Source organism: Olea europaea, chromosome 11 (assembly GCF_002742605.1).
Source record: "Olea europaea var. sylvestris chromosome 11, O_europaea_v1, whole genome shotgun sequence".
Lineage (NCBI taxonomy): Eukaryota > Viridiplantae > Streptophyta > Magnoliopsida > Lamiales > Oleaceae > Olea > Olea europaea.
Genome location: NC_036247.1, coordinates 26,763,341 through 26,835,429, shown reverse-complemented (window position 1 = coordinate 26,835,429; position 72,089 = coordinate 26,763,341). Strand labels below are relative to the sequence as shown.

General features: G+C 35.3%; 5 protein-coding genes across 11 annotated transcripts; 2 read left to right on the top strand and 3 right to left on the bottom strand.

Moving 5' to 3' along the window:
* Positions 1–622: 622 nt before the first annotated feature.
* LOC111404954 (protein DETOXIFICATION 49-like) lies at positions 623–2,251 on the top strand. The gene has a single exon (XM_023033675.1). The coding sequence runs from the start codon at positions 629–631 to the stop codon at positions 2,141–2,143; it is 1,515 nt and encodes a 504-aa protein (XP_022889443.1). The 5' UTR covers positions 623–628; the 3' UTR covers positions 2,144–2,251.
* A 13,181-nt stretch (positions 2,252–15,432) lies between these two features.
* LOC111403892 (BAG family molecular chaperone regulator 2-like) lies at positions 15,433–17,477 on the bottom strand. 2 transcript variants are annotated; one of them, XM_023032544.1, is made up of 5 exons: positions 16,974–17,477; positions 16,649–16,901; positions 16,319–16,575; positions 16,082–16,228; positions 15,433–16,001 (listed from the first exon to the last, which is right to left on the bottom strand). In XM_023032544.1, the coding sequence occupies exons 1-5, from the start codon at positions 16,980–16,982 to the stop codon at positions 15,654–15,656; spliced, it is 1,014 nt and encodes a 337-aa protein (XP_022888312.1). In that variant the 5' UTR covers positions 16,983–17,477; the 3' UTR covers positions 15,433–15,653. The 2 variants fall into 2 exon arrangements, with proteins under 2 accessions (XP_022888312.1, XP_022888313.1); XM_023032545.1 differs by having other exon boundaries at positions 16,980–17,477.
* A 3,635-nt stretch (positions 17,478–21,112) lies between these two features.
* Positions 21,113–32,662, bottom strand: LOC111403891 (protein COFACTOR ASSEMBLY OF COMPLEX C SUBUNIT B CCB2, chloroplastic). 3 transcript variants are annotated; one of them, XM_023032541.1, is made up of 6 exons: positions 32,414–32,662; positions 32,121–32,239; positions 23,977–24,048; positions 23,216–23,359; positions 22,884–23,037; positions 21,113–21,521 (listed from the first exon to the last, which is right to left on the bottom strand). In XM_023032541.1, exons 1-6 carry the CDS (start codon positions 32,601–32,603, stop codon positions 21,304–21,306), a joined length of 897 nt encoding a protein of 298 aa, XP_022888309.1. In that variant the 5' UTR covers positions 32,604–32,662; the 3' UTR covers positions 21,113–21,303. The 3 variants fall into 3 exon arrangements, with proteins under 3 accessions (XP_022888309.1, XP_022888311.1, XP_022888310.1); XM_023032543.1 differs by lacking the exon at positions 23,216–23,359; XM_023032542.1 differs by lacking the exon at positions 23,977–24,048.
* A 273-nt stretch (positions 32,663–32,935) lies between these two features.
* On the top strand, positions 32,936–41,444 carry LOC111403890 (probable transcriptional regulator SLK2). 3 transcript variants are annotated; one of them, XM_023032538.1, is made up of 10 exons: positions 32,936–33,004; positions 33,816–34,849; positions 35,042–35,173; positions 35,364–35,412; positions 37,494–37,708; positions 37,797–37,865; positions 38,434–38,534; positions 39,485–39,578; positions 39,672–39,741; positions 40,403–41,208. In XM_023032538.1, the coding sequence occupies exons 2-10, from the start codon at positions 33,908–33,910 to the stop codon at positions 41,206–41,208; spliced, it is 2,478 nt and encodes an 825-aa protein (XP_022888306.1). In that variant the 5' UTR covers positions 32,936–33,004; positions 33,816–33,907. The 3 variants fall into 3 exon arrangements, with proteins under 3 accessions (XP_022888306.1, XP_022888307.1, XP_022888308.1); XM_023032539.1 differs by lacking the exon at positions 32,936–33,004 and adding an exon at positions 33,032–33,194; XM_023032540.1 differs by lacking the exon at positions 32,936–33,004 and having other exon boundaries at positions 33,908–34,849; positions 40,403–41,444.
* A 499-nt stretch (positions 41,445–41,943) lies between these two features.
* LOC111403889 (F-box protein PP2-A13-like) lies at positions 41,944–47,413 on the bottom strand. 2 transcript variants are annotated; one of them, XM_023032537.1, is made up of 4 exons: positions 46,951–47,413; positions 46,719–46,837; positions 42,762–44,410; positions 41,944–42,656 (listed from the first exon to the last, which is right to left on the bottom strand). In XM_023032537.1, the coding sequence occupies exons 1-3, from the start codon at positions 47,272–47,274 to the stop codon at positions 43,984–43,986; spliced, it is 870 nt and encodes a 289-aa protein (XP_022888305.1). In that variant the 5' UTR covers positions 47,275–47,413; the 3' UTR covers positions 41,944–42,656; positions 42,762–43,983. The 2 variants fall into 2 exon arrangements, with proteins under 2 accessions (XP_022888305.1, XP_022888304.1); XM_023032536.1 differs by having other exon boundaries at positions 43,388–44,410.
* Between the last annotated feature and the right edge of the window lie 24,676 nt (positions 47,414–72,089).

The following is a 72,089-nucleotide window of genomic DNA, read 5'->3' as shown; positions in this document are numbered from 1 at the left end:
ATATCTTTACCTCTCCATCCACTATTTTTTCATTTGAAATCAAGTTTCTTAGATTGGGATTCAAAATTCTGTTGTAAAAAAAGACAATGGAAGGTGGAAAAGGTTTGAAAAGTTAAATCCTGATTCAATTGTTTCCCGAGTCCTTCGATCATGAGAGAACAAACTTTTGTATTCAAATTACTTCTTTAATGCACCTCATAACGTGCATGTCAAATCTATTTTCTTGTTATTAATTAGGATTTCTTGGATATATAAAAAGACTTCTTTCGTAATGAGCACTAGATATGTGCAAGTCTATTATAAGATACTGAATTCAATTTCTAAAGATGGACCATTCTTTGTATCATTCCTTCTTAGAAAAATATGAGATTAGTATCGAATTCAAACACCACATATGAAAGCATAAACTTTTAGAAAAGAAGCTTGACTTGAAAAATGAGCTATAAAATTTACATTTAAGTATATGTGCACTCTGAATGCTATCTTCAATCTATGGCCCGTCCCGAGAAAACAACTATATAACCCGTCTCCACTTCAATTCTCAAACCCCCAAACTCTCTCTCTCTCTCTCTCTCTCTCACACACACACACTAACACAAAAATGTCCTCCAAAGCCCAAGAATCCGACATGTTCACTTCTTTGATCCCCACTACCCTAACATCTCAACAACCTGTAAACCTAACCAAGAAACCCCACAAAATTACACATTTCTCTCTTGTCATTCAAGAAGCCAACTCCATAGCCAAAATAGCCCTCCCAATGATTATCACTGGCCTTTTTATTTACTCTCGTTCTATGATTTCCCTGCTATTTTTAGGAAGACTAGGAGATTTAGCGTTAGCAGGCGGGTCATTGGCCGTCGGTTTTGCTAACATCACGGGCTACTCGATCCTCTCCGGCTTAGCCATGGGAATGGAACCTATTTGTGGACAAGCTTTTGGTGCCAAAAAATACACGCTTCTTGGCTTTACCTTGCAAAAGACTGTGCTTTTGCTTATTTTCACTTCATTTCCTATATCCCTTTTGTGGCTCAGCATGAAAAAGGTTTTGCTTTTTTGTGGCCAAGATGAAGCTATTGCTACACATGCTCAAGCATATTTATTCTACTCACTTCCTGATCTTTTCATGCAGGCTTTATTGCATCCATTGCGTATTTACCTTCGAACACAGTCCATAACTTTGCCTTTAACAATCTGTGCTGCCCTATCAGTTCTTCTGCACATGCCAATAAATTATCTCCTTGTGTCATACCTTAATTTAGGCATCAAAGGTGTGGCATTAAGTAGTGTTTGGACAAGCTTTAACCTCGTAACTTCATTAATAATATATATAGTTTTATTTGGAGTGTATAAAAAAACTTGGGGAGGCCTATCCATGGCGTGCTTTAAAGGGTGGAAATCCCTGTTGAATTTGGCCATACCTAGTTGCATTTCAGTGTGCCTCGAATGGTGGTGGTATGAAATTATGATTTTGCTTTGTGGGTTATTAGAAAACCCCAAGGCAACAGTTGCTTCAATGGGTATTCTAATTCAAACTACTGCATTGATCTATATATTCCCATCTTCTCTTAGCTTCAGTGTCTCCACCAGAGTGGGAAATGAATTGGGTGGCGGCCGGCCGGCAAAAGCAAAACTCGCAGCCATTGTAGGCCTTTCTGGCAGCTTCATACTGGGATTTTCAGCACTGTTTTTTGCAGTATCAGTACGAAACATTTGGGCTACCGTGTTCACAAATGATACAGAGATTATAGCATATACATCAATTGTTCTGCCGATAATTGGTCTGTGTGAACTTGGAAACTGCCCACAAACTACTGGCTGTGGGGTATTGAGGGGCACTGCAAGGCCAAAAGTCGGTGCTAATATTAACTTAGCATGCTTTTACCTTGTCGGAATGCCGGTAGCTGTAGGTTTAGCGTTCTTCTTTGGCTTCGATTTTGAAGGGCTATGGCTGGGGCTGCTTGCTGCGGAAGCCACCTGTATGGCCACCATGATGGTGATTTTGCTTCTAACAGATTGGGATTTTGAAGCCTACAGAGCCAAAGAGCTGACGGCCGATGCTGCAATTCTTGATGAAAGCGAGGAGTTTGAGGAAAATAAGCCCCTTAAATTAGCAGAAATCAAGGAAGATTGTTTATGTTAATTAGGCGACAAGATCATACCATTAACATATTGTTATAATTTAATTTTTTTTTTAATGATTTTTAGCAATTAAAAATGTAAGGCAGAGGAGAAGAAGGGTAGTTTACGATTTCTGTTAGGGCCTCGAGAAAATTTTTACCTTTTTCTAGTGGGATTCCAATGTTTGATGGCTACTTTTTGAATCACATTTCAAACAAGAATTTGTCTTTTGTATGTATTTTGGTAGCAAATTTTGTATAACAATATGATTAAAACGTTAACTGAAAATAATTAGATATAATTATGACTCGACTAAATATAACAAAATTGTTTAGTGATGTCGGGTTCATAGTACAAAATATGGGAAATTGTATATAAAAAATCAATTTAATTTAAATAATTTAATGGGCTAGTGCATGCAAGATATGTTGGTGATATTTGTAAGAAAATGGTTGTTTGTCAATATTAAAATAATGGTTAACTTTTAATTAAACTATATGAAAAATAGAAACGAAAAGAAAGAAAAACAATAAAAGGAAGTAGGAAATAAATCCAAGGCAAGTGACTGACATTTTTTCTTTAAGACAAAATTATCCGCAATGGTCTTAATAGATTATAGCACTTCTCTCCTCAATTACAACGGATACAACTTATAGTAGAAGCACTTTAAACCACAAGCAACAGCGAACTCGAACGAAATTCTTCCCTCTATAAGAAAATGATTTTTAGAGAGTTTTTGATATCATGTTCAATGCAAATGATATGTGATGTATAATGGATGTCCAAAGGGTCATATTTATAGAAGATGAAAGGTTGTGAGTGAAGTAACACTTCCCAAACTTCAAAACCTTACGATGGAAAGCATCCATTTCTGTCTCTGGCCTCTCGCTTGAGCGTTAGTGTCATATTTTCAATAGAAACTTTTCCCCCGCTTGTCACTCGATTGTAGCTCGAGCGATAGTCTCATCGCTCAAACACTACGCAAGCGATGGAGTTAGGCAAATTTTTCAACCAATTTTTCCTCTCTTTTTTTCAACTTTAGACCATAATTTCTCATTCATCCTAAATTGATTTTGAAATTTCAAATAAACTATGACGATCTACTCGACGAGTAGAACAAATTAGTTTACTTATATTCATAATTTGGCCACTACAAGAATTTTATACTTTTACTACAAAATTTATTTGTAGGGAAAGGTTCTTATTTGTGGGGAACAAAATTGGCACAAAACGTCCTTACCTTTTAAGCTTATTGGGAAAAACGTCCATACCTTTCATTTTTTGACATTTTTGCCCATATTTCCACCTTTCATTGAGGAGAAGGTCCTTTTCGTCCCTTTTTCCAATTAAATGGCAATTTTACCCCTGATTCAAATAAAACAAAAAAAATGAATAATAACTAATTGCAATCATAGTCCTAAATTTTTCAAAACAATACAACTTAGTCCTAAATTATCCTCCACCACCACTTTCACAACCTAAACACCTTTCGGCCACCATATCCACCGGACTCCACCACCATCAGCCTTACCTCACTCTACGTTACCTCGAACCCACCTGAATTCGCTGAAAAATCAAGCCAAAATCTCCAATTTTGACGACAAAATCAAGCCGATTCCGACAAAATCAAGTCAAAATCTCCAATTCCCATGACACCCATGCCATGCCCAACATTCCAGTGAATTATACATATCGAGACATCCCTTTACATGGTCATCAATCATCCATAAACACATGGAATCAAAATCAGTAGGCTCGTCTTTGAACACAGGGATTTTATAACTTTCAGATGAATTTTTAGACGACGGTGGTGGGATCCATGATCGCGGACCAGCACTACAAGCACCTACTCTTCATGGCGCATCCAATGAACATATGAGTCGTCCTCAATTTGGCCTGGAAATGATAGTTTATGGGTTTTCTTTCGATGAACAACCTACTTGCGCGAAAGAGGTTTTCTTCCATCAGTTCATCGCTCAAATATGATTCAATACACAAATCAACATGAGGGAAATGAAATTCAAGGTCAAAAAGCATTGGGTAATAGCTCAATTGTAGAAATTACAGCACTTGTTTGCCGAATTTTGGAGTCAAATGATGTTCTTCATAAACCTATAACTACCGAATTTTGGATATTTTGGCTTGATTTTTCGACGAATTCAAGTTGGTTTGAGGTAGGGGAGAGTGAGGTAAGGCTGGTGGTGGTGGAGTTCGACAGGTATGGTGGCCGGAAGATATTTGGGTTGTGAAAGTGGCGGTGGAGGAGAATTAGGACTAAGCTATAATTTTTTAAAAATTTAGGACTGTGATTGCAATCAGTTATTTATTATTTTTTTTTGTTTTATTTGAATCGGGGGTAAAATTGTCATTTTATTGGAAAAAAGGACGAAAAGGACCTTCTCCGTAATGAAATGTGGAAATAGGGGCAAAAATGTAAAAAAATGAAAGGTAGGGACTTTTTCACAATAAGCTTAAAAGGTATGGACGTTTTGTGCCAATTACCTTTTTACTTGATGTACAGTAGGCTTCTTCACAGAAACTTGCTAGAACACACACTTAGGGAGGTGGGTCGAGTATTTTTTGGCAATTTTTTTTTTACGATGAACCCCATATCATGAGAGTATTCTGGCAATCTTTTGTGAAACTTTCTTCTATACCAATGGATTAATCCAAACTTAAAATGGAAATAAATCCAGCAAATTCATTTTGGCTCATTCCTAGCCGAAAAACGTAGTTTTCTTTGCCCACAAACAAAGCAATTATTGATTTGGGATAATAATGATTTTTTTAATTATGTTTTTGTTGAAAACTTAAAGATATGTATGAAGTTCCTACAATTTTTCTACATATATATTATTTTATTTATTAATCTAAAATAGTTAAAATAATGTTAGAGCACCAACTAAATGTATTAAATTCATAGGAATTAATTAAAGACCAAAACAATAGCAAAATTGTTTCTCTAACTTTTTACTTAGCCGGATGTTACAAATTCACAAATGAGATAGTGACCAATTATTGAGCACTAAGAATGAAGTTTTATTTATCTTAATTCAAGAGATAGCGATGAAGATTGAGTTTTTAATTATTTTTTAGTTAGTATTTTCTTTATTGAATAAATTTGAAATTCAATTTCGAATTAGCACTTTTAATTTTTTGTTATTATCTAGATGTTAGTTGTTAATTATGATTAGTCATTAATCAGAATTATTCATTTATTAGGATTAGTCATTAATTAGATTTTTCAGTTATTATAAATAAGGGTTGTAGCCTTAATGGAGAAGAAGGTGGTTTTTAAATGTAATATTAATTGTTGAGATTTTTTCTAATTTTTTTTTAAATTCTCGATATTTGATATGTAAAATCAACAAGTCCATGTTTAGTGTATTCTTGTGTGAATCAAAGGATTTTTATGCCTAAATTTCTATTATTTTTAGGAATCAATAGACACTAAAAAGCGATCACGTTGCTGTTATTTGGAATCAACGAAATTTTGATTGTACGTTTGTTCATCAATTCTTTGATTTCAACACTACATCAGATAGCCATGGACTTGTATAATTCACCTCAATTTTTATCCGACCAATTGTTTTTTTTTCCAATTTTAAAGTTTTTCGTGTAAATTTTTAGTTTCATGTTCGTTTCATAGTACCTATACTTCCCGAATGTCACACATTTGATATTTAAAATTGTACAAAATCACAATTCATAAATTTTGTCAAATATTTTTTAAAATTTGGTTTCACCTTAAGCGACAAATTAAACACACATTACTCAATAGAGTGATACATAATAACACGTCCTATAAATAATGGTACTATGAATATATTCGGAATACGTAGTTGGTGAGTCAAAAGGCAAAATTAAAAAGTATTACACTACACACATTTGTTGAAGATATGAATTAAAATAGATTACTTTATTTTTCTTTTAAAAGTCTAAAGTTTTTAACCAATATTTCAAAGATTCACTGCTATTAATTTATAAAATTTGTAAGGAACTTTTAGAATGATTTTAAAATAAGAGTTGTACCAATGCAATTTAGTCGTGAAATTGAAAAATCTCAACAAAATATTTGCACTTAGTGGCGTGCGAAAGACTTGAAAAATCTCAACAAAAAACGTGGACAACAAAAATAGATGGCTTTGATTATTATAAAAGTAATTAATGCATTAAAAAGGGACGAAAAGATAGTCAAAGATTATAGTTTGAAAATTGAAACTTTCAAGTTCTTTGTAATTTTTTGAAGTTGCAAACGTGGTATAAAGTAAGCCTTCATTTAGCCCTCATTATTTAAAATTTTAACCGTTGAAGTAGTATTTTTCAAGAATATGTGGTTAAAATGAAAAAAAAAAATTAAAATTACATATAATATTATTTTATTGAAAAATGTTTGATTGATAAGAAGAAATAAATAAAAAATGAATTATAATTTTAATAGAGACCAAATATGGGCTAAGTTGGTTAATGTAATTTGTAGGTATTGGACAAATTGTTGTCAAACGACCTCCCAAACGATGATGTTAGTTCGATTTAATTTTCAGTCGATTTTGGCAAATGATTGAATGAAAAATATAGCACCAAAATCTAGACTAATGACCCAAAGGTTAATTGGGCCATTTGAATCAACTTAGATATTTGAGGAAATTATATAAAACCAGATATTAAAACTTTCAAATTCAAAATTAGCGGATGAAGTTTACTTATGCAAAAATCTGGTATTATATATATTTAACCCATCCAATTCAATTAAATCCCTAGTCATTTCTCCCAAATTCTTCCCTTATCATATCCCGTCTCTCTCTCTCTCTCTACCTTATCCTTCGACTATCATCGCCATCAAGGAGCGACCGTCACCGGAGACACCTCCGATTCCGAGTACCGACACGAGACCATCAGAATTCAGGCCATTTTTAAACTGTAATAATCTATACTCACTTCAACTCTCCATCTTCTCTTCATCTTCATGTCCGTATCTTACTCGCGATGTAGATCTACCCACTCCGGTGAGCTGTGGTGGTGAAATGAATAGGCTATGGTGGTTGTTGAATATGGTGGTAGTGGTGTGATTTTTTGGCATGTTTTGTTGCGTTTTTGAGGTGGTGGTGGCGGGTTTGTGGATTCTTTGGTGGGGTGGTGGTTAGGTGTAGTGTAAATGGAGATAAAGGAAATGGTGGTGGTGGTGGTGGTGGTGTGCTGTGGGTGGTGCATTGTGCGATGGTGGTGGCGGTGGTTGTTGCGGTGGTGATGACCATAACAGGTGGAGTATTTGTGACCAATAATTAGGTGTCCGTGATCAACTATTTAGGCGTCTGTGACCACTATTTAGCTAATTTATAACTAAATATTAGGTGTCTGACTAAAAAATAATTTGTAACCAATAAATTGTAACTTATGTGACCCATAGATAAAATGTGACATGTAATTTGAATGATCTGTGATCTCGAAATAATATGTGACATACAAAATTTTTGATTTGTGACCACAAAATAATCTGTAATTAATTAATTTAACAATTTCTGACCAGTAAATAAATTTGTGACTATTAATCATGTAATTGTGACTTTATTACTTTATTTAATAAATATTTTTAATTAATTAAATACATACCTGATTTTTGAATTTTTATACTATTTACTTGATTTTTGAATTGGGGTAAACATAACCCCTAAGATGTGATTTTTTTCCTAAATATTTTAGTGTTGCTTATGCCCCATCTCACTTTCTTGGATGGCCAAAATATGATGTATTCACTTGACATCTCATTTGTCTATTGTTTGGGCCTTTACTTGGCCCATTAGTTACCCTATTGTAACTTACCTTACTTGGGCTCATTAGTTGATTATATTGGATCTCCTACCCTTTGCCAGCATAGAATCGTGCACTTCTTTTTCATTGTGAGGTTTCAGTCTTCTGCTTTTTTGCCCGTTGCCTTCTAATGCAGGAGGTTCCGCAAAGATGGAAAGTGAATCGCAAATATTTTCTTAATTGAGGCAGTTTGACCCGTTTTTAGTTATTTTAGTTAATTTTATTATTCTTTCCCATTTAAAGTAATACTTCGTTTCCTTTTTTCTAGGTGATTTAGAATCCAAATTGAGCCAAAATTCTGGCAATTTACTTCTTTTATTCCATATTTTATTTCGGTAAGATTTTTGAGATTTTGTTATTTTTGGTAATTTTCCATAATTTCGTAATTTTGCAACTATTTAACCTGGCTTGTGGGTTAATTTTCGTATTCTGCATTATTAATAATATTGAGTTGATTTCAGAGTATTTTGGTTTTTGAGCGTTTTCTTTCGTTTCTTTCTTGCGAATCATCTGCTACAACAAGCCAATAGGATAATCACTATCTTACCCGGCGTCAGTTAGTATCAGAGCGTCAGTATCTTCTTGAGAGATAAATTCCATCAGTTATAATGGTTGGTGGACGTGGTCATCGAGGGCAAGTTCCGATTGAGGAAGTCCCGCACCGTGATCGTAATATTCAGGATGTGACGATTGAAGATTTGCAGAGACAAGTTGTGGAGTTAACCCAACATTTGGCTGAGCAGGAGTTCGATAATCATGATATGGAGGGTCATGATTCCGATACCAGTTTTGAAAACCTGTATCACCATCGTGCTCGAGTTTGGGAGCATTGTGGACGGGAGGATCGTCATGTGGATTTCGATTTCAGAGTGGATTTGCCCGAGTTTTCTGGTACGTTGCAGGCCGAAGGATTTATTGATTGGCTGAATGAAGTAGGACGGATTTTTGAATATAAGGAGGTTCCAGATCATGTCAAAGTAAAACTAGTCGCCATCAAACTCAAAGGTAGAGTATCTGCATGGTGGGAACAGTTGAAGCGTTCACGGGAGCGACAGGGGAAATCCAAAATTACTGACTGGGAGAAGATGAAGAAGAAGATGAAATGACACTTCCTCCCTTTCGGCTACACTCAAACCTTGTTTCAGAGGCTCCATTCACTGAGGCAAGGCGCAAGATCAGTCAATGATTATATTGAGGAATTCTATCAGCTGGTGGCTCGGAATGATTTATCTGAGACGGAAGAGCAGATGGTAGCACGATATTTGGGGGGATTAAGGCAGCCCCTGCAGGATGTTCTCAGCCTTCATTCATTGTGGACAATTTTTGAGGCATATCAGCGGGCACTTTGAAGTGGAAAAACAGCAGAGTAGGAGCCCAGTGGTCAGAGGTGAAGTGGTCAGCCAGTTCGCCCTCAAGAATCTCGTCCTGCTTATCAGCCATAGCGGAACAATTCCAGTTCAAGTATTAAGTGTTTCAGATGTAGTGAACAGGGACATAAAGCTACTGACTGCAGGAAACATGATGGTGAAAAGAATAAAAATCTTCTGATTGAGGAAGACATGATGGATGAATTCGAGGAGATTGCAGAACATGTGTACGATGATTATGGAGATGAGGACGTGTTGTATGGAGATGGCCAGATAACTCTAGTCGCTCACACGAGTTTACTGACTCCCAAGGGCGATTTAGACGATGATTGGTTGAGGACCAATGTTTTCCACACAACCTGCACAGTTGCTGATAAAGTCTGCAAGTTGATAATTGATAGTGGCAGTTGTGAGAATGTAGTGTATGCGGAGGCTATTGAGAAACTGCAACTGAAGATGGATTGTCATCCCAAACCATACAAATTGTTTTGGCTGAATAAAGGCAGTTAGGTAACGGTAGAAAAACGGTGTTTAGTGTCTTTTTCGATTGGAAAAAAATATTTTGATAATGTTTGGTGTGATGTGGTATCAATGGACGCATGTCATGTTTTGTTGGGACGACATTGACAGTATGATCGTAGTGTTATTCATGATGGACCGAAAAATACATATTCCCTTAGTATCAAAGGGAAGAAGATTGTGTTTGCGCCTCGCCGAGAAAAAGCCATCCGTGCCCTAGTAGTAAAAAATGCCAACCTACTTTCTATGTCCATTAAAGTGAATGAGGATTCAGGTTTACCAGCAGAAATACAGCAGTCGCTAATGGAGTTTACTGATCAGATGCCAGAAGATCTTCCTCCGGGATTACCGCCTGAAGCTTGTGTGAACTCGAGGACGAGTTCTTTCCAACTGGGGGCGACTGATGCAGGAGGTTCCGCAAAGGTGGAAAGTGAATCGCAAATATTTCCTTAGTTGAGACAATTTGACCCGTTTTTAGTTATTTTAGTTAATTTTATTATTTTTTCCCATTTAAAGTAATATTTTGTTTCCTTTTTTCTAGGTGATTTAGAATTCAAATTGAGCCCAAATTTGGCAACTTACTTCTTTTCTTCCATATTTTATTTCGGTAAGATTTTTGAGATTTTGTTATTTTTGGTAATTTTTCATAATTTCATAATTTTGCAGCTATTTAACTCGACTTGTGAGTTAATTTTCGTATTCTGCATTATTAATAATATTGAGTTGATTTCAGAGTATTTTCTTTGATTTTTGGGCATTTTCTTTCGTTTCTTTCTTGCGAATCATCTGCTACAATAAGCCAATAGGATAATTACTATCCTACCCGACGTCACCTTCCCTCTTTACCTACCTTTGTGGTAATTGTGATTGAGTTATTGCCTACTTTAGTGGTCTCTTTTGTGTATAATCTCTTGGCAATTGTAAGTGAGAAGATCTCGGTTTTATATTGGGTCGATTGAATTGGTTGTGGTGCAATTGGAAGAATAAATTGAGCCTGGCTAAATTTTGAACTATCTCATAATAATTTCAAGTTCTAAAACCTAAGAAATTTTGTTTGTTCAAATTTTGTTAACACCATCTTTACATAGTAATCGAATTCAATTTTTTATTAACATTTTAACACGAGAATTTATTATAAATGAAAATTATTGACAAACAATAATATAACGAGAAGAACAAAAAATAAATAAATTTTGTTGTTGGAATATTCATGTACCGACATAATTTTTGTGGATAACTTAAAAAATAAAAATGTTTTAAATTTTGGACAAAATATTACGGTGGTAAAGTATAATAAAGATGATACTTTGGAGTTCTCTGCCCGCAACTTGAAACATAATTTAAAAATTCCGGTATAAAAAGAATATTAGAAATTAACAATGGAATTTATTTCCATCAATAGCTTAAGAAAAAAATTAATTTAGAAATATGACTGAAAAACAAACATTATACTCCTGATTAAAAATTTTCTATTTTTTGACTTTTGTATTTCGTCCACCTTATAATTATTTTTTTCACCAATTTGAATAAAGATTATGTTTCAAGTTCATATTTGCATCTAGTTGATGTTCAATAAAATCCCATAAATGTAAGGGATCGTTGACAAATAATAAAATTAACGAGTTAAGAGTATTACCATACAATAAATAAATTCGATTCAAATTTATTAGTTAGGTATAAAATTCGAATTATGTAAAGCACAAGAGAGTTTGTTTGATCTATGCTAAATTAATTTAAGAAAGCTATAGAGTTAAGGTTTGTATCAAATTATGGACTATTATATTGAATTTCAAATCCTCCTATTGCTATCTATTTCAAATTTCAATCTTGATTTGTAATCTAATTTCGTTCATACGTTCTTGACAGTCAATAAAGTTAATTTATTCAATTTTCCTTTCTAATATAAATTAACTCTATTTTAATCATGATCCGAGTCTATTCCTAATCCATATTTGAATAATTAGAACACATTAAATTTCAAACTATTAATATGATTGCACACATGAAAAATATTGCTTCCAACATCTATTGCACATATATGCTAATTTTGTCGCATTCTAAACTTATTATAAGTTTCTCAACACTACAAGAAGTAACTAATTATCAAATTGCTAGTTACACAATTATATAATGCATTGAGTATTCAAATTTAATCAAGAAACACAAAAAATAAACTAAACTACTAGTCCTGAAATAAAATAAATAAAAAATAAGATTCATTTTCATCCAATACAAAATAGATCTAACCTAACACGCTTTTAAAATAAATTACAAGAAAAACAATGAAAAATCATCACCCGAATTATGAAATAATGCAAGAAATCTTGCTCTTCAAATCAAATGTTGAATTCTTCAAAATTTTGATGTAATTCGCATCAATTCATTACTAGGGTTTAATCTTCTCTCTCAAAATATAATATTTGGCCTCTTATATTTTTTTGATTTTAATGATATTATTCCGTAACTAGAGGCTCGAGAAGGTTACTCATGTGTTTGGCCTTTGTTTGGTATTTATATAAGAAAAAAATTTCTCCAAAAACCGTATAAAAAATCATTTCTATGAAGAAATTGACTCAAATTAGGTAATTACGCTGCTCGTCCTTGAACCTGCCAGCGCTACCGCGCCATGGAGCAGAATGCTCTTTGTTGATTTTTTTGGCAAGCGGGCATGCCCATGCTAGCTCGCACTATTTCGTCCTTTTGCAGGTTTCGATTTTTTTTTTTTTTTCATAACTTTCTTTTTCAATATTCGATTTAGGTGTTTCAAAGCTTGTTGAAAAGATAATTCAAAGAACTACAATTCTTCTATAATAATATTTCTCCAATTCGACAAGTTGCTACTTGAAAAATATGTCTCAATTTGAGGCTAAAATTTCAGCACGTAATTTTTCTGGCTGAAAATTGATTTGTGAAAATATTTTGATTATATTTCACTCATTTTACCTTCAATTGCATCTTATTGATTCTATGTGATCTTCAATTATCTTTTTATGGTCCATGAATGTTTGCACTTTGGTCCCCGACCCTTGAATTTGTTATTGTATTTTATAGAATCCATTTATCAATTGACAATAATGATAATAGTTTGGACCCATGGATTTATGAAAGTCCATTTCTTATACATTGGACTTCCATATACCCAACAAAAGGCCCATATATGAATGCGTTAAAAGCAGCCCATAATTAAACCAAGAAATTTTGGCGCTCAAATTTACGCTCCACCATTTTTGTTAGAGTTGGCAGCCAACATATAGCTCGAATGATTACCTATTCATCAATGACTTTGGTGGAGCAATAAATAGATGTAGTAGTAATAATAATAATAATAATAATAATAATAATAATAATAATAATAATAATAATAATAATAATAATAATAATAATATGTGTGTGTGTGTGGATATTTATGTCTTTTTACTTATAATTATGCTTGTGAATGGAAAAAAATATGTATGGAGAGAAACTATCATCAACGATGATATGTATTAATTAATCAAAGGTTAAGATAAGAATGCTCAGAAAAAAGTAAGGGATGAAATTGCAAAATGAGAAAATATTATTGACATTTATTGCAATTAAAATGTGTGGAAGTAAAAAGACTATAATGTGAATTTAATTATCCAAAATATCTAATACTAGATATATTCACATTACGTTTTTTAAATAAATGCACTACATTTTAATTGCATGAAAGACCTGTAACATTAACATATTATCATATTTATGTCTTCAGTTTTTCATCGCATTTTTATTCTCAAATTAACACAAAATTATCCTTATTGACAGATTTTGTCCAAAGTTTCATTGATATGGAGTCAAAAGACTAATTTTCACCTGTATTTTTTAATAGCAAAAAATATAATAATTACCAAATTGCTACAAATTATTTGTCTCTCTCTTTAAATCTCGCTAATAGTATTTTTGGACGAAATCATACATTTGCTAGTTAATGAAATGTTGAAGATAAAAATGTGATGATTAAAAAAGTGAATCAATATAAATTTGACAATAAATTAAGATTAAAAACGTAAATTGTAGTTAAAAATGTGCTCTACTTGATTTATAAAAAGAAGTGGTATGAATATAATTATAAGCATCCAATACTTAAAATGTAATATAACAAATAAAATTGTGGTGGCTTCTATTTGCAAAAATACTATTTGTACATTACTTTTTTTTACATCAATTTTCACACTCCCTCACAAAGGTGGGGTCCATGATTATTGTAATCGTGGACCCCACCCACTTACATGTATGTGTGCTGTGAAAAAAGATGTAAAAAATAGGTGTACGTGTAGACACCACGAGGTGTATACACAACATTTTCTTTTTTAATTTATGTGCAATTATTGGTGTTTTATCTTTGCTTTCTTGTATCACGTGTTATTCTTTTAGAGATCTTTTGCATTATAGTAATCTTTTTTAAAGTTAATTGGATGGTACCTTCCATAATAAGAAGCTTTCGTTTTTAACTTTTTATATGGGAGTAATGATTAAAATAATGTTATTCCATTACTAAGAATCAAATAGAATATCATGATATTTAAAGAACTCTTTAATTCTGTCTCTAATAGAATTAAATTCATGTGACTGCCTTATAATTACTTAATTTGTAAATGGGATTTCTTGACATTATCTATGACTTTGTTGGTTCTTTAGTTGATATGTCAATGAGTTAATGTAATCAAATACATCGACATTTATTCACGTTATGAAATTGTCACCCCTGATAAGAGTTAACGAAGTCGTTTTAAGAATTTTCTTCTAATGAGTTGATTTTGAGATCAATGTTTAGCATTAATGTTTGTAATTAATTCACAAAAATGGTTGACGATAATAAGAGTTAAGGAAAAAATTATTAGAAGGGAAAAATGATTATTTTAGCTAGTTTAATTATTCAACATCGAAGGTAGTAGGACGAGCTCGGTGGATCGAGCAGTTGATGGTTGAGTAAATGGGATCTTATTGTTGGAGCTTGAATTATATAGTTTTTATGGAGTCCATTTTATAGCTTCTTAAAAGACTTGAACTTAATTACGTAAATAATGAAAGTTCAGGAACTGTATGTGCAAAAATTTCCGAAGTATTATTTCCAAACCTAAGTGGACAAGTAAGAGATGGTGGGCTGGCGTTGTCCAAGGCACAGTATTGATGTCTTAGTTGTGTACATCGTAGAGAGAATTTCTGTCTCCAATTCGTCCTAACAATTTCTTGGATTATAGGATTTGAGCTTTGATTTTTGATGTCACTCAGCCGCGTAGTTAAATCTTCATAGAATATAAATTAGGGCGTGTAGGTTAAAAATACGTTGATTCATGAATATTGTAATTCAAGATTAGATCTTAATCAACTAGCCAACATAAGAATACGGATAGAATGATGCTTTCCGCTTTAAATCCTCGTGTATTAAATTAGAAGATTACGACGTCTATTTAATATCTAACCATATCCTCTTTGTGAAAATTAGCTAAAAACATTTATTATTTTTCGTCAAATTATTTCGTGAGGGTACGCTCTTCCATAATAGCTAAGTTCCTAGGTGAATACGGATTTGAAGAGAGTGAAATAAATCTTCAATTTCAGAGTTGTCCATTTTAAAATTTATTACACGGTGTAGTACTGTGAAATGAAATGAAATTGAGGTTGACCCTCAATGGCATGCAGGGTGCCCGAAGCACTAAATGGACATGTTCTGTTGCTGTTCAACTGGACTACCAGGAACATTTTATTGTTATACAAGGACACAATAATAAAGGAAAACGTACACCAAACCAACATGGAACAAATGCAAACTGCACATCCACACTAGAACACACACTTCGATTTACTTACAACAACTCAAATTAAATCCCGGATAAAGCTAGGCTGCGCCGGATTTATTGTGCTGGCCGAGGGAGCACCTGGGATTTTTGAGGACGTAGAATCGAAAGTTTCCCATTGCATGGTAATCACAACAGGTTCTGAGACCAAGTGGCTCCATGGTTGCTTTAGTGAACCTATTAACGAATGTTTAGTTTGTTGCAGTGGAACCGGAGTTGAAATGCTCGGTTTTAAATGCCTAGTCTGATGAATCGGTGGGGATGAGACGAGCCCACTTGAGTAAACCTTCTGTTGAGTCGATGTTGTCATAGAGTTCTTGATCTTCAACATATCCAGAGTTTCAACATACTTCTGCACTCTTTTAGCCTGCAAATTAGCATCAAATTGAGAAGTTTTGATATTATACTATCATCTCAAATTCAAGAACTGTGGAATCACATTAGTACCTGCATTTTCCTTTGTAATTTCACGTCGTCATCTCCAATGACACCTTCTAATTTAAGAAGTTGATTCATCAGCAACTCGATCAGATTTAACACATCTTTTTCAACCACTTTTCCTCCTCGAGAAATTATGGATTCAAGCGACGACACCTACGTAATTCCATAAAAATAAAAATAAAACATTAATTCGCAACATTTAATCACCATTGAATCTACCCATTTACTTGTCGATTTATTTACCTGTCGAGCAAGCCTATCGACCTCCAAACTGATTTCAGATATTAATTTCTTATCTTTTTCGATTTTCGCATTTTTCTTCACCTCCAAATACCTCTTCTCTTTGCCAATGGTATCCTCAACTAGAACAAGTTTGGATTTGTCCTTAACTCCAGTAGTATCAAGAAATGCTTTGGAATCTCTCTCTTTATCCTTGTAATATAATTTCTGATCCTGATGATGCAACCCTGTTGGCCCTGTTAACCTCTTCTTCAACTCCCCTGCACACATTTCCCAAAAATTCAAAAATTAATTAACTAATCATCAATCAAATAGCAAATTATCGAGAATTACCAAAGCTGGCTTCAGAGCTAATATGGATTTGGTGATTAATTGACCCATATTTTACATAAACCCTGATCATGGGTGGTGGTACGAGGTTTTGGTCAGCGTCTGTCCGCTTCTGAACTAGCATTCCGCCTGGCCTCAGCTCCAATTCATTATCAGAGGCGGCGGCGGAGGAACCACCGCTCATATGTGGCACCTCATTTCTTCTGGTTTTCATTCGCATCATTTTCGAATCTTGTGCAATACAAAGACTCTCTGCCTGTAACAAAGTGTTGAAGCTGAGAGAGTTTGGACTCAATTCATAGTATTGACATTGAGTTGATCATCGTACATATACCATCACAGAGTTCAGACAAAAACATTAAAAGCTCAGAAACCTCAGCATTAAACGAGTCCGACAACTGTAGCCACGCGTCAATAAACAGAATCTAAATAAGTATTACGCCATAACTACTCCATTTATGCCTTGAATGAGAAATTAAATTGAAAATTGTATTTAGATCGCCGGCGGTGAGTATTCCGGAAAAGTAAATAATACGAGGTGGGATGGTGTTGAAATTGTCTGGAAGGTAGATAGAATCAATAGCAGCGTAAAATCTAGCAAGAATTATGAGTGTGCAAATCTTGAAACTCAGATTATCCCGATGGGAATTAGCCGGGAAAATCAATGTCTGCAGAGAGAAGAATAATGGGAAATATAGAAAATGGAAAATAAATTATTTTAAATTTTTTTGTTTTTACAAATATCTCTCTTTCTGCTTAGCTGTTAACTAATTAAGGAGAGGACTAAAGAAGACAAAGAAATAAAACACAACATTTAGCTCAAATGGAAATATTCTCCTGGCCCGTTGGAAAGTTTTATCTTGCTCACTTGCAGAGAATTGTAAATGATGTTCTTTTGCCACATCAGCAAGTGAACAGTCTTATTCTACTCACTGAGGATAGGAGAACAATTTCATTAGCTAAGAATATTATGTATAGAAATACTCGTCAATGATTGTCATTAACAAAAATACTATTAAATTTTATTTCAAATTTCATTGCTATATACGTCATCCCTCAAACGGATACAAATCTGAAATTAACGATCACAGCTTAACTAATTATCTACACAATCACGACTATGATACCCTAAAAATGACAATGATAACATAGGAATTAATGAACTTTTTCAATGCGTATGATTGTGATTAAGAAAAAATCATTAATTAGTATGTATATAGATACTCGTTTACAATTGTGATTAAATTTAAGAAAAAGTTCATTAAATTTTATTTCTAATTGCATCACTATATCATGTTGCGCGACATGTCATCCCTCGAATGGCTAGAAATCATTAAGTTGACGATCATAACTTATGTGATGATCTACATAAACACGACATGATACCCCGTAAACGAAAATGGTAAATTAGGAATACAATGTATATAAATACTCTTGTTTGATAATTAATTTTATTTCAAATTTCATGACTATATCATGTTGCATCACATGTCATATCTTAGATGGATAGAAATCCTTCATTGATGGTCATAACTTAACTGGTTATCTACGTAGATACCCAAAAAACGAAAAATGGAAAAACATGAGTTATGGAATTGTGTTTGCTTATTTTAACTTTTATATTGTGATGTATTAGTAAGTTGACATACTACATAGTGATTACATGGAAGATTTATTGTAATTTGGTCGATAACTAAGTAATTTTTATCAATTTAGGATGAGATAGATATTCAATGCTCACATTTAAAGATTTAAGATAACTAGAATAATTTACAATCAAAGCAGGATTAGAAATTTTAATTCATTCCTCAAAAATTAACTATTTTACATAAATTATTTTATTCTTCATTTAATGGTTCTTGTTCCCTAAATTTTCACGTAAGCATTTTAAAAATATTAATATTAATATGGTAGAGCACTAACATTAAGAGAGTATTTTAGGAATTTAATATGTTACTAATTATTGACTTAATCATTATAAAGATGTTAAAATCCGGTGGCAAATCTTAATCGACCGGTACCATGCTTGTGTCACTCATCTAACGGTGGCCATTTATCAATCATTGGCTTTTATTACTGTAACTTTGTCGTTGTTTGGTCTAGATTAAAAATTGAAAAAAATTTCAAGTCAAAGTCAAAGATTAATTTAAACCACACATTTTATGGGATTCATAATATTTTAATCACATATTTCATCGATTTTTATCAAAAAATTTATTAAAAATTTAATTTTAATCTTCACCAAAGCTTATATTTTACACTCCTTTCCTTCTCTTCCTCATCTTTCCTCGCTTGAAAAGTCAAAGCTGGCGTGCACTTAACCTTATATCAATTTCAAGTTGTCAATAACATCACAAAAGCATTCCACATTTATAAGTAGTCTATTAAAATTCGGTTACCAATCCTTTTCCAAAAATTTCTCTGATGCTAGAACTGCAGTGAGAAAGATAATTATATAGATACTTCATCTTTATATATGGTTTTTACTCAGAAAAATAATAAGCTCACATTTTTATGACAGATGACGTATGTTTGATAAAGTGTTTTAAAAAATATATTTTGTGAAAAGTGATTTTAAAAAATGTATGATTAAAAAATAGTAAAAATTATGAATTTACGTGAAAAATTATTTTATTAGAAATTATATAATAGAAAATAAATTTGGAAAAACAAATTTCAAGTAATATGTAACAAACAAGAGAAATCGTAAATTTACCCACTCTTGATTACCTGTGTTACAAACGTAGCAAAATATTGTAAAAATGTTGTGAAGTAATTTCATTTTTTTTTTTTTTAAACCCATTGTTAAGTTAAATATGCAAGGTGAGTTAAGTGACATAACTATAAAATGCCATCATGTTTCAAGGAGAAATCAATGAGACATGCGATTTTATAGAAGCAAAATATTACTTTTTTCCCGCAAAATCTATTCACCTTTCAAAAATATTTTAAATTTCTATTGCATGGTTCTCATAAGAGAGACAATATTTGGCAGACGTGTGTTAATCTTTAATTTTCTCTCTGATTGAACCCGAAAAATAATCCATACCGACAATTCCCTACCGTTAGATTAAACCACTTGATGCACACTTCAGTATTTGTCATTGACTTTAGGGTTTTGCTTTACTAACATAAGGATTGACATTTAGATGATCGAACACACACATGAAGGGTCGACATTTTTTAATTCACGCGGGCCCATGCGCAAAATGTGAGGATTTATCAACCATTATATCAACCAATTCGATTACTTTAGCTCAATTCTCGATTTTATATGCCCCGTTTGGCCCGCATTCTAATTCTCATTCTCTTTCTTTTTTTCTTTCTCTCTTATTTTGAACCACATAATCTTTCATAAAATAATATTATACGCAAATCAAAAAAATTTCATTCTTTTTCAACCACACATTATTCGAAAAAATACTATTCTCACTATTAAAATTTGACAAGAATAGGGTCCAAATGGGGCTATATCTCATGAGCTACGAGGGACGTGGGGGATGTCATTCTCTGCAAACGTAATCCGACAAAGTCGGTACAACCTACTTTTCTGCGAATAAAAAAATGGATAGGATTTGAGGGACGGCTGTTGCTTTTGACGATTTAGGATGATTTTTATTTAGCTAATGATTCTTTAATATTATTAGTGTACCGACACCTTGAATTTGGTAGTTACAGACTACAGTCTTAAATATGTTTGTTATAACGTTAATTTAAAATTGTAAGTAGGTTCTTGAAGGATATAATAAAGATTAAAAATTGTACTATAATAAGTTATTTATGGTTATTTCAAAATTGAGGACCAAAACAAAACTATACCATTCGTTGGGGATTTGATAAAAATTGTAAATTCCATAAATTATGTGATGAGAATTAATTATTAACTTTAATTAAAATTTTAATTTTCTTTAGCTAAACCGAACATAGACTTTGTGTACTTCAACCATTCCATTAATTCCATGTGTGAATGTATACTTTAATTCGAAGGTCCACCAAATTTCTTATCAATTTATTTGGATCTAATTAATTGGCTAATTGGATTTCACGCCCTCAACTGCTACATTGTAAGGACTAAAATTCACTGGCATGCAGGCACCGACACACATCTTGCTCTGATTACCATGGGATAAAATTAAACTTTAGTAAAAGTGTACGAGTAATTATGTTGAGGATTTGTCCAAGATCTTTTGTGGTAGCTAGGTGGGCCCACATGAACCAGCTTGAGGAAAACTCGAGCCATTGCGTTCCAAGGAAGTCATGCACGAACTGGGCTGGGTCAATGTGATAACAACTACCGTTCGATTTTTAAGATATTTTCGATGTACAATATTAGATTTGGTGATAACATACATAGGATGTTAAAAACCGGCCATGCCAGCTCGCTCTTGAGTACTGAAATTGAGGTGTATTTGTTACAGGTTCAAGAAACCTAGTTTTTTATTTCGTTTAAGCTACCTAAGCGACCAATTTCACGTCATCTCGACCTGAGCAGCCCGGCTCACTTTATGCATATATCCCAAAGGAATTTTAGACATGAAATAGTCTTCACGAAGCAGATCAGTATATATCGATAACATAATAATTGCTGCTTTCTGTAACGTCTTATCCCTGTGGATTAATAAGCACAGAGATTAATGATGTTCCTTATGCATCACACATTAGCGAATGTCCCTACCTCTAAACTTGTTGGCAACGGCTACTATCCAGGCTTTATCTTTATCGCTATATGCATAATCAACAGTAGAAGCCAGCAGTACAAAACCCTCAACCTTCTCTGGTTGACTCACTTGACTGGAGCTCAGTATGGGAGAGGGAAAAATCGGTTGTCCGAGTAGAGTACGAGTGCCCTTGGGAAGCATCCCCAGCAGTTCGGAATCTGAAATTATTCATACGGTTTCATTAAAGTAACACATCAAATATGCTCGAAACATCTTCAAATCATAATCTGTTGATTAATATACTAGCAACATTTTATTATAGACGAAAATAAATGAAATCTGGATGGATTTTTTAATATCTAAAGCGGATACAATGATTTGCCCTCATGACTCTATATATTCGCAGTCTCGCAGAACAAAGGTGATTTGGACAATTACAGCCTGTCAGTGCACTATTGCTATTCAATAACATATTGCATGTCAATCTAATTATAGGGGATTTGAGTTCAACAATTTCTGAGGAATCGTAGAAAAGTAAAAACAAGTAAGTTCTCACTCCTATTGCTTCAATCCATTGTTTTGCCTTGTCATCTGACTAATGAAACCTGGGCCGACATTTATTGCCATTAGCATGCTTCCCAAAAAAAAAAAAAATAAAATAAAGAGAAAGAAATGGGAGATGGCCCCTGCATAACGGATTGCTTGCTTACCAAGCCATCTTGACAAGCTCCTCCCATTCTACTTCTATTATTATTCTTGACTTGACTTATTATTATGGGAACTACTCACTATCCAAGTGAAAGACGATGGATTATCTACCCAAGATAGAGAGTCCCACATGTGAAATTGTGACAAATAGAGTTGAACCAGTAACATTGAAAAGGCATAATGATAGTAGGGTGACCTAGAGACGGATCCAGGATTGGATCCAAAATCGGGCTACAAAATCTCAAATCGGGCTACTATGCCGAAATTTTTTTTTTTACATATAAAAAACTGGTATTTTACCAAAAAAATAAATAAATAATGCCTTAAAAAAAGCTATTGGGCTTGAGAGGGGCTACAGCCCAGCCCCCCCAAATCCGCCTCTGGCAGGGTCGGGATATCCCCGCCCTCCGAAGTGGACATGAAAGTCTCCCCTCATCCAGCTCGCTGCAAGGGAATTCCCACTCACAACTTCCCCTAATATCCTTCCTTTACCACATCCTGGAGGTTTACAAGAGATCCCAGAGGCTCGCTTGGCCAAAAACTAGGGTAAGGCAAGTTAGAGACGCACAAGTCAATAAATACTGATATTGTGTGTACTTACGATGTGCATATGCACAAGATTTTAACTCATTTTCTTGGATAGTCAAACTTGTGATATAACATATCAAGAGCGTGAAATGAAAGAGAGAGAGAATTGCCTCTATATGTACAATATTATTTGAATTTATAAAATTTTATTAGCATCCTGGCTACGATATGTGTTGACAAGCATACAAATCTATTTTGTCAAAAATCAACTATGAACTTAGTAACTTGATTTATATACTAAAATAATTTTGTCAGCACAAAACAATGGGAAAAACTGATCATACCTGCTACCTGTGGAAGGTAAATGGTATCCTTCAAGTTGGAGAATCCAAATCGCTGTGTTTGTCTCCTAAACCAATCGAGTGCATTTTCTTTGGAGACGTCTCTGGGTGTGTTCCAATAGCCACGCACGCACAACGCATCTTGAACTAAGACAAACTAGAACAATGTAGATATTTAGTACTCTACCAAAATCAGAAGAAAATTTTACTGGCCTATTATACTAAATGAAAATATAACTTTTGAAGATCTTATGTAGACAGTGCTTTACTGTTTATAAATTCATGCTGCATTAAAATGCAGCAAAACATAATTAAGGGCTCAGGCTGCAAGGTACCACAGATATCGAGTTTGTGTTACGCAATAGAATGTATGTTCCCCAAGCCAAATCTTCCTTCAGAGTATCTGAAATGTTTTGGGACATGACAAAGATTTGCTCCGCTCCTTTAGGTATACTCTTCTGATCAATCGAAGTAGCACCCTGAAAGAAGTCTTCTCGTAAAGACTAAAATAATTTGAAAGATATTGCACCTAAAGATCTGTCTAGTCACTGAAAGCAATATTGACTGAGAAATGAGGACAGTTCGTGACTTCTAAACAAATACGAAAATTTATCAGAAAATTTCTTTAGCTAGTAGATTAAAACTTTTCAAGATGTTTAGCGGCACAACAGTAGAAGTACAAGCAACCATTTATAAGTATTTGTTCCAGTGGAATGTTTAGGAACGCCTCTCTGCAGCATCAAACAGATTCAGAAAAGATGATATCTCATCTAAAGGGGGCACGTGTACTTATATGAATTCAGCTCAACATGTCCCATCTAAACAGGTTTATGTCACTCGTACAATTTGCATAAAGGATGGTGATCGGATTTGATCTCAGGACGACCTCGTCTAAAAGCTTTAGCCATTGAAGAGGAGGCATGATTTATTTAAACTTAAGACTTCAGTATCCTACAGCAATTTTTAACCAAATAAAAAAAAAAAAAAAAAAAAAAAGAGTCCAATACACAATTTGCTCCTAAAATACAAACTAGAAACATTTCTAGAAGGAAAGGAAATAATACCAAAAAAGAAAAAAAAGGACAAAAAATATTACCTTGAGAAATTTTCCAAGATAGGGAATGACTACAGAAAATGCAGTCAAAGAAAGACCCAGAACTTCTGATCTCTACACAATATCAAGAAAATCCAAGAATCAAGTATTTTAATTAGGTACTACTTGGCCAAAAATTGTTGGAAAAATTAGACGTGCATATATTATGTTTAAATAACATACCTTTTATATACATAAAATTGGACAGAATTTAGGCTTACCAAAATCAAATACGTAAAGTAGAAAAGAGAAATGCATGAACATGAATTTGGTAGAGACAAGAGTTTGACTCTTTGTCTTTAAGACAATAATGCTCAGCAATGGTGCTAACGGTTTTCCAACATTCGTCTCCCAAAATAAAACGACCACGTTTTGCAATAGGAGTACTCCAAATCACGTAGACCAACGGACCAACTTATGTTTTGAACCCTCTTTATGAAAGTTGACTCCAAATAAATACATAATTTTAAAGTGAATATGCATTAATATGATAATACAATTATGCAGTGAATGAATGAAAACAAACACATGGGGTCTATATATAGATGTTGAAAATGTTTGTTTCAAAAGAAACAATTATTGGAATTAGTCTCTATATTTGAAGAGACACGTCTCTTGGAAAATGATAATGTCAAAAGTCATAATCTTTCATATAAAAAGATACATTTTTAGCCAAATAATTTCTACAATATTCCATGTAATTTTCCATTAATTTACAGATTTAAGTGACCTAAATTTTGGCTTAATTTTTCCTTCATCAAATAACAACTTCCACTTAAAAAATTAAGAATTGATCAAAACCAATTTCATATACAAAATTCCAACAATCTTTCATATAAATGAAAATTAATGCAAATGACTATGCAGACGCTAAAGAGAGTTCAAGCGGAAAGCTATTGCATCTGGATAAGTACCTTATGGGTTTGAACATTCAGTAGTAAAATACTATCGGATTTACTTGGCTAATCAGTAAAAGCGATCTCTTAAACTGTCAGTCGTTAATGTAAACCAAGATAATAGTACTCACACAATAACCTTCCTAACGTTTTCGAGTTTTCACTGTTGTGTTCATTTTGGCCCTAAATAACTCTTGGATTTCATAAGTGCTTTAAAGAATTTAAGACTTTAAACATTCTCATAAAAGCGGCCCCACTTCACACTTATATAGGGGATTTCCTATTAAGAGTGCCTATAATACCTTACTTGGTTTGTCCAAAATATAAGAATCATTAAAAGTATAACTTAACATAAAACTTTCTGTAGATAGCACTTTTCTCATCATAGAAATGGCTAGGAATTAAATCCCAAGTGCTCATTAAATCTTCATAACTTAGTTGTCCCATTGAACCAAGATCTTGGAATCTCCGGTCAACAAGATTGGGTAACTATTATAAAGATCCTTACATAGTAGGCTTTAAGCACATTCCCCTTAATATGCAGTATACTTGATCTCTCGGTAAATCTTTTCTTAGTGGATCCATGAGTTTACACCATTTGAGATCAACTACTTAATGGTATTATGTCGAGTTAATTGTTCCAATGGTCATTGAATTTATGTCTATGTTTTTGATTAGTCACTAAAATTTAAAATATCGAGTTTTGATCACTGAATTTAGGTCAATGTCTTCGATTGTTCACTGAATTTAGGTCCATGTCTTAAATTACTCACAAAAGTTTAAAATGTCGAGTTTTGGTCATTGAACTTTGAAATATGCCATACGTTACTCACTAACATAATTGTTGAACTTAGAAAATATCGAGTTTGCAGTGAGTAATGTATAGCATTTTTCAAAATTCAGTAAGTAATGTACAATATTTTTCAAAGCTCAGTGAGTAATGTACAATATTTTTCAAAGTTCAGTGGTCAAAACACAATATTTTAAATTCCAGTGAGCAATCGAAGATATGGAACTAAATTCAGTGACCAAAACTCGACATTTTAAATTTCAGTGACCAATCAAAGATATGGACTTAAGTTCAATGACCATTGGAACAATTAACTCTATTACGTCTATGACTTATGCATCTAGACTTACCATTTCATATGACTTAGTATCTTATCAAATACAGCTAGCCAACGATCGATTCATTTAATAGATACACATTGTCACCAATTAAGAAATCCTCCTATGTACATGCTTCTCATTAGCTAAAGCTTTGTCAATTGCAAACAACAATGTTAGAGGATTTCTATCAAATACTACACTAGTCTATCATATTTACTAGTGGATTTCAGAATCATGGGTATTTAATATCATCATTGAAGCATTATAATGCATTTAAACTTTATAAATATTCTTTAAATATACCAATTGTTCTTGCATATCCAAACAAATGTCATAATCGACTTCCATCCCATTTCATCCACTTTAAACTTAGTCTATATCATCCTTATATTTAGTATAAGGGCTTTCTACCTTTTCATCTTCTCAGATATCTTTCTATGGTAATGTAAAACTAAGTTTCCCCACAATTCCTTAATTAGGAATTTACAAGCAAGTAGTAGTGTTACATTCACACATTTTGAACTTTTCATATAATTTCTCAAGCATTAATGATAACCCCTACAATTTTTGGGTTATACTTGGACTTAGAGTTCATCAACTATTTTATAGTTCAATTCATCTATCAAATAGATAATGTATATATAGAATGCTTCGTAAAAGCCTAAGCACTTTCAATTTAGGATTGTCAATTCACAATAATACAAATGAAAGACACTTGTACTTCAATCAAACTCTCTTTAATTTGATCAAGGTCGCACAAACCCAAACACAGTTAACATAATTTGAGTTTCGAAACGATTTCAAAGCATATGATTGAAGTTACTATGTTATGAAAATTGGATAAATCCAACATATGCGCACATAATTATACAGACATTTTAGTGTCTTATAGTACAAAATTGAAGAATGCTATGCATCTTGGCACCTATTCATGAAATTATTTGGCTGAAAAGGTATCTTTCTATATGAAAGATTGTAATTTTTGGTATTATCATTTTTCAAGAGATGTGTCTCTTGATATATAGAGACTAATTCCAATAGTTGTGTCTCTTCTATATGTTTTGTCTTTTAAAACAAACATTTTCAACATCTATATATACCCTATGTGTTTGTTTTCATTCATTTCATAATTGTATTATCATATTAATGTATATTCACTTCAAAATTATGCATTTATTTGGAGTTAACTTTCATAAAGAGGGTTCAAAATGTAAGTAGGTTCGTTGGTCCACATAATTTGGAGTGCTCCTATTGCGAGACGTGATCGTTGTATCTTGAGAGACAAATGCTGAAAAATCGTTAGCACTAGTGCGAGGCATTACTGTCTTAAGGACAAAGGGTCAAATTCTTGCCTCGACCAAATTCATATTCATGCATTTCTCTTTTCTACTTTACGTATTTGATTTTGGTAAGTCAAAATTCTGTCTGATTTCATGTACATAAAAGGTATGTTAATAGGTATGTTAATTAAATATAATTTATGTGAAAACACGCAATCTTTCACTAAAACATGTAGTCTTAAGTCATTTCATACGTTGTTTATACATCACATTAATGCACAATGTAATAAACATTTACATAGATCAATTGTGGACAAAACTTCAATATGAACATTCACAATGATTTGCATGCAGTTGTATGAAATAAATAGATGTAATTTAAAAAGTCATGTATCTTCTTGCATGCACCTTTTCAATTATATATACTTCCAGATTTGTTTGTAAAGCAATATGATATTTGTTGTAATGAATTCAAATCATAAATGAATGGTTCAATGATACAGAATCACCATCGAGTTTGTGCATTTAATCATTATAACACACGTATTCATTACTCATGAACAAAAATTGGAGTATTATTTTAACGCCTTATTTAACAAGTCGATGGAAACATGATTTTTTCTAATTAAAATGTTGCGTAATAGAACTGATAGGGATGTCAAACGGGTCGAGCCGATCGTCGGCTCGTGAAAGGAGGCTTGTGGGCGGTTCGGGCTAGTAAAATCACGAGCCCGAGCACGAGCCGAGTGGGCCAGGCCGGGAGGCGAGTCGAGCCCACTCGACTCGCCTTGCGGCTCGCCTTGTGGCTCGTCCTAGTGACCAAATCGTTCTGGTCACTGAAAAAAATTCAGTGCCTAGAACGGTCACTGAAATTTTTTCAGTGATCATTTTGGTCATTGAAATTTTTTTATTTATTTATTCCCCCCTTTCTTCTACTATAAATACCCCCCTTCCCCCAAATTTTTTTTTCATATCTTACTACTACAAGTCTACAACCCTCTCAACTCTCTTTTATTATATTAATTATCGAGTTTTTTATTTTTACTCTCTTGTGCAGTTGAAAGTTGTGCTGCAAAATATACAATATCAATTCAATTTTTATAGTTTATTAGTTACAATTTCAATTCATCCAATTCTTAATTCTCACAATCTCACTACATTTATATTTATTTAGTTAAGATTTCATCATAAACAATCAAACAAATGGATTAACGCTCATTTGTTGAGAGATTGTTCGATATAGGATGTGAGCCACTGCCACATCATGGAGAATCGACTACGACGCCGCAAAGTCAATTTCCAAATGAATTTGCCGGTCTAAATGACATACCGATACCTGAATATGTTCACATTCACGGTCAGGGAAGCCACAAACCAATTGATTTGGATGATATTAACGTTCCTGAATCGGAACATGAAGATGAAGATGCTGAATTAAATATCCCAGATGCGAGGGGAAAGCAAAAGGCCAAAAAACAAGCAAAATGTTGGGATCACTTTAAGTTGGTTTCAACGAGAAAAGTCGTCGATGGCAATGCAGAATCTAAAGCAGTATGTGAATACTGCCAACAAAGATTTGCATGACAAAAAGGAATTGGTATTACCCATCTCAACCGTCACTCCAAAGCATGTGTGGCCAGACATGGACTTCTTCCAGCTGGTCAAACACACTTGCAATTTGGCAGTCCAGGTGCCGGTTCTACAACTTCACCCCTATCCACATGGGTGTATTCGGAGGACAATACTCGAACCGGAATGGTGAAATTTGTTGCCGCCACTGAGTTGCCTCTAGCTATTGCAGACAACCAACACTTCGTCTCGTTCGTGAAAAAATATCTACAACCGAGGTACGTCGAGGTAAGTCGAAACACTCTTCGTGCCGATACAATAAATTATTTCAATAATTCAAAACAACAATTAATTATGGATTTGCAACAATATGGGGGTGTTATATCTTTAATTTCTGATATATGAAAAGGGGTTAATAAAAGAGCATATATAGCTGCAACATATAGCTGCAACTGCACACTATATAGATCCACTTTGGTGCATGCATAAGAAAATTATTGCTTTTAGAATTATTGAGTTTCCTCACAATGTTAATAATATATATAATGCTATTATCAGTATTATTAGAGAATATCATTGCGAGACTAAAATTCGATCTTTTACTTTTGATAATGCTAGTGTTAATAAGGTAGTCGTCGATAAATTGTGTAAAACATTTCAACCTGATTTTGGTGGGTATTTATTTTATATTCGTTGTGTGTGTCATATTTTGAATTTAATTGTGCAAGATGGTTTAAAACATATAAAGGATGAATTTCAAAGGATTAGTAATGCATTAGTATATATTACAATTTCTCCTAGTAGAAAACAAGTATTTAAAGATTTTTGTGCCGAACTAGGAGTGACAACTGCTAAAACATTTGTTAGCGACGTAGGTCATAGATGAAATTCTACATACTTGTTATTAAAATCATGTGAAGGTTTCGAAAATTTAATAACTGACTTTTATAATAATAGACATGTTAGAAGTGATGACGATGGTATGATAATTGAATCCGATTGGATTTTAGCTTTGAAAGTTAAACGATTTTTGACATCTTTTTATGAGACTACAAAGATTTTATCCGGCGTTTATTATCCCACAAGCTGTATGGTGTTTGAACGTTTTTATATAATTGTAAGAACATTTCATAAATATAAAAATGATCATGTTTTTAGTGAAATTTTAATTGCTATGGAATTAAAGTTTAGAAAATATTGGGAAGAACTGCCTATGTTATTTCCTTTAGCATGCACAATGGACCCCCGATATAATATTTCGGGAACTAAATACGTAATTAATCAAATCAATAAAGTTTTAATACTTGATACACCTATCACTTATAAGAATTTAGAGCAAACATTATGTTAAAAGTATGTATTATATGTGGAAAACATGGGTACGAATGTTAGTCGAGTACTCTCTGCTGCACCTACTCCTTCTGCTGAAACTGAAGAAGATGCTGCGGAAATAATGAATTTATTTCAAGTCATTAATACATTTAGATATGATACAACTGCAATGTGTTCATCTAGTGCCATGTCATCTACATTTGTATCTCATCAAACATCGGTCGAAACTCAAAATACGATGCTTATCGAATTAATTGATTACTTCAATCATAATATGCCAACAGACAGAACAATTAAAAAAAGTTCAGAAAAAGTAATTGAATTTTGGCGAAAGTATGAAAGACGTTGGCTAATTGTTTCTGCAATTGCGAAAGATCTGCTGACACCTCCTGTTAGCACTGTTGTTTCGGAGTCTGCTTTTAGTGCAGGTAAAAGGGTTTTGACCGATATTAGGAGCCGACTGAAAGAAGATGTTTTGGAAGCCTTAATGTGCGTGAAGGATTGGCAGGACGCTCATTTTCGACTACAAGATAAATACGTTGAAATTGTCTATCGTCAGGTAAGTGATGTTTGATTTAATTATATTAATCAAAATTTCATTATTTTTTAATCGTTAAATTTAATTTTCTTTAAAAAATTGTACACATTACAACAAGTTCGTATATAATTTTTAACTCCGCCTTCTTAAAATTGATGTAACTGGTCTCAAACCCGGATAAAAGAGGAGGGTTTATATTTTATTAACTTTAAAAAGAAATAAAAAAAAAAATATTTTTTATAAATGTATTTCAAAAAATAATTCGTCTTCATTATATAAATATTTTATACTTTATAAAAAGTATTACAATATGAATCATATGATATAACTAAAAAAAATAAAAAATTGTTTTTGTTAAATTATTTTTATTTTTTAACACTTTTTATATGGTCAAGAAATCATAATTTTTTAACACTTTAACACTTTAAAAAAAAAAAATACAAGCCCACGAGCTCGTGGGCCGAGCCGCTCGCCCAATTTCAACGAGCCGAGCCCGAGCTTGGCTCGCCACGAGCGCGAGCTGAGCTCTTGGGATTAAGGGCCGAGCCGAGCCACCTCTAATAGAATATATTTACCACAATCATGATACATCAAAGAAATTCGTCTTATGAATTTTATTCTTGAAATATCTTGATTTCTATTGCAAATAAAATATAATATGCACATTAAATAATTATCGTCTTAAGATTGTTGGAAAAATTAGACGTGCATAAATTATATTTAAAGAACATACATTTTATGTACATAAAATCGGATAGAATTTTGGCTTAACAAAATCAAATACGTAAAGTAAAAAAGAGAAATGCATGAATATGAATTTGATCATGGTAAAAGTTTGACTCTTTATCCTTAATATAATAATTGCCCCGCACTGGTGTTAACGATTTTCCAGCATTTGTCTTCCAAGATACAACGATCACGTCTCCCAATAAAAGCACTCCAAATTATATAAACCAACGAAACTACTTATGTTCTGAACCCTCTTTATGAAAGTTGACTCCAAATAAATATATAATTTTGAAGTGAATATATATTAATATGATAATACAATTATGAAGTGAATGAATGAATGAAAACTAACACATGGGGTCTATGTATAAATGTTGAAGATGTTTGTCTTAAAAAAAATTTATGGAAGAGACACATTTATTGAAATTAGTCTCTATATTTGAAGAGACGATCTCTTGAAAAATGATAATGCCAAATGTCACAATCTTTTATATTGAGAGATACCTTTTTCAGTCAAATAATTTCTAGCATATTCCATAATATTGTAAGTAATTTTTTAAATAGCAACATCATTCAAGAATTGGTTAAAAACAATTTCATATACAAAATTCCAACAAAAATAAGTAACAAATCAAAACACACTACTAATTTAACAACTAAATTGAGCAGAACTTTTGAAAGGAAATTACTTACAAGCTGAGCTGAAGTAATTGAAGACAAATCTGAGCCCACAAAATGATTTAACATCAAAAGCGCCCCAAATGTATAGCCAATGTATCTGGGTAAATATGATTCATCCAAACCAGGTATCCCTTCAAAAACAATCCAGAAAATATCACATTTTTACAAATATATACAATGTAGATGCAAAACTATATCCTAAATGTCAGTTCTTTAAGTTAAGGCGGTATGTGGTAGGGCATCCTGATTATCACAAACTATGCTTTGTATTGATTAGACGCGTACACATACACAAGCACACGTACCGAGTGTGAAGCGAAGAACAGAGAGATTGAGCTGCTGTGGAGGTGGGGTGTTCTGGGGAAGACGAGCGCAAGAAAGTCTTGTGAGTGGTGATTTTGTATAGATGTTGAAGTGAGATTTTGAGGGAAGATTAGATTTGGGTGGCGCGAATTCTAACCGAAATAACGAAATTTGCGAGAGATTGACACTCATTTTGTTTTGCTGTTTGGGATTTTTTTTAATGGGTAATTTGTGAAAGAAATTGGGGGAAAGAAGGTTGATGATTGGGTTTGCTCACCTGTGACGCATGTACGGATTACAACCTCTACCAGACCTACACTGTTAAGGTCACTTCCAATAGAATATTGCCACGTACCTACAACCTCGTGTGGCCGCCGGCGATTTTACACAGATTGTGAAGTATCCAATAAATCACTTGACACGTGTCCTTAAAAACCGGCTGTATCCAGTCATCCTGTATCCTCCACCGGCTGCATTCGGTCACAACCCCCTCCAATTCCCATTAAAATCGAATCAGCCTACCAATGTTGCTTTTTTGTTTTTGTTCTTTTTTTCTTCTGCAAATTCTCCTTGTCAATTTACTTTATTTCCAGGTTTGAAATTTTTCCTCTTTTACTCTTCAGTAAATTATCTTTAGTGGGAAAACATTTTAAATATTTTCCATTTATAGCAAGTATAGAGCTTTAGTTTCCTGCATTCTTACACATTTTTTTTTCAGTTCGTTGCAAATTTTCGATCTTTGTTTCAAACTGATGTTAGGTGTAAAGTGGTACCAATCAAAAGGTTAGCCTGGGTTTTTTAGCTGTTAGGCTCTGATTAATTTGTAAATTTAGTTAATTTAAGTTATAATGGGTTTGATCGCACTTTTGATCGGGTGGGTGTGATTGAGCTGAGATTTTATTTGCTACTTGGATCGGTAATAATTTAGTTATTAGTTGATTTAATCAGGTGTTGTCTTTATTTTGACTCATATTTGGTAAAGAACAGTGCTTTACTTAGGAAGAATTTAAGCTCAGGACTCGGTGGTTCAAAATTAGGGTTTTGTGAACATCATCGGGGAATGTGGATTTTGGTGTAACTATTGCCATGAGTGTATTTTTGAAACTTTCTGATAGTTTAAAACTGCAATATGCTTGTTCAGATTTAATTTTGTTTTATATATTGTAAATGTCATACTTTTTCTTTGCCAAGTTTTTGCTCTACTCACATTTCTGTCTGCTTGTTGTTTTGTAGAATCTTTCATAATTTTTCTTTTAGATTGCATGTTATTGAGGCTAAAAAGTATTGGGTTATGTGATAAATTCATGAGGAAACGAATTGAAGAAGTTCTATTGTGTTGAATTCTATTTGGAATATTTTAGTTTGAAGAAGGGTAGTTTGATGTTAAGTTTTCCTCAAGTACAGCCAGCGTTAAGTCCCCTTTTATGTACATTAAGTTGTAAACGGTTGGCACTGGATAGCTATTTGGATCCCAGCCCCAGGCAGCAGTATCTCCTATGATGCCCTCTCACGTGGCTGGAGGAATGAATCATTCTTCTTTGAGATCCGGAATGCTTTCCCAAGGAGATGGGAGATCCCAGGTTGCAGGGAGTTCTCAGTTGAATTCAAATTTCAATAACTTGTCGAATTCAATACCCGGAAATGCATGTCCCAACATGGGTCCAGTTTCTGGGGGTGTTGGCAACACAGTCTTAAATGGTGTGGCAAGCTCTGGACCAAGTGTTGGGGCAAATTCTTTGGTCACTGATGCCAACTCAGGACTTTCAGGGGGTCCCCTTCTGCAGAGAAGTGCCAGCATCAATAAGGAATCTTATATGCGCCTACCTGCATCACCAATGTCATTCTCATCTAATAACATTAGCATCTCTAGCTCTTCTGTCGTAGACGGATCCTCTATTGGGCTGCCAGGTTCTAATCAAAACTCAAACTCTCAACAAGCCCAGCAAAGTCAGCAGCATCAGGGAGCTTCAAATGCGACATCTTTGCCTACATCAGGGATGGGGCAAGTTCAGCTTCCTGGTGTTCCAAAGGTCCTTAGTTCCATAATTCAGGATCCCACTATTATGTCTCAGCTACAAAAGAAACCTCGCTTGGACATCAAGCAGGAAGATATTCTACAACAACAGGCTCTGCAGCAACTGTTGCAGAGACAAGATTCAATGCACTTACAAAACTCAAACCCACAGTTGCAAGCTTTGATTCAGCAGCAGAGACTACGGCAACAGCAACAGCAACAGCTCCTACAGTCCATGCCACCAATGCAGAGGGTTCAGTTTTTGCAGCAACAGCAACAGCAACAGCAGCAGCAGCTGCAGCTAAGACAGCAGCTTCAACAACAGGGAATGCAGCCCGCATCTTCCGTGAAGCGCCCTTATGATGGTGGTGTATGCTCACGTCGGCTAATGCAATACCTGTATCATCAGAGACAGAGACCTCCTGTGAGTATGTTACTAGATCTAGTAACAATGTTTTGTCCAGATCATATATTTTTTTTCTTTATTTGTTATCATCTGACAGAAACTTATAAAAATCATATGTTTTGACTTATCTTTTTTCCTTTTTTAATTCCAATGTAGGGTTGGAATTTTTGTTACCACATGATAGTTATTTATGTACCCCACACCTTGTAGGATAACACTATTGCCTATTGGAAAAAATTTGTTGCTGAGTACTACTCCCCACGTGCGAAGAAGAGGTGGTGTCTATCCTTGTACAATAATGTTGGGAATCATTCGCTTGGGGTATTTCCGCAGGCAGCAATGGTAATTGACTAATCATTTTGGATAGTAGTCAATTTTACTCAATTCATGATAAATCTTTTCTCCAGGAATTGGATGGATTTGATTTTCATCAATTTTTGCAATATCTGATTTGCCGCTATAGTTTGTTCAAAGCTGGCACTTTTCAAATGCATAATTTCATAACCTGCTCTTGTTGTTTCTTTTTTGTCAGGATGCATGGCAGTGTGACATTTGTGGTTCAAAATCTGGGAGGGGATTTGGTGAGTTGTGTTTTTTGTTTTGAAATTCTTTATTTCTGATTTTGTGTTCGTTTGTCCAATCGTGACAGATGTCAATTGTGATGTGCCACTGTAATATACATCTAGACTATGTTATTTAATATTTTTTCTATATTTTACTCTTCCATTTATCTGACTAAAATTCTTAATGGGGAAGGAGAATATGGGTTTCCTATTAAGTTGCACATTACTTGTCTATTCCTTGGGGAAGATTCAATTCATGTTTGTCCAAGTTTATAATTGCTAATAAGCAGTGGATCCCAAGGAATGTGGGGTTAAAAAGTTGGTAAAAGTTGTGGGCACGAATTGTGGTTAAAATAGAGTTTAATCAGCTTATAATTGGCTCATTTCTTATAGTATGCTGTGTATTGATTACTGTAAATGATGAAATACTGAATTGGCAGCAATTTTAGAATGTATGGTATCAAATTCTAGTGAAACTCTTGAGGTAGTTTAAGGGTTCCTTTTATTTTTCCAAATATCAGAAATTGTGAAGTTATCGCTAAGCCTTGTTTGATCATTCCAAGAAAGGCTGATAACTGCCTAGAATTCATGATGTAAGATATTGTGGAGTGTAGCTTGATCATTGAAACAGTTTCTTTTAATTGATGATTTGTTGATTAATCAATGATGTGTTGATATTGTTCATTTGAGGATGTGTGATGAGCAGTTGCCAAGGTGAGGTGTATTCCCAGTAGTAGGAGAGAATCTTTTATCTAGTGTTCTAAAAAGCGTAAATCGTAACTAATCGTGGCCTAGCATCGAGCTTTACGAGGCCTAGGTGTAAAAAAAGTTTTCTTAATTTTAATATTACTTCAAATTTTGAATCATTCTAAGCATCATTTAAAAATTAAAATAATGCATACCAAGCATCTAAAATTATAAAATACTATATTTACTTAACGATTCTTATAATTAGTCAATTATACAATTTTCAAAGGAAAAACTTGAAACTACAGTAAAATAAATAGCATTTAAAAGAGGGAAAAAAATTAAAATACTTAATAAAGTGCACCTAGCCATGCATCAATCGATCAACTTGGTAGTTGACTTCTTAATTTTGCTCTTACTATCAAGACTTGGCATTAAGCCCGATGGTGCGCTTTTTAGAACACTGCTCGTATCACTCTAGATTCACATCAAGGTTATGCTTAAGGCTCTATGTATTTGACTATCTGTTTTTCTCTTGGATGAGCTTACAAGATATAGCCAAGAATCCAATAGTTGGTTTCCCAGAGTATGTTATTCTGTGATGTCATGGTTTTAGTAGATGAGACTATAAATTGTTAGATAGAACTTTGGAGTTCTTTGAATCCTAAAGATCTTTAGGTTAACTAGAACTAATTGTAAAATAATAGAATGCTCTTTTAGTCATAATAGGAAGTGGATACTTGAGTATTAAAGAGGATTGCACTTTCCCAAATATGGAGTTTTTAGGTAGTAGTTTGATTAGTAAGAAGGAAACAGGATTTGAGGACGACGTGATACATAATATTAGAGTGAATCTGATGAAATGAAGTTCTATCAGGATTCTGTAAGATAGGTGCTTGTCGGTAAGGTGGACAAGTTCTAAAGAATGATTCTTGGACCAGTGGTTTCATTTACCAAGGGTAAAGTATAATTTGATAACTGTTGAAAATGTCTGGGACGTCTCTATTTCTTTTCTTATTTACATTACCTATTCTACGATGTCTTGTTTTCATACTTCACTTTGTCTCGAACAGTTCTAACATTATTGCTTTATCTCCTGTTCTACCATACTGTTACGGTTTTCTCATGCATATAATTCTTCTTTCTCAGGAAGATCGTGTAATAGATGCTCAAAATTAGAGAAATCATCTGTTATGTAATTTTTTTTTCTTTCCCCAAAATTTAAGTTGTCCCAGTGATTTTTCTTTCCTTTTATTTATGGCTCATATTTACACCAATCATGTGGGGGTGAAGTGAAAGAATGATACTAAGGGCTCTGAAATGGCCTTGCTTTAGGCTTTAGAGTTTGCTGAAGCTAAATGTTTAATAGTCAAGTTAGCTCATGTTCGAACTTGTTCTGTGGGTTTTAACAGAGGCAACTGTTGAAGTGCTCCCCAGACTTAATGAAATCAAATTTGGCAGTGGTGTCATCGATGAGCTCTTGTTTTTGGACTTGCCTCGTGAATATAGATTTCCTTCAGGAATGATGATGCTTGAGTATGCAAAGGCAGTTCAAGAAAGCATATATGAGCAACTCCGTGTGGTTCGCGAGGGTCATCTTCGTATCATTTTCAGCCCTGATTTGAAGGTAATCTGTAAATGCTGATCACTAGGAAGCACTGTTACTGCTATGCACTTATTGCTTTGATCTTTGACCAATTGCATATCTTGTTCAGATATTATCTTGGGAATTTTGTGCACAGCGTCATGAGGAACTTCTTTGTCGTAGATTGGTTGCGCCACAGGTAAATGCATCCTTGACTGACTGTTTGCTGGTTGATAATATAATTTCTCACAAAATGGGGCTCAAACAAGGGCATAATGTGTCTTTTCCAATTGCATCTTTATTAAGTTTATTTATTGAGTCTAAAAATTTCATTCTGAGATGGATTTTGATTTTTTAGTGCTTAGATGGACTTTAAATTTTTAGTTTTTTTTCGAAAAAAAGAAATACTTAACCCATTATTCTTTCCCTCATTCAGTCAAGGAGGAATTTTGATACTAAATGCTGCATTGGTTGAATCAATACCCTGCTCGTGCTAGCCTGGCTAATTCCGTGCACCATTCAGTAAAATGGCATGGTAGTGATTGGGGATGTCACAGTTTCAATATAGAAGTTCTAAAACTATTGACTCATTTTTGTTTTGTTCATTAAAAATGGAAAGACTAGGTTTGAGATATAGAGAACTACAAGCTTAAAGCAACACTTTTTAGTGGGCCAAATATGTCACTTGTTTAGCATAAATTTTATTGATACAAGTACAGCATGTTACGTTGTGTATGTAGAACTTCTAAAACGCACTTCTCCTGCAGGTAAATCAATTGCTGCAGGTTGCCCAGAAATGCCAAAGCACAATTTCTGAAAGTGGACCTGATGGCATTTCTCAGCCTGATTTACAGGCAAACAGTGTTATGTGAGTGAAAAAAAATTCTATTCTGCTAGTCCGCAATTTCTTTTTTACTTTAGACCAATTCATTTGTTTCCTTTACTCCCCCTTTTAGTTCAATATCTGCAAATGAAAAGCAATATCCTGCTTGCTGATTAATTAAGTGTAATAAAATTCGTCATTGGAATGAGCAAAATTAGTCGTCCTGAAAGTTCATTGTCCATGGCATTTAGGAACTCGGCAGACTTCTTTTGCTAGACCTTTGAACTGGACTTTAAAGTTCATCATGATTGTCCATTCTCTTGCTATTAATTTTGTTGTCAATTTTAATCGTTTAAATTTTTAGCGGTCTATGTTTAACGTCACAGCTTTTATGTTTCAATTCTCGTTGTGTATTCTACGATGGAATATTTTCTCTGGGTCTTGCTTTGGCGCTCTTAATACATCTATAGGGTTAAGAAATCTAAGAATAACTAATTACCTCCAGACTTGGAATGTCAAAAAATCGCATTTATTAGTTTATATGGTGTTTATTTTATGCTGAATTTTATATTGACCCCTTACGTTTTTATTATTGTGACCATCTGTTCGCTTTAAAGGGGCTGCGAGCACAGCAATGCCTTTCGAGTTTACGTATCATGTTTTATAGTTTATTGAAAAGCAAAGAATCAAGAAGATTTATCGCCTTAGTATTTAAATAACAAAATCCAATTTATGAGGGTTCAGGAATTTGTTTTGTTAGCCTTGTATTGCAGTCCTCAAGTGCTTTCGCATTTACAGAGGTTCAGGGAGGACATAAGTACCTTTGTAATCCCTGAAGAAACTCCTAGCTTGCTGTTTTCTGTTATAATTTGGTCCCTAGCTTCATAATTATGCACTCAACTTGCTGAATTGAAAATCATGTTTTGACGTAAAAGCTGTTTGTGACTTCTTATACATTTCTTGTATGAAACCATTTCGATACCTACTTTTTCCAGGGTTGTAACGGCTGGACGTCAGCTTGCTAAGAGTTTGGAGCTACAATCGCTTAATGACTTGGGATTTTCCAAACGATATGTTCGGTGCCTTCAGGCACGTTTTGATCTTTTATAGACCTTTTGACATGCATTGGCCTGTTGTTCAAACTTTTCTCCAAGGTGTCTCATAGTTGTTTGCTGTGAACAGATTGCTGAGGTTGTCAATAGCATGAAAAAACTGATGGATTTCTGCAGAGAACAAAAAGTTGGGCCAATTGGTAATTACTGTTCCTACTGGTTTCACACTCAAATAACGGGGTTATTTCATTCGCGGTAACTATACTTTAGTCTAGTGTCATTCAGGTAATTGTAATTCTATTTTGTTCAATTGGGTTGCTATACTTTAATTTGATTTCAATCGAGTTATTCTATCCAATTCCTTCATTTAGATTGACGAAAATCGATGAACTGATGGTCAATAAATGAATCTCATCATTTATATTACCTACCATATTTGTACATACTTCAACAACTAACAGTTGTGTGTAGTGACCATCATCTTTTGACGGTCATATCATAGGTTTTTGTCAATGGAATTGGACAAAGTTGCTGTAATTGAAATCAAATTGAATTGTAGCTACCTAATTGAAATCAAATCAAATTAAAGTTACTTGATTGATACGAAAGATAGCCACCGCGAATGGAACTTTTCCTCAAATAACCCACGATCCACTTGCAAAATTTGCATGTATAATGGAATATTGATGGGATTTATTGAATGCATAGATCAACACAAAGACGTGCTTTTTTGTAGCTTGAGTGTTACTAAAGATGTAGTCTTCTTGAACCCAATTTATCCATGTTTTAAGAGCACAAAATAATGTCTGGATGGCCATATTATACGATTCAGCATAATCTAACAGCAATGTTCATTTACAGAGGGCTTGAAAAATTTTCCACGACACACCACTGTGCCGAAGATCGAGATGCAAGAGATGGAGCAGATGGGAGGTGTTCAGGGTATGCCATCTGATTCCAATGCACTAAATAAGGTAATGGCATTGAATCCAGGGACCAACAGTCAAATGAATAATAACAAACATATGGTTGCTCGAGGAGCTTTGAGTGGCTCAGCACAGGCTGCTCTTGCATTGACAGACTATCAAAATTTGCTGATGAGACAAAACTCAATAAATTCAACCCACAATTCAATTCAGCAGGAGGCATCTTCTTCGTTCAGTTATTCTAGCCAATATCCGACTTCATCAATTTCTGGGTTGCAAAATGCACCGGGCGGTGGCTTCTCGAGTTCCCATGTACCACAGCAGCAGCAAGGGCTGCAGCGTTCATTAAGTTGTAATGGTTTATTACTACAAAATCAACCCCAGCCCTCTCACAGGAGCCAAATGTCACAACAGCAAACGATCCAGCAATTATTGCAGCATATGAACAATAACAATGGTGGGGGCGGAGTTCAACAGCAGTCCCTTTCGATTCAGGGCCCTTCAGCAGCAACTACTCCTGCTGCAAATGGACAAGGCAATGTTGTTGGACACCCACCAAGCAGAAGCAACAGTTTCCAGTCTGCTTCAAATAATGAGTTCTCATTTACCCATAAACCATCAGATTTGCCACAGAATCTTCATTTATCAGAGGAAATGGTACAAGAAATTGCCCACGAGTCCATGGAAAATGGATTTTTTAACAATGATATTGATGACAGCATAAACTATATGTGGAAATAACATAGCTCTATTGCTAGATTCGGGGAAGGGAACCTGGCATATAACTATGTACAGATGTTTGGTTATTTAATCATTTTGTTTTTGTTTCTTCCTCTCAACTATATTGTAGCTGCTTTTGTTTGTAGTTCAATTGGTGTTTGTTTTAGTGTCATCTTTTCTTCTGGGTTCTAAGCTTCTAGCAAGTGTAATCTATTGACATGAATTTGAGGATGTTATAAATTGATGTTAACATGATATTTGCATCTTTCTTCTAACTGAATAAAATTTGATGGTTCTGCCTTCTTAATCTTGTTCCTGGTAATTTTCTTCTCATGGGAGGGCATCTTAGAATTTCAAAATGTACAAATTCTTGGCATACAAAGTATTTACCGGTTAAGTAGCAAACTAACCCGAGACGCATTATAAGATTCATAACTTGCAAGACAGAAGAAACGAGTAAGCAGAAAAGCACTCCAAGGCCCAGATGGATGCAAGAAAACATTGCTTTTGCCAAGTAAAAACGAAATTGGGTTTAGCAAATTTAATTCAATGTATTGTTAAGTTGTAACATCAACACGAAAAAAATGAAGAAATGAGTGGTTTCCATGTTCTTTCTCTTGAATTTTCATTTTTTGCTTCCATTAAAACATCAAATTTTAAAATCACTCGTAGGTTATGCTTTCCAATATACAGTCCTGTAAAACTATAGACTGCTACCGGAAGGCTGCCACTGCATCATTGGAAGTCTTTTAACAGTTCCTCAACACTCTTCACGATAGAATCATTATTGTCTCTCACTCGCTCGGCGACCTATAAGAAGTCAAGCGGGTAAGAACTTCACAAAGAAAATTCATTACAGCACCTACTATTAATAAAGGCATAAAAGATGATTGACACAGAATTTGACGAGATCCAGAAGCAGTACTCCAAGATTGTGCCAAACAAAGAGCAGAACATTAATTGTTGGGAAACTGTTTCTTTTGTACGTCACAAGCTTGCATTTACATTTATTAGCACCTTTTCAATGCCAATATATATTTATTTACACTGGTAAAGACAAGGATAATGACACTTGTACTGTCACAGCATTTCGGGTTGTCCAAAACTTTTTTCTGGAAAAATACCAAACCCACATCTAAGAGGAATTAGCATCGTTAAACTTGATATTGATGCAAAGTCAGTCATCCCAGTGAGAAAAAAAGGAAACAGTAGAGCCCAATTGTGGGCATCGGGTATGATTTTAATCCTTTACTTCCAACTATATCAATATGCCAAAGCGTGTCTTGTTTTGAACTTTTTCCTCGCCGAAGGCAACAAAAGGTGACATCATCCCTCATAGATTTCAATCAAATATACAGCAAAGCTCATGGCACATTCAGGCTCACCCTGGAATGAACGATTCCATGATCAAATATTAAACAGTGGCCAGGATAATTCATTGGCTTAAGTCCAAATTCTTGTTTCTCAACCTGCAAGAGAACCCACACGTGCCATTTCATCACAATGAAAGAATAATATACATTCGGTAATATATAACTATTTTTTAATTGAAACTGCCCGTGTAAATTCCGTACATTTTCTATTCATTTCGAGATTATCTAGACATCTAACAGAGTAAATCAGATATATAGTCGTCAGAATCTCGACATCAGGTAGTATTTTAACCTCAAAGACAAACATATTTTCCTTGTAGTTCTCTGTGGTCAAAATACTACTTGATGGTCATATTTCTTTGCTTCGTCCAGCATGGCCTTGTATCCTGTAAGAGTTGCCCTTAAAGCATGATATCACGACCACTGATCGTGCTCAACGATGATAAACAACTTATTTCGATTTTCTCTGCAATTAAACAACCCAAACCTACCAGCCATCATACAGAACGTACAAAAAGTCAAGGAATTACTTTATGGACACTAATCATAGAAGGTTTAAAATTTCAGTTGCAATTGAAGCCAACTCTCATGACATCAATGAATTGTGGAATGACATCAAAAAATTGAGGAATTACTGATGATAAATGTTAGTTTTGCAGAAAGATACATTTGGCTACTTCTTAATAGATAGTCAAAAGCTTTTTAATAATTACACCATCCAGTGAATTGAATCATCTCCTCAGGTCATTAACCCAATAATGAAAAGATACGCTGCAAGAAAGAATCATATTCAGGAAAGGGAAATAATTAAAAACGAAGAAAGTCACCTTCAGTCGTTTCTTGTCTGCATAAGATATGCCATAAACTCTTTGAAGCTTTCACGGAACTTCAACAAAAACATATCCTTCGTATTAGTATGAACTGTGAACATGAATTGGATTCTACTTATCTTCTTCCCCCACCCCACCCCGCCTCTCTTTATCATATCTAAGACTCCGTCCATCAGGCAATATAGTAAATACACCGCATAAATTCACTACCATCAATCATAAATCGACTCAAAAGAGTTTAAAAGCATCTTGAATATCCTTCCCCACAAGTTTTGAGTTCGTAATTTTTTTGTTTTACATTTTGTACAAGTTCCTTGCAGATTACATCCATGTTAGTACAAGCTGAAGAATACATTTTAAGCCTTTATTGATACACAACATATCCCAAGAGCCAACTTCCTCATATGGGACTCACTGTCAAAAGTTAACTTCCTTTCGGTGAAAAGCTCTATTGTGGGTCAACTCAAATAAAAGAGAATCTTTTTATCTACAAAAGCCATTCTCGACTTTGTCACATTCATTCAACCAGTAAGAATTCATCGACCATTTAACTCGAATGTATAGTGGAACTTCTTTGTCAGTCAAAGACAGCACTAAAATTGTTTTAACTTGTTCACGGTCTCAATTGGGAATATGAACACTGAGTCCAAGCAAAGCCCAGCCTTTGTGTGCGTGCAATCAATTTGAGCCATTGAAAAGTTGAGTTTTGTTGGGATGTAAGAATTCTCAACAACAAAATCTCCTACATGATAGTGCATCCATTTCCCTGCAGCCTCATTCAAATAACACTTTGATGCCACATGCTCGCCATTTGATGATGCTAATTGGAACTGGACAGGCTTATTCCAGCCATGGACTTGTTCTAAATTATTGATGATTCGCCGACTGCCACGTCTTTTTGAAGCTCTCCCGAGCTGCAATCGGAAAAACAGGCTGTAATTTCCGGCCGGAAACTCGAATTCAAGGTTGCCTTCCACTTCTAGCCACCACATTTGCTGAAGATAAGCAATTGTATGAAATCTGTACATTTTCAAGGATCATTGAATGACCACAAGGGAACAAAATTATCAACAAAAATGACTTATTGAACAGAAGAGGATGTAACACATAGAGTGATAAGTGTGTTTTACACACTTATTCAGGGTCTAAAATGGAGATATTTAGTTGTTCTTTTGATGAAACATATTCTAAATTGTTGTATTTTGTAAAAATAGGCAAAACTCAATCGTTGAACAACAAATTGGAAGAAATAAAGGAAAAGTCCTAAAAAAAGAGTGAAATACAGAAGATGGGATCCAAGTTGCAACAATTCAATAGTTGAATTCGACTGTGAATTGAAGATCGAAGATGTTAGGAATTCAACTGGATGCACTTGGAAGCTAAGAGGGTGAAAATATGGGTGAAAATATAGGCGAAAAGAGGAATAAGACAATGCGTAGAAGTTTGGGACCAAAACGTGAAAGAATGTGGAAGGCAGCAAAAAATTGCACTGCCATCGCATAGTATTATGCAAAAAAAAAAAAATATGGAGTTCAACATTTGAACTATGCGACCGCATTCCATTGAACTATGCGGTCGTATAGTTATAAAAGTCAGTCGAATCTCGGGTTTCCTTGTATGATTAAAATTCAACTGGGCAAAACAAGGGGAGCCTCTTTTATGCAAAAAAATCAACTCAAGAACATCAAGATTATTAGAGAAATAAATTAGTAGAGGGTAAATTTATATTTGTGAAAAATTTCAATTGTGGAATTGTAAGAAGATTATAGAGTAGAATTTGTACTAGGAAATTCGAACAAGAATTGGAAGGAAAATTCAAGATATATCAAGAATTCATCGTAGTCCTTCAAGAATTCAAGACTTCTCCTCGATTATTTAATTTTCGGGTGATGTTTAGCTTGCCCCGTGGATATATTAGAAATGATATCTTGGGACGGATTACTTATTCATATTTGAGGGAGGCATGCCACACTAGGAACAGTTTGTGGATAAGAAGTATTGTCAAATCTAGAATGATTTCTTATAATTTCTATATGCTCGGCTAGATTTTTACATTGTTAGGATGAGATGAACTATTGTCATAAGATTTTTGGATAAAGCCCTTGTTTGAGCCCCATTTTTTCCAAAAAAAATACATTCTTAAACAATGTTTTAACATCATTTCAACCACACATTCTTTAATAAAATAATATTACACGCAAATTCAAAACTTTTACTTATTTTTTAACTACACATTTTTCATCAATACATTATTCAAAAATTCATTTTCTCCCCTAAAATGGGGCTCAAACAAGGCCTAAATAATTGGATTGATGTTAATTTGTTTGAATGTTTATTATGATTAAGCTTGCTTTTCAATTAATTGGTCATTAGTTGAATTGCCTGTGGGTTCTATTGTCATAGAAAGAGATAATATGATCGTTATCACATAATAATAAGCATTGTGAGGTTTAATAGAGAATAAAAATATACTTCTATGCTTCACATAGCTTCTATAGATGTTCTAACTCGTTTAATACTTTCTTGCGTGTTCATATCTTTCATAGATATATAGGAATGTCATATGTAGAATTAGATTTAATTACTATGGAGAGAAACTTTTAATTAAAGGAAAAATATGGGAGGCAGGCCATGCCAGGTGAGAGAGGAGGTAGGGACGAGCTCCACCTTTTCTTTTCTTTTTTTTAAATGCTTGTGGGGCCCGACCCCTATAGTGAGGGCCTAGCAGCCCCCTGTGAACCGAGCTCCTATATATGGAGCTCGGTCCTTAATTAAAACATAAACATTGATCAACAAGAATGATAACAAAATGTCATTTTAAATTGTTGAATTAAAAATGGGTTAACAGGGGGATTCAACACGTGAGCAATACGTCTCACAAATTTGAATTACTTTGCTTATGAGTTAGTTGATAAATTGGACATTGATTTGTTACAACTCAATATTGCTATTCGATTAAGGGTATTAATAGTTTTAACTCAATCAAATACATAGTTTTCGTGGCTTCAACACTTAATTCATCATTATATTATTTGATCACGAACCCGTGCACTTATAAGTTTTCAAAGGATCACAGGGCTTTCAAGTTGTCAATAAATCTCTAACTTGCACAAGATATAGACTTTTTTGGCAAATAACAATAATATATAGCAATTGGACTTTTCTATTTTGCTGTTAAATTCAATTTTATCACCATCCTATTTCCAAACCAGACTGAATTTTTATGTAAACAGATAATTTTGGATCGACTAGGTCAATCATTTTTCACGTTTGATCAAGAGCTATCGATTATTGCAATCCAAAAGCTTGGATAATCAATAAATCTAACCTGGATTCATCTGTGGAGATATGAGTCCAATATCTCCTATCATCTATTCCTGTAATTTTCAATCCCTTCCACGAAATGGCAACACAAATCCCTCTACTACTATTTTCCAGCCAAACTTCCTGTCAAGATAATAAATAAAGACTTTACATCGTGTTCACTTTTTTAAAGTAAGTCATGTTGAATTATATCATGTAGATATGCTCGTTTATACTCTAGATTTAGTAGACCTTACCTTGGTGTCGCCAGAAAAGGGAATGGGACGACACAATCTGGAGAATATTTCTTTCTTGGATAAGCTCTCTGAGGATCCCTCTTCACTGAACAGCTTTTTCACAAGAATTTCATGATTTTCAGGCAACTTCGACGCCCAAACAACATCAGCTAGTGAAGCCTGGTGGAATGTTTTATTCAAACGTGCTAATTTACAGATCTCTGAAGGCTCCAAACAAGAAAGAATTGAAGCAATACAGCTCTCTGGTAAGTCACTTATATTAGGGTTTGAGGGATGAGTTACAGTCTTTTTCTCAGTTGCTAAACTAGAAAAACCAGCCCCCATATACAGAAACAGAAACCCTAAAATGATCCAAGTAACTGTACAGGGAAGAAGATTATATTCTGGCCTGGAAATGGAAAAGAAGTGGAGATAGAATATAAGGACATGAACATGAAATGTTTGCTTTTGGAATAGAATATGTCTTCCTTTATGAGAAGGCAAACATAATTAATATTAGCAAAACGTGTGAATAATGAATTATTAGTGTGAAGTTCACCCTGTTGAATTTTAGACATACCCTATTGGCAGCTATGACCCTTTGTCTCCTACTTTCAATGTTAGGGTCCATATAGGACCCTTTATCTCCTACTTTAAAATGAATTATGTTATTTGTACATAAAAAATATACACAAGGAATTGCATAAAAGAATGTGAAGAAAAAAGATTGAATGCAAAAGTTGATTATGCTTTAAACTTGACAAATGATATTATGACATGTGGCATTATATAACCCATTATGTAAAATTTGATGTACATGTAACAAAGTCCGGATAATATTAATTATACACTTTTTGTGTACATAATAGATGACATCTCTTCACATGGAAAGGACCTACGCATAATAAATTATGAATGGGCCCTCTTTATGTGAGTGAGGTATCAAGGATTATGTACACAGAAAAGTTAGGGACCATGTTCGGGTAATCTCTATAAACCCAACAAAATATTGAGGGCATTTGAGTTTACCTATAAGTAGCACTTAAAAAAAAGGGGGGGGGGGGAGGAAGGGAGCGGTTTCTTTTAAATACGTAGGACTGTTGCGTTCACCTCCTACTTGTGCTTGATTTTCTTATTAATAAAAATGATAAGGGCATTGTCATTCCCTGTCACTAGGTCAAAGACGGAGACATAAAAAGCATGAATAAGGTTAAACGGTTTAAATAAAATAAATAGTATTGTTGACACACTAAAAGTGCAGCTCAAATCAAATAGCCCAAAGAGTGAAGTCCAATTGGGGAGTCTAGGATAAAGGTCCAAACAGGATTATTGATGAATGTAGTGGAAGCCCACGAACACAGTAACATCATCGCCCAAACTTGCAAGACGCCCAGAATCTGAGCGAATGGAGTACCTTACGGTCGCCCAGAGCGATGACTCCGTTCTCGCCCAAAATCTTAGCAAACATAAAATATTATGGTTATCCAGAATAGTAGTTATTGAAGCAGTTATTGAGTAATTTTATCACATTCCACGATTCAAGGAGCCCAATTGAAGGAGGTTGAACGACAAGGAGTAATGGCAGCAATTAGAGACGGCAGTTTCACGACAAGTTAGCCACCATAAAAAAGTGGGTAGTTATAAAGCGATCAAGCAATTTCCAAGTGGTTTGTCACGAGGAAATCATCAAAAGAATATAAAAAGGAAGAGAAGACTTAGAGAAAAAAGGGAATAAAAAACACTCTCAAACAGAGAATATGTAATTTTAATTTCTTAGCTTAAATTTAAACACTTCTTTTAGTACTCGTGTGCTTGCGCCCCTTGGAGGCATTCTGTTTATTTCCAATTGTAAAGCATCGCCAATAAAACACCCCTTTTGGGGACTTTGTCTCAAAAGGTCTGTTCCTTATACAATCATCTGATCCCTTTTTTAATTGTTAGCGACTACCCGCGCGAAACAATTTGATACGCCCGGTGGGACCTTGGTGTTTGGTGTTGAGGATACAAAAAGTGAAACAATATACCTCACAAATCTGATAAGGAAGCAGCAAGTCAGGGAGGAGTCCAGTCTGTGATCGAGCGATATGAGGAGCAGCAAAGCTCTCAATGAACAGAGGGACAAAGTCAGAGCAGTCACAGTCGTTACGAACTAATGACAGAGTTGAGTCCTCGAACCATGCGTGCATTGCTTGGAGAACTCACACAGGATGTCGTTGAACAGGTAAATCTACGAAATGTTCATAATATGGAAAGATTTACCCAGAATGGGAATACACATTATGACAACATAGCTAAACAACTGAATACATTAAATGAAATAATGAATAAGTTAGTAGGCCAAATTTGTCAGCCAGTTGTGCCTATTGCAAGTCACTTTCAAGCGAGGACAATTGTAGGACATAATTCCCCAATCCTAAGTCTAAATCAAGGGATAGAACCACCTTTTGGTCCATCTACTTCAAACCAGGGAGATGGTGTAATGCCAAATCAGAATAGTGGTAATGGTACATCTAACTTGGGGGGTAACCTAAATGTAAGAGACAATGTCCTAAATAATGGACAGAATACCCCACGTGTTAATGAGGGAATAAATATTCAGGCTAATGGTAACAATGACCCAAATCATGGCAACTTTGTTGTCAACCAAGGACCAAACATCAGGCCTCAGGCAAATCAACCGATCAACCAACCTGTAGGAATTCTATATGACCCCAACGTCATGTTGAGAAATCAAATTATGGAAATAGTACAGGATCAAATGACTTTTGGGATACGTCCTGTCATTAGGCCGACTTACACGAAGTCATATCCTGATTGGGTAGACCAAGCATATCCATGGCTTAGAGGGTATAAAGTGCCAGAATTCTCATTATTTACCGATTTAGGAGAGATGTCTACTCTAGAACACATAGTGCGATTCACATTGCAAAGTGGTGAAGTAACCGACTACCATAAAATGAGGTTGTTCCCTAGTTCATCAACAGGAGTAGCTTTCTCCTAGTTCATCAATTTGCCAGCGAATTCTGTTCAAACATGGCAACAATTGGAACAATTGTTCTATACTCAGTTTTATAAGATTGAGTCTGAAGTTACTTTAGTCGATTTGGCAAATCTCCATCAAATGCCAAACGAATTGGCAGAAGGTTTCCTTCAAAGGTTCAAGACAGCAAGAAGTAAATGTTTTGTACCTTTGCCCGAAAAGGAGTTTGTCAAAATCGCTCAAAGTTGTCTAAGCTTTGATTTGAAAAAGAAATTCCAAGACAGGGAATTTCCTGATCTTTTCCAATTGAGCGCAAACGTGATTAGGTATGAATGATTAATAAGAGAAGAAGAGCAAATAAAAAATTCTAGCAAGGGGACTTATTATAGAGACCCAAATTTTGATGTTCATACCATTAATGACGAGTATCACGATCAAATAAAAATGTGTTTGGCCGAATTAATCAAAGGAGATGCGTATACTTGTCCTATAATGGCTAAGCCTAGATCGTCGGGCAAGGATGAGCCTATAAAAGATGAAAACAAACGGCTAGAACGTTCTCGTTCGATGTAACCAAAGCTGACCTTATATTTGATAAACTATATAAGGATAAGCAAATAAAGTTGAGCGATAAACATAAGTTGTCAAGCATTGAACAAATCAAGGGTAAAAAATATTGTAAGTGGCATAATGCATGGTCACATTTGACTAACAACTGTTTGGTTTTTCACCATGTGTTATAGGACGCCATTCAATCAGGACGAATTACGTTCGAGGATAAGAAGAAGATGGTAGTGGATGAAAACCCTTTTCTACAGCCACTTGGGGTAAACATGGTGACGACTGGTTTCAAAAATAGGTAGCCAAAATTCAAGTTGGTTATAGCCGACGGAGAGGAGGACCCTGGGCTACACCCCAGTGTCTTTGAACGTATCAAAGGGAAGGAGCCTAAAAAGGATGAAGACGTCCTGTGTACAAGATGTAAAGGAGAAGTGAGTGCAAATACAGAGAAACCAGGGATATGGCAGCATCACCATCGCCCTAATTTTTTCCCAAACGCTCAGCCTGTTAGAGGGCGAGGTACATCATTCTATAGGGGACCGCCTTTTGAGAGGCAGCTCAGGTCAATAAATAATGGGAGAACATTCAGGCCGCAACCTCGCCAACCAAATGTATGGCATTCGTTCCAATTAGGGATGTCAATTGGGTCGAGCCGGCTCGGCTCGTGGAAAAGAGGCTCATAGGCAGCTCAGGCTCGTGAAATCACAAGCCCGAGCACGAGCCGAGTCGAGCCGAGCCCGCTTGGCTCACCATTTAAACGAGCCACTCGTGGGCAAGCCCACGAGCGGCTCGTGGCTCGTTAAAAATAACGGCTCGTGGCTCGTCGAGCCAGTGACCGTTCTGGTCACTGAATTTTAATTTTTTTTAATTCCCCCCCCCCCACCTTTTTACTATAAATACCCCCTTCCCAAAAAATTTTTTTTATATCAATTGCTCTTTCAAGATTACGACCCTCTCGACTCTCTTTTATTATATCAATTATCGAATTTTTACTCTCTTGTGCTGCAAAATATACAATATCAATTCAATTTTTACAGTTTATTAGTTACAATTTCAATTCATCCAATTCTCAATTCTCACAATCTCACTACATTTATATTCATCTAGTCAAGATTTCATCATAAACAATCACAGAAATGGATCAACGTTCATTTGTTGAGAGCTTGTTCGATACAGGATGTGAGCCACTGCCACATCATGGAGAATCGCCTAGGATGCCGCAAATTCAATTTCCAAATGAATTTACCAGTCTAAATGACATACCGATACCTGAAGATGTTCACATTCACAGTCAGGGAAGCCACACTCCAATTGATTTGGATGATATTAACGTTCCCGAAGCAGAACATGAAGATGAAGATCAGCAATTAAATATCCCAGATGCGAGGGGAAAGCGAAAGGCCAAAAAACAAGCAAAATGTTGGGATCACTTTAAGTTGATTTCAACGGGAAAAGTCGTTGATGGCCTTGCAGAATCTAAAGCCAGTATGTAAATACTGTCAACAAAGATTGGCATGGTAAAAAGGAATTAGTACCACTCATCTCAACCGCCACTACAAATCATGTGCAGCCAGACATGGACTTCTTCCAGCTGGTCAAACACAATTACAATTTGGCAGTCCAGGCGTCGGTTCTACAACTTCACCCCTATCCACGTGGGTGTATTCGGAGGACGATACTCGAACCGGAATGGTGAAATTTGTTACCGCCACTGAGTTGCCTCTGGCTATTGCAGACAACCAACACTTCGTCTCGTTCGTGAAAGAATATCTACAACCGACGTACGTTGGGGTAAGTCGAAACACTCTTCATGCCGATAAAATAAATTATTTCAATAATTTAAAACAATAATTAATTATGGATTTGCAACAACATGGGGGTGTTATATCCTTAACTTCTGATATATGGGAAGGGGTTAATAAAAGAGTATATATAGCTGCAACCGCACACTATATAGACCCACTTTGGTGCATACATAAGAAAATTATTGCTTTAGAATTATTGAATTTCCGCACAATGCTAATAATATATATAATGCTATTATCAGTATTGTTAGAGAATATCATTGTGAGACTAAAATTCTATATTTTATTTTTGATAATGCTAGTGTTAATAAGGTAGTCGTCGATAAATTGAGTATGACACTTCAACCTGATTTTGGTGGGTATTTGTTTCATATTCATTGTGTGTGTCATATCTTGAATTTAATTGTGTAAGATGATTTAAAACATATAAAAGATGAACTTCAAAGGATTAGGAATGCATTAATATATATTACAATCTCTCCTAGTAGAAAACAAGCATTTGAAGATTTTTGTGCCGAACTAGGGATGATGACTGCTAAAACATTTGTTAGCGACGTAGGTCATAGATGAAACTCTACATACTTGTTATTAAAATCATGTGAAGGTTTCGAAAATTTAATAACTGACTTTTATAACAATAAACATGTTAGAAGTGATGACGATGGTATGTTAAATGAATCCGATTGGATTTTAGCTTTGAAAGTTAAACGATTTTTGACATCTTTTTATGAGACCACAAAGATTTTATCCAACATTTATTATCCCACAAGTTGTATGGTGCTTGAACGCCTTTATATAATTGCAAGAACATTCCATAAATATAAAAATGATCCTACTTTTAGTGAAATTTTAATTGCTATGAAATTAAAGTTTAGAAAATATTGGGAAGAACCGTCTATGTTATTTCCTTTAGCATGCGCAATGGACCACTGATATAATATTTCGAAAACTAAATACGTAATTGATCAAATCAATAAAGCTTTAATACTTGATATACCTATCACCTATAAAAATTTAAAGCAAACATTATGTGAAATGTATGATTTATATACGAAAAGAATGGGTGCGAATGTTAGTCGGGTACCCTCTGTTTCACCTACTCTTTCTGCTGAAACTAAAGAAGATGTTGCGGAAATAATGAATTTATTTCAGGGCATTAATACATTTAGATATGATACAACTGCAATATGTTCATCTAGTGCCATGTCGTCTACATCTGCATCTCATCAAACATCGATCGAAACTCAAAATACAATGCATGTCGAATTAATTGATTATTTCAATCATAATATGCCAACAGACAAAACAATTAAAAAAACTTTAGAAGAAGTAATTGAATTCTGGCGAAAGTATGAAAGATGTTGGCCAATTGTTTCTGTGATTGCGAAAGATCGATTGACACCTCCGGTTAGCACTGTTGCTTCGAAGTCTGCTTTTAGTGCAGATAAAAGGGTTTTGACCGATGTCAAGAGCCGACTGAAAGAAGATGTTTTGGAAGCGTTAATGTGTGTGAAGGATTAACAGGACGCTCATTTTCGACTACAAGATAAATACACTGAAATTGCATGTCGTCGGGTAAGTGATATTTGATTTAATTATATTAATCAATTTTTTTATTTTTTAATCGTTAAATTTAATTTTCTTTAAAAAATTGTATACGTTACAACAAGTTGTTCGTGTACAATTTTTAACTCCGCCTATTAAAATTGATGTAGCCGGTCCCAAGTCCGGATAAAGAAGGAGAGTTTATATTTTATTAACTTTAAAAAGAAATCAAAAAAAATATATTTTTTGTAAATGTATTTCAAAAAATAATTCGTTTTTATTATATAAATATTTTATAGTTTATAAAAAGTATTACAAATTACAATATGATATAAATAAATAAAATAAAAACTTGTTTTCGTTAAATTATTTGTATTTTTTAACACTTTTTATTTTTAAAACTCTATTCTTTATTAACTTTAAAAAGAAATCAAAAAAATATGTATTTCAAAAAATAATTCGTTTTCATTATATAAATATTTTATACTTTATAAAAAGTATTACAAATTACAATATGATGTAAATAAAAAAAAATAAAAATTTGTTTTCGTTTAGTTATTTGTTTTTTTAACACTTTTTATTTTTTAACATTTTTTATTTTTAAAACTCTATTCTTTATTTTTATAATAAAAAAAAATAGGCGAGCCGAGCTCGTGGCATTAAGGGCCGAGGCGGCTCGGCTCGACCCATTGCCAACCCTAGTTCCAGTATAATGTAGGAAGGGTGATACCCTTCAACGAGATGACTAGAACCCAACAAAGGCATTTTCAACGGAATTATGAACGAATGATGAGGCAACAACAGGGAGTGTCACATCTTAAGGCGCCTAAACTACTCGAGGTAGCCAATCAAAATGTTCTCGAAGACAGTGAAGAGACTGGTACAGGTGAATCGATGGAAGAATTGTCAGAGAGTTCTTCTGGGAGATCGAAGTTTGGGCAAGACAGAAGGGATGAAGAAGATCTAGATTAGCCTCTGACTATTCAGTTCGGTACGTTATCTCCTATCATGGCTAATAACTATTTAATAGCCAATGAGTTCAAGAACAAAGAGAAAGAAGAAGAAGAAGAAATGGAGGATAACGAAGAAGAAGCATGTGTGCTAGAATGTGAAGAAGGCCAAACTTCTAGAGGGGCCTACAATGATGAAGAGGATGATGGTATGATGGACATCGAATAGGAAATTAATCTGGAAGCAGAAAGAAGAAAGAGAGGAGTATCGCGCAATACCCTGTTGAAGAAACTACATAGAAAATGTGTTCGTGAAGTGGATTTGTTAGGAGAACTATCTGGGCGTTCTTTCGATTATTATGTGTTGTACAGGACATCCAAGAGAAAAAGGAGAGTACCTCGCTCTGAAAAGTATGGATCACCTCCAAGAATATTGCCTCCTCCCACAGGTTGGGTAACCGAAGAAGAAGCATTAGAAAACAATAAAAAGGAAATTCAAGAAGCAGAAGCTCAGTGCGACATGCTACACGTTGACTTATCATAAAAGGATAATTCAACAGAGAACGAGTAGGAAGTGGAAATAGATGCTGCCGAAAAGGTTATTTTTAAAAGACCAGCCATGAAGTTAACTAAACACTTGAGGCCATTGTACGTTAAGGGTTTAGTTAACGGTATACCTGTGGCGAAAGTACTTATCGATAATGGAGCAGCTATAAACACCATTCCATCTAGGATGATGAGGAAATTTGCAAAGATAGAAAGTGATATGATTCCAACAGAAGTCATCCTTACAAGTTTCAATGGAGGAGCAACTTCAACTAAGGGAGTTATGCCATTGGACAAAACTGTAGGGACAACTACTAGGACCTCGGTCTTCTTTGTAATAGATGGTCCTACTAGTTACAATGTGTTATTAGGAAGGGATTGGATACACGAAAGTCGCTGCATACCTTCATCGCTCCATCAATGCCTAATTTTCTGGAATGACAAGGGTGAAATAGAAGTGGTGCAGGCAGATCATAGACCTTTTGTCGCAGAAGCAAACTCAGTGGAAAGGTTCATATACGAAGGAAATTACGGACTTGTCAGAGTAGTCCAAGATGGAGAAGAAACTCAAATTGTTGCACAGAGCGAAAAGTTGTTTTCAGTAGATGCACTCACTGAAATGTTCAGTCAAATGAGGCCAAACATAATGGCCCTAGAAGAGCCAGTAATTGGCAAAAAAGTAATCAAGGAGTTTTAAATGAGTTGTAAGCAACAAAGGCAAATGGTCGATGTTCAGGCCTTTAAAGCCAAATTAATGGCTTTCAATAAAGAATGTAAAGACAAGACGAAAGAAGAAGCAGCCTTGAAAGCATTAGGAGAGAAATTTGTAGTGTTCGAGTTGGAACAAAGTATTGGCCAAGAAGTCAACAAGGTGGATTGTTTAGAAGAAGAAGTGCCTATAAGGGAAATGGATGATGAAGTAATGAGGACCACCAAGCCTGGATATGCGTAAGCACAAGACCCTCTGATTAAAGTGAATATTGGCAATGAAGGAGAAGATCGCCCAACATTAGTCAGCCAGATGCTCGATCAAGAGGTTAGTGACAAATTAATTATTTTATTAATGGAATATAAGGATTATTTTGCTTGGGGAATATGAACATATGCCTGGTTTAGATAGAGATTTGATTGAACATAGATTGCCAACCAAACCAAGTTTTAAACCTTATAAGCAACCTTCTAGGCGCTTTGCTCCTAATGTACTTCCTGAGATTAAGAAAGAAATAGAGCGATTATTAAAAGCAGGCTTTATTGAAACAGCCAGATATGTCGAATGGTTGTACAATATCGTGCCAATGCTAAAAAAGAATGGTAAATTAAGGATGTGCATAGACTTTAGGAGTTTAAATATAGGCACACCCAAAGATGAATATCCAATGCCTACGATAGATTCTTTAGAAGACTTGACTGCGAGAAACGTAATATATTCCTTCATGGATGGGTATTCAGGATACAATCAAATTTATATAGCTGAAGAAGATATACACAAAACTGCCTTTAGATGCCCTAGATCTCTAGGATGTTTTGAATGGGTAGTTATGCCTTTCGGCCTGAAAAATGTAGGAACGACTTATCAAAGGGCAATGAACTTGATTTTTCATGATATGATAGGCAAGTTTGTTGATGTGTATATAGATGATATAGTGGTCAAATCCATTAAAGAAGAGGACCATTTTGAACAATTGAGATGTTCATTTACGCGAATGAAGCAATATAAACTAAAATTGAATCCCTTGAAATGTGCATTTGGTGTTAATGTAGGAAACTTCCTTGATTTCTTAGTACACAAAAGGGGGATTGAACTTGATAAAAATAAAGCTAATGCCATTTTAGAGGCCAAACCACCTCGCAATAAAAAAGAATTGCAAAGGTTTCTAGGCCAAGTAAACTTTTTAAGACACTTTATTTCTAACTGTGCAGGGTGAACTAAAATTTTTTCGCCACTTTTAAAGCTGAAAAATCAAGAAGAATTCGTCTGGAAAGAAGAGCATTATAAGGCTTTTGAAAGCCTAAAGACATATTTATCAAGTCCACCAGTGTTGGTGTCACCAATCCAAGGACGGTCAATGAAAGTGTATATATCGCCTGAACAAGAATCAATAGCTGGAATGGTCGCGCAAGAAGACCAATTTGGTGAAGAAAGGGCGATTTACTACTTTAGTAGACGGTTAACAAAATGTGAACGTAATTATTCTGCTATTGAAAAATTATGTCTTGCATTGTTTTTCACATGTACGAAATTAAGGGCTTATTTACGGCCCATAACCGTTTATTTGATTTCTAAAGTAAATTTGGTTAAGTATATGTTCTCTCGCCCTATTTTACACCAAAGGGTAGGCCTTTGGACTTTAGCGTTATCAGAATTCGAAATACAATACATACCCCAAAAGGCAATCAAAAATCAGGCTTTGGCTAACTTTCTGGCCAATCATCCATGCCTTTACATGCCTGAAGAAATTGAATTGGAAATCGATTCGTTCGAATTAAAACCTTGGGTTTTATGTTTCGATGGGTCAAAAACCTCTAAAGGTGCAGGAGCAGGAGTAGCATTGATAAATCTTTTAGGGATTTGTTACAAATTCGCATTCATTTTGGATAGGATGTGTACCAACAATCAAGCCGAATATGAAGCCTTAATTGTGGGCTTAGAATTAATGATAGATATGAAGATAAAGAATGTGATTGTTAGAGGCGATTCTCACTTGGTAATTCACCAATTGATCGGTGATTTTAAATGCCGAAGTGATTCCATTATAAGTCAATATGAAATCGCCCAAGAATTGTTGGAAGAATTCGACCAAATAGAGCTTCAATGTGTTAATAGGATATATAATGACATAGCAAATGAGTTGGTCCAGATGGTCTTAGGGTATTCAAAGGCTTTAAATTGGAAATCTACTTGTGAATATGGAGTAATATCACCTGTAGTCCAAAGAAGGGCGAGAAGGATTGAAATTCATTGCATACAAGATGAAAATGCAATAGATTGGAGGGCAGAGATTAAAAGGTTCCTTAAAGAACCTAATAAAGGAGGTAGTAGGAAAATGAAATTGCGTTTGCTAAACTATACATTGATAGATGAAGAGTTGTTTAAGAAACGCTCTGATGGTATATTACTAAAATGTGTAAGTTTGCAAGAAGCCAGAACAATCATGGTTGAAGTGCATGAAGGGATATATGGAGCTCATCAAGCTGGCCAAAAGATGGGATGGTTAATTATTAGGAATGGATATTTTTTGCCCAAGATGGGAGAATCATGTGTTCAATATGCGAAGAGTTGTCTAGCATGCCAAAAGCATGGTCCAATACAAAGGGCGCCAGTGAGAGAGATGTCACCCATTATCAAACCCTGGCCGTTTAAGGGTTGGGCGATAGATCTGATAGGGAAGGTTTATCCCCCATCGTCCAAGCAACATACCTTTGTTATAGTTGCAACTGATTTTTTTACTAAGTGGGTAGAAGCGATACCTTTAGAGGAGATCACCCAAAAGAGTGTCATAGAATTTATCCGTGGTCATATTATTTATAGGTTTGGGATTTCACAAAATTTGATGGTAGATCACGGAACTTCTTTGAATGGAGATCAAGTGAAGGAATTCTTGAGCGAGTTTGGAGTTAAGTTAGTGAACTCCACATCATATTGCGCTCAATCCAACAGACAGGCAGAATCTTCTAATAAGATTCTAAAAAATATCATAAGAAAAATGATAGATGAAAATGCCAGAAATTGGCACGAATGTCTAAACAAGGCCTTATGGGCTTATAGGACGTCGCCTCGGTCAAGTACCAAAGTTACTCCTTTTCAACTTACTTATGGACAGGAGGCCGTTTTGCCTATGAAAATCAATGTGCAATCAATTAGAGTGTATTTGCAACATAAGTTAAGTGATGGTGAGTATACCAAATCACTAGTTCAAAACTTATTGGAGTTGGACAAATTAAAGTTTGACGTCCTAGATAGATTGCAAGTTCAAAAACAAATGATGGCTAAGTTTTTTAATAAAAAAGTTATAGTCAAGTCATTTAGTCTGGGCGAATTGGTTTGGAAAACAATACTCCCTTTGGATAGCAAGGATCCAAAGTATGGCAAATGGTCACCCAACTGGGAAGGGCCATATAAAGTAAATAGTGTGTTGCCTAATGGAGCCTATCATTTAGAAGGTTTAGATGGCACCAAACACATGAGATTCATTAATGGCAAATATTTAAAAAAGTATGTTCTTTCCTTATGGGAAAATGAACAAATAAAAGCATAATCAATATAATTGAGCTGAACGATCGTAGATAAATAAGGCAAGAACGAAATACGTTCAAATAAATTTCTTTGTTATCAAATATTCATTACAAATTATGAGATACAAAACACTAAATGCTCTATGAGCTACAATTGAGAGCAAACTAATTTCTCGGTCTATCGCCAAGTAAGAGGGTGAACCGACCTTGATCGCCATCCTAATTGTACTGCTGCAAGGACAGGCAGAGAGGCCGAGAAGCACTCTTAACAAGCAAAAAGGAAGAAAAAACCCTCAAATCACCTGCCTAATCGCATTGCTGCAATAACGGGCAAGGAGACTGAGAAGCATTCTCAGTAAGCAAAGTGGCTTGAAAGGCATCCTCAAAAATCGCCTTCCATCATTGAACTCCTTATAAAAAACATGGAGACGATGGGAAGACCTTTGCTGGCCAAAGAATATTTTCTGTATCTCCCATACCAAAGGTGACATCAAGACAGATAGCAAAATGGGCGGATCAAATGATCTATTTCTATGAAAGACGAAAATTTTGGATCAATTGTTGAGATGTCAAACGATGGCAGCAAATTAGTTTTTGAAGAAAAGAATAGAAATGAAAATGATAAGTGCGAAATACACGCGCATTTATAGAGGCATGAAGGTGAAAAGACAGAATATGAACAGCCACATTCATGCCTAATAACTGAAATCAAATGGCCCAAAGTCTGAGGAAAAGAAACGGGAATACCAAGAAAGAATGTACATGAATCTTAGCATAAAACAATTAAATGCTTGGGGGGTTAACGATTAAGGACAACGTCAATTAATATGCAAGTAGGCAAAATAATCGTTCATTAATGACGATAGCTGCTGTTATATTCAAAATTAGCAGTGACAATTAGTGCGAAATTACAAAAGGAAAGTTAAGGCATTGGATGTCTTAATTACAATTCACCCCAAGCCAAACGTATTCTTTCCCTAAGTCTTCCCCAATCTTCGCTCTGTTGAGAAGAAGCGACATTTAATTCAGTTACAAAATCGTCATCAACCTCCAGCTTTTTATACTGCTCAACCAAAGACTTGGTTCGTTCAATTCCTTGGGAAGCATTACGCTTTTTACCAGCCATTCTCGCCCTACAGTCATTCATCTTTGCTTGAAACTCCTTCATTTCTACAGCCAAGCTTACCATCAAAGAGTCTTCGATCATAACGTCGGAAGAGATTTCTTTCAATTCATCCTCGGCTTTGTTAATCTCTAGAAGCAGAGACTCTTTCAGATGTAGAACAAAGATATTGAGTACTCCTGGCCTTCAGTTCAACATTTTTAGCTAGCAAGGGGAGGATGTCAAAGTGGACAACCTTCAATGTCGCTTTAAAGTCAGCAGAAACATTGAGCGACAAAAGTGTAAGTGCTTGCGCCAATTTCGCACTCAATAGCTCAAACTTATCCTTATTTTTAGTAGCACTAGCCTGCCCTATATCCATGTCCATAAAAGACACATACTCAAGTACCGACTGCTTGAGAGACTTCATATTTTCCTCTGAAAAAGCAGAAGATGAAGCAGAAGGATGACTGGTTGAAGTAGGGCGATACGTCTTGACTTGTCCCCAGGAAGTGAACAAGTCCTAGATGGAATGCACAATGTCATCAGCACCCTGCAAAGAAAAATGCCAACATTGAGGGCTTTCACTACAATAAACGAAGCGAAAATGAAAGTGAAGCAAAAGGTACCTCATCAGCAATCTTGGGAAGTTCAAGCATATCACCAGTTGGCTCCACCACCTGTGGGGACTTCCCCTTATCTGGGCAAGAAGACTCTGCCAGAACGGGCAGGCCCATAGAGCCTCTACATAATTCAAGAAACAACGAATTAGAAACCAATAGCACAAGCAAAGGTAAAACATCAAAATATGTATTATCTTCTGGTTCGACATTTGGGGAAACGGCTCCCTGGGAAGAAGGTGGCCTTTCTATTGGCTGTGATGAAGATTTTCGGACTAAGGGTTTCTCTTTAAGCATAGTCCCTTCATCAGCTGATTTGGACGAAGCAGCTTTAGCAGAAGATGGTAAAGCAGGAGTTGCCAAAATCAAAGCCTTCGAAGAGAGGCTGAACTTTTCTGAGAAATTTAGGTAAACCATTAGTACATAGAAAAGTATGTTTGTGAATAAACAAATTCAATTACCTTTCTCCTAAGGATGAGAGGAGCGTCATCATCATCATCATTATCATCCCGCAAAATGGGAGATGCTGAAGCTGGCCGTTTGCTGCTTAAGGCACCTTTAGCTGCAGTAGCCTTGGCAGGTGGAGAAGCAGATGGACGGATAGGATGTTTAGTGCGAGTATGGGAAGAAGGATTCCTAATGGACACAGGGGTGACCAAAATAGGAGAAGTAGAGGAAGTGTCTGGCTGATCCAGCAAATGGAAGGCAGGATTAGCATCAGTTGCAAACAATCTGCGTTTCACTGATGGCCAGAGCTATTCAAAAAGAGGATGGACGGCACGGCTAGAATTGAAAGGAGCTAATGAAAATTTACTCATCAAAAGAATGTTGCGAGCATCTACAGCTTGTGCTTCTACCTTATTAATAGTGTGAAAACAATCTGTCAAATTTTTGGAGTAGCAAGGAGGAACAAGCCAAGTTTGGCCAAAACCAAGTTGGCGAGCAAAAAATTGGGGAGCATATATTTCAACCCCAGCCTTGGCATTGGTTCTAGTTAAAATATCGTGGAACAATTTCCTCCCAATCAAAAACTGAACCCAAACAAGCAGAGAGTCGCTCGCACAGTCCAGGGTGGATGGAGGTTGCACATAATATGGAGTCAAGTGAGCAGGAAAAAGGAAAGAAGGAAGGAATCAAATTTAAGGTATAAATGAATGAAAAAGTGTCCCTACTGGACATATTTACATGTTTCAATGAGTCAATGGCTAGCCCATAACAGCTAGCAGAACGAAGAGAAATGGATGGAGCACCAAGTGGTGGAAAGTATGCTCTCAACCACAGTTGAGTGAACCAAAGAGGCCCACTGTCAGTGGGAGATGCATCATTCTTCAGTTGAGATTGAAGGGAAGTCATGCCTCTATAAAGGGTAGCTAAAAAGAAGGAACGTAAGTTCAAAGGCCTACCATACGCCAATTCATGCGCTATAGGTAAGTAGCTCATAGAAGGTTTCATACTTGGCACGCAGAGAATATATTTACAGAGCCAAATTTGAAGAAAGGCCACACACTCAGTGTGGGAAGGTTCAACACTTGAATGATTATAAAAGCCTTGCATGCTTGAATAGGACTCAGTAAGTTTCTTGTCAAATTTCGAGCCAACACTGGAAATCAAGATACCAGGAAAGATGGTATCACCCAAACGCGGAAGATTTACTAGGGCTCCAAGTCCCTTAAAGTAATAGACACGGGACCAAGAGGGAAAACGAAGGTATTATATTCAAAAGACCAAAAACTCAAAGCAATAGAAAAAAGCACTGGGTCGAAAATTGGGGGTTAAAGAGCGATTTCTAATAAATCTGAAATCCTAGCACGATCAAATCGCCTTGGTAGGGTCATGATTCACAAGACGTGCATGCCATCTATGAAAAATAACATCAGCTTTGGGCCAAGTGCGAATACCTTTTTTGCGAATCGGCCACAATGGCAGAGAGTTCAGGAACGGAGGGTTTTGAGTGCAAGGAAACAGCTGGCCCACCGCCACTTGTCCAACAGCTTCGGCATTATTGAATGATGGACCCAGATAGAATTCATTGAGGTCAGCATTGGCTGGTGCAAGGAAGTTTGGATTTACATATGGCCTAGTAAGGATTTTCTGGAAATCTTCGAAACTAAAAGAATCATCATATAAAGTTTGTGAAGTCGCCATTAGGTGCAAAGTACAGTTTTGTTAAGATCTGCCTGAGAAACGTAGCAGAGAAGCAAGAAGATGAACAGTAAAATAGTGAGGAGGAAGCGCGAAATATAGAGACGTAGTTTAGTGGTGCGATGAAATGGCGTGTCTTTTGGGTTTATAAGAGTTTGTAACGATGCACCTTTTCAAGCTATAGAAGGAAATAATAATTGAAATTCTTGGGAATTTCAAATGTTGCTGGAAAATACAAAGTGAATATGACAAAAATTAATAATTGGAATTAATTATGTCATATTGGGGGGTAATTGTTGACACACTAAAAGTGCAGCACAAATCAAATAGTCCAAAGAGTGAAGCTCAATTGGGGAGTCCAGGATAAAGGTCCAAACAGGATTATTGATGAATACAGTGGAAGCCCACGAATACAGTAATATCATCGTCCAAGCTTGCAAGACGCCCAGAATCTGAGCAAATGGAGTACCTTACGGTCGCCCAGAGCGATGACCCCGTTCTCGCCCAAACCTTCGAATCGCCCAGGATCTTAACAAACATAAAATATTATGGTTATCCAGAATAGCAATTATTGAAGCAGTTATTGAGTAATTTTATCACATTCCACGATTCAAGGAGCCCAGTTGAAAGCGATTGAACGACAAAGAATAATGGCAGCAGTTAGAGACGGCAGTTCCACGACAAGTTAGCCACCATAAAGAAAGTGGGTAGTTATAAAGCGATCAAGCAGTTTTCAAACGGTTTGTCACGAGGAAATCATCAAGGGAATATAAAAAGGAAGAGAAGACGTAGAGAAAAAAAAGGGAATAAAAAACACTCTCAAATAGAGAATATGTAATTTTAATTTCTAAGCTTAAATTTAAACACTTCTTTTAGTACTCGTGTGCTTGCTTCCCTTGGAGGCATTCTGTTTATTTTCAATTGTAAATCATCGCCAATAAAACACCCCTTTTTGGGACTTTGTCTCAAAAGGTCTGTTCTTTACACAATCGTTTTATCCCCTTTTTTAATTGTTAGCGACTACCCCCGCGAAACAAGTATCTACTTCAAATTTAATTGGTAAATATGAGTATAATAGACACGATAAGGGACAAATTGTCACATTACTATCTTATTTAGATATCAAGCATGTATTAAGTGCATTAAATATTCAGTTCTAAAAATCCTCTAAAACTTTGCCGACAGTGAGTAGAACAATTTTTATGTGGAAAAATGGAACTTCACATATTCAAATAAGGGTGAGCATGGTCTGGTTCGGTTCGATTTGATTTTTAGAACCAGATCGAACCCGAAATTTTTGGATATTTAGTAAGTGGAACCGTCGGGTCCACATTTAATTACGGAACCGTTTGGATTCAATTTCATTCGATTTCGGTTTAATTTCCATGTTCTGTACTATAATTAATTTTTTTAATATTTACAAAGTTATATTAATTCAACTAATGACATATTCAATTTTAACTCTAACAAAATAACGTAATCCAATTTTATATGTCTTTTGCATCTCTGTTTGCTGAGCTCTTCATATATTTGATTTTAAAATCACAGGATAATGATGATAATGAGCTTACAATGATTAAGAAATGAGTTGTCAAGCTTCAATTTGATTTATCTAGAACAGTAGAATTGTAACTACAATAAAATAATAGATTTGGGTAAAATTTAAGTCAACTTGATTAAATTGGGCTTGTACTAAAAATTAGAAATAGTAAAATCATATTTTTGGATTTGAACTAAATTAATTAGTTAGCAAATTTACTTAGAAAAAATAAAATAATTTGACTTAATTAAAATAAATAAATTAAAAAAATTAGGAAGATTTAATTCTTGATCTAGAATCGAGAACGGAACCGGACACGTCGGTTCTCGATTCAGAAATCCATTCGGATATTTAATTTAAGAAGAATTGTTCGATTTAGGAGTTTTGCCTGGCCCTAAATTCAAACAAGCATAGAGCTGCCGCGGTATGGTATTCAGTATCCACCACCAAGCAATCTTCACAAGACAATTACAATTACTGTATAAAATTCTTTCCAAATTTTAAAGAGTAAATCCAGAAACATTGTACACTACAAATAAATAAGAATGTAATGAAGTCAAATCCTTTATTTGTAAACTCGAAACCATATTAAATGTTAAGGTTTCCAAAACCATTATAAGTGATAAGTGTGTTTTTACACACTTATTTAGCTCACAAACATGACTTAAATATGGACAAAGTTGTTGAATTGTGACTTAATCTCGTTAAATTCATGCAATGTAGGTGTTTCTATGGAAAAGATGAAATTCAGAAGAAAGGAGCCGAAAAAGGACCAAAACGAAACAAAGCGATAGTTCGGGGACCAAAGGTGCAAATATTGGAAAGTTGAGCTAAAGTGCAGAACTAGAATGAAAATATGCCAAGTATGAGATTGAGGACGATACAAGACGATCAGAGGAAGAAAGAAGTACCATTGGACTGAATTGAAGAAAAGTGAAAGATGAAGGACTAAATTGTAATTAATCAAAAGATGAGCCGAACAAGTGATCAAGGAATTGATTGACCCAAACATCAATTAGGAGTCAGTATTTGATAATGGAATAAAGGAAAGAAAGAAAAGAGATCAAGAAAAGAGAAAACGGAGTTCAGGGACCAAAATAGCAAGGTTGTAAAGTTACAACCTTGCGACCGCATGTAACAATACCATGCGGCCGCACATGAACTAGCAGGGATTTATTTGGGGCATATCACTTGAACCATGCGGTCGCATCGGTTAACACCATGCGCCCGCATGGCTTAAAAATCCGACGAGCATTCTGAACTTCCGTTTTCAATTAAAACTCCTTCGGGGCTCCGTGAAGACATGGTATAAAAGCCAAAATTCATCAGAAATAGGGCAGAACGTCCAAGGAGAAGAAAAATATAACTTTTGGAGGCAAGAAACACGAACTTGAAGCCGATTTCACAAGGATTCAAGCGGGTTTTCAAGGTTTTATTCAAGAATTCAAGGAATTTTCATACGGGTGCTATTCTTTCTATTTATTAATTTCGTTTTTTCTGTAATTATGAATATTCTAGGCTAAGTTTTCAATTATTAGGTGATCGATAAACCGTTGTTTGTTATTTTAATTTCATATTTCATGAATTTAATATAAAGACTCGTTTGGTTAATTTGATTGGTTTACATGCATTAATTTTCTTCCGCAATTAGTGGCCAATGATTGTGTGAGTGTTGATGACTTATTTCTTACATTCGAGAGAAGTGGAATAGGTTCGATAAGGTGTAAATTAACATAGGGTCCGATAGGGGATAGAGATATACCCCTATGCTTTATGCAATTCTTTAATTGTTCACAAAACTACATGCATTCTTGTATATTTGCATCATCCATAGAGATATAGGCTGGTGGTGTGCAAGAATAGGTCTAATATATATCGAGAGAATATATTGGATAGAATTAGAAACATTGAATTGGCAAATTTCCATCGGATCATTAATTTTGTGAAATTAGGGTTTTTATAACTTCAATTGGGGATTCGTGATCCTAGTGACTTTAGTTTGATTCATTTCCATAAATTAGCTTTTGAATTTGCATAATTTCATTTACTTGAGTGTTTGTGTCGTTTAAATTAGAGAAATTTCAAAATTAGGGTTTCTAATTGAGAAATTAGGGTTTTCAATAGAAATTAGGGTTTTTAGTGAAATTAGGATTTTTAATTGAAATTAAAGCTTTTTGCATTTAGACCATATTTTCACTCAATTAGATTCGGTTAAGGCTAGATTATATAGAATTGAACTACTCAATCTCTGAGGGACGATATTCGGACTTATTAAAATCCACTTTATTACTTGTTACGAACTGTATTCTTGCGGTAGTTTTAAATCGAAAGAATTATTTCATGAACAAGTTTTTGGCGCCGTTGCCGGGGATTGAGTATTCATTTAATTTTATTCAATTTAGCACTAATTCAAACTTTTTATTTTTAATTTATTTTAGTTCATTTTATTTTATTGCTAGTTAGTTTTATTACATAAGTGCATATTTTAGTTACTTAAGTCTTTAAATTGAATTCTATTGCAGAAGTACATGCCAAGATCTGCTGAAGGAGATCTACTCTCAGCTGACCCAGAGATCAAATGAAGCTTCAGAAGAAGGCAGAGAGAAAACAGAGCAGGGAGAAATCAGATAGAGAACGTTCAACACAATCCTGTTGTACAAAACAATGAAAGAGGGGAAGAAGACGAAGGAAACATGCTCGTTGGAGAGTTCATGACCCCTCAAATCATTCAAAGCCAGTCCAGCATTGTGTATCCATCGTTCGGGCAGCCAAATTTCCAGTTGAAGACAAATGTGATACAATTGTTCCAGAACGAACATCAGTTTTATGGAAGAATTGAAGAGAATCCGCACACGCACGTCTCGCGCTTCTTAGAGATGTGCCAGCACTTCAGATATCAAGGAATCTCTGACAATGCCATAAGATTAAGACTGTTTCCACATACTTTGCTGGACAAAGCGATTGAATGGCTTGATTCTCAGCCGATAGCCAGCATTACTACCTGGAATGACCTAGCTCAGAAGTTCTGTACTAAATTCTTCCAACCGGCCAAGATTGCAAAGCTAAAGCACGACATATCTATCTTCAGGCAAGGTGAATCTGAGAATTTTGATGAGGCTTGGAATAGATTCAAAAATCTACTAAGGAAGTGTCCGCACCACGAGATTAGCAAGGGACTTCAGGTCCAATATTTCTATGCAGGGCTATTTCCAGCTTTCAAGAGCATGGTCGACTCTTCAGCTAATGGGTCATTGTCCACAAAAACAATTGATGAAGCATTGAAGTTATGTGAGGCAATGGCTACAACCTCAGCAATGCGGACCATGGAACGAGCAGTACCAAAGAAGACCCCAGGAGTTTATAAAGTGGATGTATATTCAGCGTTATCTGTTAAGATTGATTCCTAATTTCACAAGGTAGAAAACATTACCCAATCAGCTAACTCAGCATAGACAAAGAAGGCAAATTGTGAGGAATGTGGAGCTGAGCATATGACAGCAGAATGTCCAATTTTGACACAAGGAAAAGAGCAAACAGATTTTGTTCAATGGGAACAATGCCAGCAGAATAACGCGTATCGAGAGACCTTCAACCCAAGCTGGAAAAAACACCCCAACTTTTCTTGGAGCAACCAAAATCAGAATAGGCTACAGTGGCAATATCAACATCAAGAGAAGAAGCCTCAATTGGAAGAAATGTTCGGCAAATTCATGGAACAGACCAACCAATATATGGAGGCGAACAACCAATTCATGAGAAAGACAGAAGCCACTCTTCAGGACCAGAATGTAGCCATTAAGAATTGGGAAACTCAGATGGGATAGATGGCAGTTGCATTAATAGGTAGAGCACCAGGCAGCCTGCCAAGTAACACAGAAGTCAATCCGAAAGAACATGCAAAGGCTATAACAACGAGAAGTGGAGTGGAATTACCTGAGAGACAAGTGAATAATCCCGTGGCAAACAGAGAAGAGATGTCTCCTGAAGTAGAAAAGATTTTGGAGCAAGAAGAACAGACAGAAGAGCCAACACCGAGAGCAAATAAAGGAAACTCAAGGGATAAAGAAACTGTAGCTGTGAACCCCTATGAGCCACCCATACCGTTCCCACTAAGGCTGAAAAAGCAAAAGATGGAACAGCAATACAAGAAGTTTCTCGAAGTCTTCAAGAAGCTCCATATCAACATCCCATTCGCTGAAGCACTGGTTCAGATGCCTAGCTATGCAAAATTCCTGAAAGACATCCTATCAAACAAAAGGAAGTTAGGAGATCACGAGACAGTTATGCTAACAGATGAGTGCAGTGCCAGGATTTAGAGAAAGCTCCCACCAAAATTGAAAGATCCAGGGAGTTTCACTGTCCCTTGTACCATTGGTGAATTGTATTTTGATAAAGCTTTATGTGATCTTGGTGTAAGTATTAATTTAATGTCATTGTCTGTTTTCAGGAAATTAGGATTGGGAGAAGCTAAAGCTACCACGGTGACCTTACAGCTGGCTGACAGATCATTGACACATCCACAAGGAATAATTGAAGACGTATTGGTTAAAGTGGAGAAGTTCATATTTTCAGCAGATTTTCTGATTCTGGATATGGAGGAAGATAAAGATGTTCCTTTAATACTGGGCAGACCATTCTTGGCCACAGGCAGAGCTTTGATCGATGTTCAGAATGGGTAGTTGATACTGAGATTGGGAGAAGAACAGGTTTCATTCAATTTCTTCAAGGCCATGAAACTGCCAATAGAGACTAACAGATGTTTCAGGGTTGACATGATTGATAAAATGATTGAAGAGTCATTTACACTGCAAAATCCATCAGATGCATTGGAGGCATGCATTGCACATTCTAAATCCATGAATTCTGATTCTGAAGACATAGAAATGTGTGCAAGATTTTTGGAGTCCAACCTACCTTACACGCGGAAACGATACTTTGATGAGCTTGGGACAGGGCCAAAGAAATCACAGTCATCTATTCTGAAGCCACCAAAGTTGGAACTTAAGCAGCTGCCCCCACACTTAAGATATGCATATTTGGGGGAGTCTAATACACTTCCAGTGATAATTTCAAACATGGTTAGTGAAATGGTGGAGGAAAAACTGCTTAAGGTGCTTCGAGATAACAAGCAAGCAATTGGGTGGACCATAGCTGATATCAAAGGGATCAACCTTTCCTTATGTATGCATAAAATTCTCATGGAGGAGAGTTTTCGACCAACAGTTGAAACTCAAAGAAGGCTAAACCCAAACATGAAGGAGGTAGTAAGAGCTGAGGTGATCAAGCTTCTGGATGCTGGAATAATCTACCCGATATCAGATAGTAAATGGACTAGTCCAGTGCAAGTTGTGCCCAAGAAAGGAGGAATTACAGTGGTTCAGAATGAAAAGAATGAGTTGATTCCGACAAGGACGGTAACAGGGTGGAGAGTTTGCATTGATTACCGCAAACTAAATACCGCTACAAGGAAAGATCATTTCCCTCTTTCATTTATAGATCAGACGTTGGAGAGATTGGCAGGTCATTCCCACTACTGCTTTATGGATGGGTATTCGGGTTATAATCAGATACTAGTGGCACCGGATGATCAGGAGAAGACCACCTTCACATGCCCCTATGGTACCTTTGCATACCAAAGAATGCCATTAGGACTTTGCAACGCTCATGCCACATTTCAGCGATGCATGATGGCAATTTTCTCAGATATGGTAGAGAAATTCATTGAAATCTTTATGGATGACTTCTCGGTCTTTAGGACCTCATTTGATGAGTGTTTGGATCACTTAAATTTGGTTTTGCAAAGATGCAAAGAAACGAACTTAGTATTGAACTAGGAGAAATATCATTTCATGGTTCAAGAGGGAATAGTCTTGGGACATAGAGTATCGACAAAGGGGATAGAGGTGGATAAGGCGAAAATTTGGGTTATTGAGAAATTACCACTACCTACATCAGTAAAAGGAGTTCGAAGTTTCCTTGGGCATGCAGGGTTTTACAGGAGATTTATAAAGGACTTCTCCAAAATCACCAAGCCTCTGTGCAACTTGCTAATGAAAGAGGTATCTTTTGAGTTTGATGAGGAATGTTTGATAGCGTTCAATACTTTGAAGAAAAAACTCACAACAGCGCCTGTGATTGTGTCACCTGATTGGGATTTGCCCTTTGAACTAATGTGTGATGCGAGTGATCATGCAGTTGGTGCGGTATTGGGACAAAGAAAGAATAAAATCTTTCATGTGATATACTATGCAAGTAGAACTTTGAACGACGCCCAAATCAACTATGCGACGACCGTGAAGGAATTGCTAGCTGTGATTTATGCATTCGACAAGTTCAGATCGTATATTGTTGGGTCTAAGGTCATCGTCTACACAGATCATGCCGCCTTGAAGTATCTTATGACAAAGAAGGATGCTAAGCCGAGATTGATCCGTTGGATATTGTTGTTGCAAGAGTTCGATATTGAGATCAAGAATAAGAAGGGCAGTGAAAATGTGGTAGCCGACCACTTATCAAGATTGGAACGGGATGAACTTGAGATGTCAGTTGACATCAATGAAATCTTTCCAGATGAGCAAATTTTTAGAGTAGAAATAGTCCCATGGTACGCTGATATTGTTAACTACCTTGCTAAGTCCATCCCGCCACCAGAGTATTCTAGCCATCAAAGAAAGAAGTTCTTCGCAGAGCTGAAGTATTACTTTTAGGAAGATCCCATTCTCTACAGAAGAGGCGCAGATCAGATAATCAGAAGATGTATTCCTGAAGATGAAGTACCTCAGATTCTAGAACATTGTCACTCTTCTGCATATGCTGGGCATTTTGGAGCTTCAAAGACGGCTGCAAAGATACTACAATCGGCTTTCTATTGGCCTACTTTATTCAGAGACACGTTCGAGTATGTGAAGAGATGCGATAAATGTCAACGAACCGGAAATATCTCAAGAAGAAATGAGATGCCACTAAATTACATCTTGGAGGTTGAAATATTTGATGTATGGGGAATAGACTTCATGGGACCTTTTCCCCCTTCGTACTCAAATCAATATATCTTGGTGGCCGTTGACTATGTCTCTAATTGGGTGGAAGCTGTTGCATTGCCTACTAACGACGCGAAAGTGGTGATAGAGTTCTTG

Coding starts and splice junctions, on each gene's coding strand:
- LOC111404954 (XM_023033675.1), top strand. CDS start 629: ATGTTCACTTCTTTGATCCCCACTACCCTAACATCTCAACAACCTGTA.
- LOC111403892 (XM_023032544.1), bottom strand. Junction 16,576..16,648: donor TAGCTCTGAAGCCAGCTTTG/GTAATTCTCGAT, acceptor AAATGTGTGCAG/GGGAGTTGAAGAAGAGGTTA. Junction 16,002..16,081: donor AATTACAAAGGAAAATGCAG/GTACTAATGTGA, acceptor GCTAATTTGCAG/GCTAAAAGAGTGCAGAAGTA.
- LOC111403891 (XM_023032541.1), bottom strand. CDS start 32,603: ATGAGTGTCAATCTCTCGCAAATTTCGTTATTTCGGTTAGAATTCGCG. Junction 23,360..23,976: donor ATCTTGGAAAATTTCTCAAG/GTAATATTTTTT, acceptor GACTTCTTTCAG/GGTGCTACTTCGATTGATCA. Junction 23,038..23,215: donor ACACAAACTCGATATCTGTG/GTACCTTGCAGC, acceptor ACATTGTTCTAG/TTTGTCTTAGTTCAAGATGC.
- LOC111403890 (XM_023032540.1), top strand. CDS start 33,908: ATGATGCCCTCTCACGTGGCTGGAGGAATGAATCATTCTTCTTTGAGA. Junction 35,174..35,363: donor TATTTCCGCAGGCAGCAATG/GTAATTGACTAA, acceptor CTTTTTTGTCAG/GATGCATGGCAGTGTGACAT. Junction 38,535..39,484: donor TTACAGGCAAACAGTGTTAT/GTGAGTGAAAAA, acceptor TACTTTTTCCAG/GGTTGTAACGGCTGGACGTC.
- LOC111403889 (XM_023032537.1), bottom strand. CDS start 47,274: ATGGGGGCTGGTTTTTCTAGTTTAGCAACTGAGAAAAAGACTGTAACT. Junction 46,838..46,950: donor CCTTTTCTGGCGACACCAAG/GTAAGGTCTACT, acceptor TTATCTTGACAG/GAAGTTTGGCTGGAAAATAG. Junction 44,411..46,718: donor ATCTCCACAGATGAATCCAG/GTTAGATTTATT, acceptor GAAAATGTACAG/ATTTCATACAATTGCTTATC.